General features: G+C 39.1%; 5 protein-coding genes and 1 long non-coding RNA gene across 8 annotated transcripts in view; 1 reads left to right on the top strand and 5 right to left on the bottom strand.

The window, feature by feature from the left end:
• The window catches only part of etnk1 (ethanolamine kinase 1), a 14,139-nt gene extending 12,667 nt beyond the window's left edge, over window positions 1–1,472 (bottom strand). Inside the window, exon 1 of the mRNA XM_032504899.1 lies at window positions 1,166–1,472. Within this exon, the coding sequence (XP_032360790.1) occupies window positions 1,166–1,312 (147 nt within the window). The 5' untranslated portion in view covers window positions 1,313–1,472. The remainder of the gene's footprint in view (window positions 1–1,165) is intronic.
• Window positions 1,473–3,625: 2,153 nt separating this feature from the next.
• On the bottom strand, window positions 3,626–11,640 carry pyroxd1 (pyridine nucleotide-disulphide oxidoreductase domain 1). Of its 2 annotated transcripts, none has more exons than XM_032504898.1 (13): window positions 11,285–11,640; window positions 11,088–11,168; window positions 10,699–10,818; window positions 10,059–10,187; window positions 9,509–9,582; window positions 9,097–9,293; window positions 8,881–8,978; window positions 8,710–8,812; window positions 8,495–8,607; window positions 7,385–7,507; window positions 6,700–6,837; window positions 6,407–6,496; window positions 3,626–4,005 (listed from the first exon to the last, which is right to left on the bottom strand). In XM_032504898.1, the coding sequence occupies exons 1-13, from the start codon at window positions 11,360–11,362 to the stop codon at window positions 3,847–3,849; spliced, it is 1,503 nt and encodes a 500-aa protein (XP_032360789.1). In that variant the 5' UTR covers window positions 11,363–11,640; the 3' UTR covers window positions 3,626–3,846. The 2 variants fall into 2 exon arrangements, with proteins under 2 accessions (XP_032360789.1, XP_032360788.1); XM_032504897.1 differs by having other exon boundaries at window positions 8,495–8,610.
• Window positions 11,641–14,223: 2,583 nt separating this feature from the next.
• On the bottom strand, window positions 14,224–17,309 carry iapp (islet amyloid polypeptide). Its single transcript, XM_032504900.1, has 4 exons — window positions 17,130–17,309; window positions 15,911–16,003; window positions 15,392–15,532; window positions 14,224–14,753 (listed from the first exon to the last, which is right to left on the bottom strand). Exons 2-4 carry the CDS (start codon window positions 15,985–15,987, stop codon window positions 14,579–14,581), a joined length of 393 nt encoding a protein of 130 aa, XP_032360791.1. The 5' UTR covers window positions 15,988–16,003; window positions 17,130–17,309; the 3' UTR covers window positions 14,224–14,578.
• Window positions 17,310–21,775: 4,466 nt separating this feature from the next.
• On the bottom strand, window positions 21,776–34,728 carry slco1e1 (solute carrier organic anion transporter family, member 1E1). Of its 2 annotated transcripts, XM_032504894.1 has the most exons (16): window positions 34,592–34,728; window positions 34,195–34,339; window positions 32,297–32,449; window positions 30,827–30,968; window positions 30,545–30,677; window positions 30,320–30,444; window positions 27,607–27,753; window positions 27,267–27,365; window positions 26,557–26,790; window positions 26,232–26,396; window positions 25,213–25,408; window positions 24,927–25,092; window positions 23,652–23,836; window positions 23,277–23,341; window positions 22,887–23,004; window positions 21,776–22,776 (listed from the first exon to the last, which is right to left on the bottom strand). In XM_032504894.1, exons 3-16 carry the CDS (start codon window positions 32,399–32,401, stop codon window positions 22,218–22,220), a joined length of 2,439 nt encoding a protein of 812 aa, XP_032360785.1. In that variant the 5' UTR covers window positions 32,402–32,449; window positions 34,195–34,339; window positions 34,592–34,728; the 3' UTR covers window positions 21,776–22,217. The 2 variants fall into 2 exon arrangements, with proteins under 2 accessions (XP_032360785.1, XP_032360786.1); XM_032504895.1 differs by lacking the exon at window positions 34,592–34,728 and having other exon boundaries at window positions 34,195–34,532.
• Window positions 34,729–36,431: 1,703 nt separating this feature from the next.
• LOC116672926 (uncharacterized) lies at window positions 36,432–37,366 on the top strand. The gene is made up of 3 exons (XR_004327689.1): window positions 36,432–36,444; window positions 36,916–36,918; window positions 37,181–37,366. It is a non-coding gene; the product is annotated as an uncharacterized LOC116672926 (long non-coding RNA).
• A 247-nt stretch (window positions 37,367–37,613) lies between these two features.
• On the bottom strand, window positions 37,614–50,963 carry slco1d1 (solute carrier organic anion transporter family, member 1D1). Its single transcript, XM_032504896.1, has 15 exons — window positions 50,758–50,963; window positions 49,951–50,020; window positions 46,502–46,643; window positions 46,026–46,158; window positions 45,379–45,503; window positions 45,106–45,252; window positions 44,335–44,433; window positions 43,615–43,872; window positions 42,292–42,456; window positions 41,199–41,394; window positions 40,706–40,871; window positions 40,380–40,564; window positions 40,099–40,163; window positions 39,830–39,947; window positions 37,614–38,705 (listed from the first exon to the last, which is right to left on the bottom strand). Exons 2-15 carry the CDS (start codon window positions 49,999–50,001, stop codon window positions 38,492–38,494), a joined length of 2,064 nt encoding a protein of 687 aa, XP_032360787.1. The 5' UTR covers window positions 50,002–50,020; window positions 50,758–50,963; the 3' UTR covers window positions 37,614–38,491.
• Between the last annotated feature and the right edge of the window lie 1,583 nt (window positions 50,964–52,546).

A 52,546-nucleotide genomic window follows, 5' to 3' on the forward strand; every position in this document is an offset into this window, starting at 1 on the left:
CTTGAGCTTTTCAGAGAGGTAGGGGGTGGCAACATACCAGCCCTGATTGTTTACTCTATAAGGGATTGACTGAGAAAAAACAGACGGTCAGGAATTTTATTTTCGCATTACGAAGCAATGACAGGCATTTGCTGAGTTCCCACTTTGCCCTCATTGATGAATATAGGCAAGGGTGGCGGTGAAGCATGTGACCAGCTCCCATCCTCACTGTGCTTACCAAGTGGAGTCACGCCCCCAGTCTGTTCCTGGAAAGGAAAAATAATATACGTCCTGGGTACCTGCCCAGGCTGTAATGTTGAGCATATGTCTCACCATCCTTCTCTGGAATAATGTAATGTTATGTAGGACATAATGTTCCCTTGTCGGCTTGCTTTATTTTAATTTGATTAACTCTGGCAGATCAAAGAGGACACTTATCGGATAACGTTAAGTAAATAAAAGTAGTCTGTAGTCGTGCTCGGTTAGTCATCTGTATTTCTTCTAGAAGTTATCAAGAACAGAGTATGTACACTCAACACAGAGCAGCGTCTCAGCCTTCTGAACAATCGCATTCATTTCAGAAAGGCCCTAGGCCTAGGGCACACGAACTAAGATGATACTTGTACGCTGACAGACACACCTCTCCTCTATCCCCAGGCAAAATTGGTACTTCGTGCCTTACATAACATTCACCCGGGTGATTATTTATTATGCAGGTTTAGTGTAACGTCAATAAAGTCACTCAGATGAACAGGTATACCTGGGTTTGCACTAAAACGGCAAGAAACTCCCACTGACGCAGATGCTATTTGCTGAGACAAAACATGAACCCTAGCGGGGGGAAATTAAACTTACCGCAGTAATTTTCACGGCTTTATCGTTAATATAGCGAGGACATGACCTGTCCATGGATGTCAACAGCTATTTTGCTGCGATATTAACATAAATTTTGGCATTTCAGGTTCCAGTAGTGTCCTTATAATAGCTGGTGTCGTGTGTCATTTGCTCCTGGAATAAATTAGCTAACTTGAGTTTTTCCTATGAGAACGCGTTGCAAGCTAACATCGGTTTTCGCCATTTTAAACGACTTTTACTTGAGAGAATAGAATGTAAGCTATGAGGGACGGGGATACATAATGACCTCAAGCAGATAAGCAGTAAACTGTTGAAATGAAATAAACGGCACCTTCACTTTGACCTCAGACGGCTTCCAACTCGGTCTCAGCTCCTTCAACAGCTTCAGTGCACCGGATCTGTAGTCGCTTTCGTCCACTGTAACATCTATTTTGGGCACAGCAGGAGCTTCATCTGGTACATGAATGTAGTTGGCCATTACTTAATCTTTATTTCTTGAAATATTTGGAACTCTGACGAATCGTGTGCAGCACCGAGCACCTAAACGTGTAATGTATGAAAATGTGTGACGAGCGGCGGGTATATAACTAGCTAATCCTGGAAGAGCTTGTTGGTGTGCGACAACGCCTCTTACTAAATCCCACCCACCAGAAAAAAAATGTTCTCCTGATACGTGCTCGTTGTCGAATGACTCACCAGACGCGCGTGATCAAAATGTCAGCGTGCACCGTCGGCGGGGCTTAATCATTAAAACCCATATAAATATACAAAGTAATGTTAATGTAATACAGACGTAAACAACACACATAATATAATAATAATATACGAGTACAAAGTAAAGATGTGGCAAACGTCTCATTGGTGATTCGAGTTGCTAGTCCTTGGTCGTTACATACAAGCGCACACTATATGCTTCTGACGCCACATCCGTCTACTTGTATGAAATGAGCTTTGTGTCAAGTCTGAGTATTTTAAATGTCAAACCTGTAAAGACTGTAGTCCGACACAGATTAAATCTGATTTCAACTAGAGTTAAACCGGTTTTCTAGTCTCACACACACACACACACACACACACACACACACACACACACACACACACACACACACACTTAGTATGCTAGCTGTAAAGGTAACATGAGAAAGTTCATGTTTTTGTGAACACATAATAGTGGCTGTTGCTTTTTGGCCTCACAAAAACATACTGAGTTCAAACTCTACCCAATTGCATTGCGTATCAAGCTGTGTTGTGCTCCTCCGCATAGCAGAGACATAGTCGCTCTAAATATACTACAATGGTGATACCCCTGGTGATTTTCCATCTTGACCATGGCTTGTTTGTTCCACTCTGGGATTCCAATTCATGCCAGATCGGACTTGTTGCTTGGTAACATACTGTGTACAACAGTACAAGGGATCTCATTGCACCAATTGTCCTGCTCCATATCTATCAGATATTTGAATTTTATCTTGACATGTGTAGGCAGTGTTGACTCATCTTATAAGCAAAGCTCTGCTCTCCACCCAAACAGGTACACACTTTGAGAAAAGCTGCCCTGGCCACTGAGCAGCTCAATTTGAGCTAAGTGGAAGGTGTTATCAAACCTAGGCATACCTTATCAGTAGCTCGTTAAGAAAAGGAGTGCTTTTTATTCATGTTTATAGTCTTATTTCTTCAGTCTCTTTTGGAGACTTACATATCCAAAGTAATCATTTTTGGGCCAAGAACAGGAACTCCCAGTAACTAACCCTCACTACTAGTATGCTTATTACACAATTATTGTTGCCATACATTTTTTTTACATGTTTCGCTTAATGCTCTGCGAGTAAAAACACAAGGTTGCCATATCAACCTTTATCAGCCAATGGTAGCAGCTACATTGATGTGGAAAGGTTCCTGTCAGTGAAGTACTGACACAAAAACACAAAACAACCGGCAGACCTATATGTGGAAATGGGTGTTTAAATTGTCCTTGTGGAGATGAGTCTTCCACTCAGCTTTCAATGTTTTTTGTCCTTTTAAAAGTGTATTTTCAAATCTCCAAGAGCAACATATCCAAGGAACAAAAGGCAGCGTTAACGTGAGCCTGATAATGTCCATTGTTATAATGCCTGCTGGGGCACAGGAGGAGCCGTAGTTTAGGTGGAAAATTTGAACAAGAGTCACAAAGACATTATAGCAACAAAACGATTATCTTTCTTTACCACCAATTGCTGAACATATCTCATTCTTCTGATTAAAAAAAGTGACAGTGTCTCATACCTAACATTGTCTCATTTAACCCTTTTAAGATTTTTGGGTCTGTGGGACCCGTTTACAAAAGATAAAAAGATAAAAATTATACAATTTATTATTTCTTCTAACTCAAACTCATAGGCCTTGGCTCATTTTCTGTGAAGAACATAACAAATAACTTATTTTCAATGACTGCATACGGTACACCCCCCCCCCCCCCTCCCCCACACACAAAATCTCTAGGTGGGCAAAGCAGAGAAAGGGGAGGTAACCTTGCCCCTTGTGACCTCATAAGCAGTAGACTCCAGATCGGCCCATCTGAGCTTTCATTTTCTCAAAGGCAGAGCAGGATACCCAGGGCTCAGTTTACACCTATCAGCATTTCTAGCCAGTGGGGGGGGGGGGGGGGGGCATAGGCAGGCTGGGGGAACGCATATCAATAAAGTGAAATTTTCATGCCATGGGACCTTTAAGTGTGTGAAGTGATAGATTTGCATTAAGGCTACAACTAAATAAAAAAGCCTTTTCTAAACATATCACTCAAGTGCTCATTTTGTACACTTGGTTTAGAAAATAATTTATTTTAAAGCACATATATATTCTTAAAAAGTACAAGTGTTTTTATAAGACTAAGAAAGACAATCACTACTTCATCAGACAGCTACTTCTCTTTGCCACAAAAGATGACACTCATCAGCATGGACATAATTGAATTCTCTTCTCATGCCTTTAGACATTCTTCTGACTCAACGTGTTCCTGAATCACACCCGTCATGCTCAATCAAAGTAGTCCTCTATATCAATGTCAGGGTTGAGCAACTCCTCTCCGTACGGGGTCAGATCCATCTGGTTGAGGATCAGGTTCTCAAAGGTCTCCTCCAGGTCTGTTTCCCCGATCAGCACCGCTCCCACCATCCTGCCTCCACTGAGAACGACCTGGAACAAAAATACAGGGGTAAATTGTGTGAAATGAGTCTAGATGTGATGATTTCTATAGCGGTCTGATGACATGTGAGGAAAGACATCTACATCTACAACTTTAACAAATAACCCGTTGATTCTTTTTTGCATTTGGCCCATTAGCAGCATTAGATCATACCACACAGAAACCCACAGAAAAACAACGGTTTCTTTCACACAGCTACAAAAATTCAAATGGCACATTTCATGACACCATTGGCCCTTCAAGCATGTCTAACAGCATCTTAACAACTTGTGACACCTAACAGTCATTACTTTGTGTGTAAAATAAATCCTTTTCATTTCCTTTATATTGGTAAATGAGTCACACATAAATTAGACTGGCGTTGTTAAAAAAACAAAAAAACACTGCATACGTTAACACATGAAAGCACACACTTTAGGGCTGTGCAAATAATCAAATTTGTTATCGCGATTAGGATTTTTGGCTTTTAACGTTTAGAAAACAGGAATCGAGAAACGATTATTTTGCACATCACGTTTCGGGAGCAAACTCTTATTTTATCATGTTTTCTGAATGACAATTTTTTTTGTTGAAATTTCACAGTTGAAAGTGTATTCACTTATGGATTTGTTTAACTATTTCACTGTTTATTAGTTACTTACAAAAGATAATCGTGTCAATTATAGGGCATAGTTTCTGCAATAAAACTGTCAGCGTGTCCATGTGATACAAGTCTTCCGTGACCGCTACCCCCCGTCCCTTCCTCCACACAGTTGCTAGTAGCCAGGGAGGACACAAAGGATTAAAAAAACACAATGGACTCGAGTGTCTGTGCACAAAAGTCACCAGACGCCACAATCTTCTGAACAGAGCCTTACTGAGAAATCCAGAGAGAGTTGTGTGGAGCTGATGGTCTTTATAAGCTTTGTAGCAACTCATTTGGCAATCGCTTGAATGACTTTCACACAATGAAAATTGAGTGAAGATAATTACCTCTTCTAAAGAGTCCATCATGATTTTTTAATCCTCCGTGTCTTCCTTGGCTACTAGCAACTGTGTGTGGAGGAGGGGTGGGGGTAGTGCGCAATCATGAAAGACTTGTATCATATGGATGCGCCGACCGTTTGGTTGTCATTACTTGGAATTCCTCATGGGGGGGGCAGAAACTACGCGCTATAGCTTTAAACATGGACACACACTTGATCTTGTTTTATCATATGGTCTGCCTGTTTTTAATCTAGAGATGTGACGCAGTGTTTTCTGACCATATGTCTGTATTATTTGAGGCTGCTCTTGCCTGTAATGCAGTTAAACCTCGCGCTTCTACCCAGCACTGTCGCATTATTAACCCCTCCACTGCTGTTCAGTTCTCGGCTGCTTTCAGTCAAAACTCCATCATTCCTGTGTCTGAGTGCAATACAGAACTTAGCTCATGGTTTTGCTCCACCTGCCGAACTGTTTTAGACACTGTGTTTCCATTAAAATCCAGGCAGCCTAAAGCTAAATCTGAGCCCTGGCTGAACGACATGACTCATGCTGTCAAGACGTGAGTGTCGTGGAGCTGAGCGCAAGTGGAAAAAGGACAAACTGCCGGTGTCTTTTCAAATGTTAAGGGACTGCTGGCGTCATTATCAGGAAAATGTGAAAAATGCAAAAAGAAAACATTTCTCAAATATTATCTTGTCAAACTGTCACCAACCTCGTGTTTTGTTTAACACTATTGACTCACTTCTAAATACCCCGCAGACTGCCTGTATGGAGGCGTCCACTGCTATGTGTGAAAACTTCCTTCATTTCTTGTTGAAATGGCACACGTAAACATGAGCACATTTCCCCCATTTTAGCCTCACTCCACTGGCTGCCTGTTGAATTTAGGATCCATTTTAAAATTATTTTATTTACTTTTAAAGTCTTGATGGTCTTGCCCCGCCCTGCCTCGCTGAATATGCCCTTACGTACCGACACGCTCTCTCAGGTCAGATGATCAGCTGCTCCTGAGTGTGCCAAAAACTAAGCGGAAGCTCAGAAGGGGCCGTGCCTTTTGCGGTGTCGGCTCCATAATTGTAGAATGATCTGCCTCTGCAACGTTAAACAGGACTGTTTTTAAATCCCGTCTTTAAACCCACCTCTTCTCTGTGGCCTTTGACACCCAGTAAGATGTTGACTTCATTTACAGCATTTAATTATTTAGTTTGTTTTTATTGCACAGGTAATATTTTTTTACTCGTGTTATAATGTTATGTTTCTTTTTGTATTTTTGTATTTTTCTGTTCAACTTTGGTTGTTTGAAAGTGCTTAACAAATAAATAAATAATAAATAATCCTGATTTCAATATTGATCAAAATAATCGTGATTAGGATTTCTTTACATAAAGGAGCAGCCCTTATACACGCTATTGTTTTCAGTATCACCTTGACATACTCCTGGCCTTTGGTGCAGCGTAACAGCAGCTCATGGTCGGGCCCCAGGCCCTGTCCATTGAACTTCCCCAGCAGGACCACCTGTGGAATAACCAGCAATAAGGAAGTTGTTGAAATGCAGTGTGAATGCGCCTAGAGGTACAGACCAAACGACACTAACTAACGCTGTGAAATGACCTTAAAGGCTCTTGAAAGTCATGGTTATAATTTGCAGAGTAGATGATTAACATATTCGTTATTATTTGACAACAACTTCAGCCACCCTGCGGTAAAATGCCACGCACCTTGTAGTTGAAGAATTTGGTAATGTGTGAGAAAAGTTCGAAGCAGAAATCCAGTTCTATTGGTTCTGACAGGACGTTTGCCGCCATGCAGCGGCCGGCGTACCAGCCCATCTGACGGGCCTGCGTCCACAAACGCATCTGAACACACAAAATGAGATTCCAGTTTATAGAGGAAATATAACACTTCTAACATCTTGATGAGATGTACTTGTTAAGCTCTCCGGCTAATGCCTGGGGAACTGAAATTACCTAAATTGACTCATTTCAGGACAAACTATCAGGGAAATTATAGTAGTGCTGATTGCACACATCTATATCTGGCAAAAGAATGTACAGGCCAAAATAAGTTTATTATATATTTTGACAGACATGTTTCTACACCATTTGAAATGCTATCCTGCTGTACATTTGCGTACTCTTTGAATTGAAAAACATTAACTCATATAAAGAACATCGTGTTCATCTTTCACCTCTAGTAAAAGATTTACAATGCACATGTTTAATGACTGATGACAGAATCACTGTAGTTGTGTTTAATAATTTACATGTGTAGAGATGGCTTACACAGTAGACATTCAGATGTGGAGGATGACAAAAGGCAAACACTCAGGCACTATCCTATGTACTGTAGTTTCTAAAGATGAAAAAAAAGGAAAAACACAGGTTGACGCAATGATTGGTTTACCTGCTGCCACAATGGGCTGTGTTCCCAGCATGCAGTGCACACGTCTCCTGCAGCATACACATCTGGCTCTGATGTCATCATGTGGTCATCTACGTGCAAGCCGCCGTCATCTGCCAGTGCAAACTACATTGTAAAACAAAAGTGATCATCATTAAGAACCAGTATATGATTCAGAATTCATGTATTTAAAACAAATGTGCAAAAGTCTTTGTTGTGAAATTTACAATTGTTTTTTACATGGGGGAATTCTACCTTAGAGTAATACAAGCAAATCTGTCTTTTAATGACATCTACAGGCTTCCTTGTGGCTGGATTCAATAACTTCAAACGTTTGGGGTTTTGAATCACGTGGTACCTGCTCGATTTGTCTCAATTTGGCTTAACTTGACCTCGGGGCCCCGTCCTCCTTTTTCCATTGCAGATTAGTACTGCCTCAAGCGAGCGTGGCTGGTTGTCATAGCAGGAAACTGCCGTGACCTAACGTGACACTCACACAGAACGTCGAAGGTATGTTGTTGTTGTTTTTCTCGGCATGTAGCTGTTGCCACAGCCCGAAGACAAATTTAGTTTCAAAAGAAGCTGGAGGCAGCAAAAAAAAAAAAAAAACACAACCGGATAAACTACTTAGACACAACAGATTTGTTCAGGACACCCCCCCCCCCCCGTCTGTCACTAGCAACGATGACACAGTGATTAGTGACAATTCTCTCCGACCAATCAGTAGTCTGCAGGTTTTGCCTCAGCTCGCTTGGAACCTCGACTGAGATATCACTACAAAAAGTACCTGTTAGCAGGTAACAGGGACTTTTTTTCATAATGAAAAACCAAAAAAGGCGAGTCCAGTCCAGTCCCATGTAAGGGAAAAGCGCCATTTGTGTACAAGAAGATGTAAACTTGCCTACCCTCGCAGTTCTTTCCAAGACGTGGCCATTGATACAATGGCAGACCTATTGCTCATTGGACAAATGTAGTCTTGTTTTTCTATTTGATGTGGTTTACTTACTAGCTGCTCAAAGCTCAGCCACATTTATCTAATTTATCTATTTATCTAAGAAAACTAGATCCCCAAAGCAAATATGATTTGTTTTTCAAAAAGGTAGGTTTACTTACATTGTTGCCATTGAGAAATGGCTCAGTGTTTGGCACGACACCGGTTGCACTGACAACAAAATCACAGCCAAATGTTTTTCCATTAGTCAGCTGGACGTAAACTGGCCAGGATCCTACTGAGAGGAGAGAAAAGCTTAAGGATTGAAACGTTGGAGGTAAAAAAGGGGGCAAGGAAAGGATGAGTCAGAGATCCGAGAAGCATGTCTAGTTCTCACCATTCTCGAGTCTGAGTGTTTGCTGTGGGGAATTGAGCAGCTCCTCAGAGGTGAAGATCTTTTCCACCTCACACTGGTATTCCAATGAAACTCTGCGGGACACCTGAACACACACCATGATTTAGGATTGGCACAGAGGCTCTCAGTAACAAAATGCACACACAATCTCACCTGCTCTGTTCCTCGTAGAACTATTCCTTCGTGCCAGTCTGGACCGAGGGCACTGCCAGCCTCTGTGGGACCAGAACCATGCCTTCGTGAGTTTCTATCTGGAAATGAACACACAAAAACAAGAATATGATCTTCTTGGGACAGATTCTACTGTAGCATAAGAGAAGAAGAGAAAAATGTACGTGAAAGGCACTGGAGTACACCTAAGACAAAGACCTGCTGTGAAGGTCTGGGACGCTGCAGGTGCTGGTTCCTCTGTGGTGTAGCGAGTTCTCTTACAGGGGGCAGCACTTTCTGGTTTGTCCGCTTCCAGTGCTGGGATGAGGAACTGTGCTGCCCCGGCGTCAAAGAAGGTGTTTCCTATGGCCTTGTCCTTCACAGCCCAGATCACCTCGCAGCCCTCCACTTCATACCTAAACAGAACATGTTTGGAACCACTGGATGACTGGACAGTGTGAATAATCTCTGAACATGGTAGTGAGGTTACATGAAGGTTTCATGTGCGTGTTAGTCGGAAAAACGTACACATTTTAATTCCGATAAGAAAACAAAAAACACAATCACACATTGCCCTAACGCTTTTTTTAACAAAAAAGTGGTTTCAGTATTTTGGTTATATGTTACTTACACTAATTCCAAGGCAATCCCTCCATTGCCAACAACAACAATTCTCTTAGCTTGGGATAACCGCTTCTGAAACTCCTGCAACACAGAACAGGGAAAGCTGTTAATCATCAACTTGTGTTGTTTTGTTTAACCCCATACTAAGGAGGTTATGTTTTCAGTTCAATTGTTTTGACTGTAGATCACAAGGACATGTCTAGGCAACTTCTATTTTAAAATTAGAGAACTGTATGCAGTCTGTTATTGCCTTCATTTTTAAAACAAATGCAACAAGATAGTGTAGCAGCTGCACCTGTTGCTATGTTTAAGAATGTAATCCTGCACACAGAGTCAAGGTTCCAATTCTGTTGAATTTACTGTAGCTTAGCAGGAACATCTAAATCACAGGAATAACGGTGAGTAGGATAAATATGACCAAAACATCAACAAATTAGAAGTGGAGGTGTTTTTTTTTCTTTGGGCAAACTACTTTTGGCTATAAGAAGGTCTTACCAATTTAATGCCCTAAAGTATTTCAGACCTGCATTTAAACATCCAGAGTGATGGGGTTGTACCTGGGCACTGTCTGTGTCCCGTATCCCTAGGACATAAGGATTGTCCTGGGTTAGGAGCTTGGGTCTGCCCCCACTGCAAATACACAGCTTCTCATAACCAAAAACTCGCCCATCTGCAGTTTCCACTGACTGAAAATGGAAACAAGAAAGGGAAATAGTGACTTAATTTTTTACATCAAGCTTAGAATGTTGTTTCTCTCTTTTCACTTTGGGAAAGTAATGTTCCTTTTTACAAACTAGTGTTGGATTCTGGACATAAAACTCATAGTCTAATCACAGTCCTATAATACTGCACTTAGACCACATGCGGTTACATGTCCACAAGGTGGCGATAGTAGACAGATAGTAGTCACCTAAAAAAGCCTTTATTCTGAGTTGAGATATGTTGCATAAAATCACTGTATGAAATCATAACATTATAATGAGTAAACAACTAACGAGGAATTACAGCATGTGTAGCTTTCGTTACTTACAGTTGTTAGTTACATACAAATATTACTAGCACGTTTTCTTATTAAATCAAATATCAAACCAGACACGTTATGTAACCACAGCATAACATAAAATACAAACATATTGTATTTATAGACACAATTAGAATCTATGAGTTTCAATTACACTCTGCAAAATGGCTACTTACGTGTGATTGTGTGTGAAGTGATTTGACGGCCGAGTGGATGACAGTCAGGTTGGGAAACTTCTCCTCCAAAACACTGGATGGTCGCTCCTCAACATCAAACTCTTCCAGTGTCTTGGAAACCTTGCAAAACAAAGGAAAAGGGTACAGATTGTTGAGTGCAAATTGAGTAGAAGGACAGGTGATTGATAAAGTGATACAAACGAGGATATGTAAAATAAAAACAAAAGTTTTAATATCTTATGTTGTCATCATTTGGTGGATGACTTAAGATACATGCATCCATGCATTCACTGTGTGGGAAACCAACCCTGTCAGTTGTTAGTGCACATGTGAAATATGTGTAGGGTATGTGTATTATAATGCTCCCCCAGAACCATTAACATCCTGACCTGTTTATAGTTGGTCACTGCTTTGATGTGGGGACCTGCTGTAATCAGCGCCACGTCAGCTGAAGGAATCTGGGATGACAGCTGTCAATGAAGATAAAGGTTAATGAAGAGCTACATGACATAAACCTATCGCTAGGTTAAAAGATGTATTCTGTGAAACGCTAGACCTGACGTGTAACTTATTCAATTATTTTCACCTGCTCAACACATGTCACACCCGCGATGCCACCTCCCACGATTACAAGCTTGAATGTTTTCTCTTTTTTATTTGCCATTTCTTCACTTTTTAGAAAATGGCTAAGCTAACAGTATGCAACGTTAGCTGACGTAGACACTAGCTAGCTTCCTGCTGGCTAGCTAGTTTTCAGTCAAAATGGTTGCAATATTCATGTCTCATCTCGTTCTGCATAGACTCGTTGGTAAATATTTAAAACCCAACTGGTATTTGGTAAGAGTGTGAAAACGCTCTTATACAATTACTGTGAAAGCTAGGTGACCCAAATACCTTTTAGCACATGATAACGGAGCACTGACTAAACGTAACTTCCGTGTTTACAATTAACTACGGCAAGCAGCTTGATGCGTTTTTAAAACGTAGTTAGCGCACACACTGAGGAACGCGCTTAATGAGCATTTGTAGTTATCCGTCCACTCATTCATTTCATTTCTAGCAGACCATGTGCAGGCAATGTGCCTATTTATATTGAATACATTTTTTTGTTCGTGGCCATAAACCAGAATTGAATTTCACATATATGCACTTATGCAGACCTATGAGAGATTAAAATCCCAATTATTTTTTGTTTTACCATTATCATAATTATAACAGCATTTTGTGTGTTTGTCAAAACTAAATGACTAAAGCTATTTATCTTATTTATTAAAACAGAATCAGAATCTCCTTCCAAAGATGAATTTAGGCTACCTTTTATATACACAGCATCATGGAAAAACACAACATCTGTTTAGTAGTGTGCTACAAGTCCTAAAGTCAATTAGGAGTCGGTAATGAGTAAATACTGCATGTATAATGTAGTGCAAATTTGTTAGTGTGCATCTAGGCCTAGTGATAGACAGAGTATGTACAGAATCTGTCAATAAAGTTCAGGACACTATAATATCTGTGAGTAACATTTGACAATCAAAGGATATTATTTTATCGCTAGCAACAGAATATATTAACAACATACTGTATGTTGATCTATTTGTTGTCTTGTTCTGTTCTAGTCCCTGCATGAAAAGAGCTGTAAATCAATTTTCCAGGAGGAGCAGGGTTACAGTCCTCTGTTTTTAATTTTCGGTGGTCGGGTAACCCTCTTGTTTATATTTGGTTTAATGTCAGAGATTAAAGTGGTTGTCAGGTCATGGATCCGATCTGAAAATTTCATCAAAACATTCATTATTGTCAGTGCCGTCATTACAGCAGCGATAAACAACTCACCGTCGGATGACAGTTGAAGTACAGTGCCATTTGGGTTTTTACATGAGGTAATTGACAGATCTCGACATGATCCCCATGCTCTGTCAGGGTGTTTGGCTGATAATGGCATGCATCGTTTTTGAATTCATCAGCAAATGCCGGCACTTGTTCTATTTTTGAAAAACCTTTCATGCCGGTGTTAACCATGCATGAGAGTATTGATGTCAGTGTCTGAGATGATTGGGTCACTGGTAATCAAACACAGGTTAATGCAGTGCGTCATACCTCCCCTCTTGATTTTCATTAGCCTGTGTTCCTCCCAAATAACTTCACAGGAAGACAACACATGTCTATATGGAATATAATAGGCTACTGTGAATGATGGAATTTAAAAAAAGAACACTCATTGTATTTAATGTAATGTAAGTACCTACACATACATACATGTTACATATTTGAATTAAATAAATAATTCCCTTGAAAAAAGAACCCTAGTCACAATACAACACAGCGCATTACAATACAATGCAATACAATTTTATTGTACACCACAGAGAAAATTTGTCTGTATAGGCTGAGTCCATCTGTTTTCTATACCAGGTTTTTCCAATGGAAATGTCCCACCTCAGAATGAGCAAAAATCAGTGACACTGATCTAACCCTAACCCCCTAAACCCAATAAGGTTATGAATAATGTAAAGGCTAGCCCTAGATGACTCAATTGCCAAGTTTGGAAATAACGACACAGAAGCTAAGCAATGTACCGTTACTGTGGACGACAGTTAGGAGTGGTAAGTTGACCAGTAGCTCCCACGTTCTGCAATGTGACATTAATGTTTTTGTCGATGGAGTTTGGTGGATTTGAATAGAGAGACAGCACAGTTTCAGTTCCCTGTTTGGAAAGCGCAGTCTGACAGCACGGTACAGAAGTGAAGAACGCATAGCGCAAACTTGAACAAAAACTGTAATTTTACCTTGCGGAACATGGGAGTTGCTACCGGCTGCCTTGATTGCCTAGTAAGAACCAAAGTAACACAACAAACAAACTTTGGGGAACCTGTGTTTATGTTATTATTATTGTGTATTATTATTGTGTGACTTTCAACTCTGACCTAACATTGCTTCCTCAGCAGTACATTGCTTAGTGTACTCCACCAATCAACACTTTAAAAAGCTTACTAAAACTAACACATCATATCAAAAGCTAAAGTGTAAATACAACAATTTGGACTATTCCTTGGCTGGAACATGTAACTAGCTAACTAGCTGCCGGTACAAGCTACTGTACAGACTCAATAGTGATATCAATTTTCTCGTCTGACTCTGGAAGAAAACAAATTAGAGTATTTCCCAACATGTTGAACTATTCCTTGAAATGTTGTGGTTGAATTTAGGCCAAAACAAACAGATCTAATTAATTAAAGTTTAGGCTTACATACGCCTGCATGCCTTTAAGGCGTCCACGTTCACAAGGAATGACTCAGCCATGCAATGGTTATAGGGCAACACAAATAAGTTATAGGGAGTAACAAATTCCATTTAGGTTACCTGCGGCAACTCCCATCACATGTGTGGGACATGGAGAAGCAAGCAGGAGCATGTGTGGGAGTACTAGCTGATGACATGCTAACATGGCTCCTGCCGCAGTCGTGATTACTCAATAACGTGGTTTAAAACGCATGGAGATTTGCAAAAATATATTTTCACAACTTTATTATCAAAATCAACAAATAACATTTATCTCAAATGGCTCTACGTCTTTTTTTATTTTTTGTAATTCTTTATTATTTACTTGTCATATTCACACCATGCCATTGTGGAACAGCATTACAGCACATACAAAGCCAGAAAACAGCATATATTGACTTTGATGGTTTAAATTAAAGGCACTGTTTCTTAAAGTTTATAAAATAAACAAGAAAACCCAGTTTGTAATCATCATCACCACCACCACCACCACTACCATTACCACCACCGTTTGTAACATCATTCTCACAATCATCGTTACATAAGATGTGTGGTTATATCATCAGAGCACTGGGAGTGCTGTTGGAGGTTCCCCCAGTCGATATTAGAGAGGCAGGTAGTTGGGAGGCGGCAGTAGGTCCCTCTTGCCGTAGGTGGCTGATCCCACGTTGGTTGGGGCGTAGACGGTACCGACAGTGTTACTGGAGCGGACCAGGAAGTCTGCTAGCCTTTGGGTGACGCAGGTGGCTGTGTTGCACTTCCTCTTTTCTATGTGGTGGCTGGAGAAAGTGCAGAAACATCACAATGACACTCATAGATAGAATGTTTTTTTTTTAATGAATGATTTAACCCTTGTGTTGTCTTCCTGTCAAAATTGAAAATCAACACTTTTGTTGATGATTTTCAATCAATGTTTTTAACTTTTTCTTACGTTTTAATCCCTTTTTTCAATGTTTGTCACTTTTTTTGACATTTTCAGCACTACGTAACACTAACTGATTAACTTTAGTTTTACAGTAATTTTCGGAATCCATGGTCAATAAACCTCATTTATAGAGAATTATACCTAATGTTTGAGTTAGAAAAGCAGAAATTAGGAATTATTTAGACCAAAATTAAAGGAATACAGTGTATGTTGATGGTTAATCACAGACTGGATTATGTCAACTTACAATACTATTACAATACTACACAATACTATTTCGAAACCACTTAAATTTTTTTTTCAAATGCTTTACACATCCCAAAATTAATGAAAGTATAGATTTGTACTTGCCAAAGTGTGTTGTGTGGAATCAATCATGTTATTTGGGGTAATTACAATTGGGTAGTTAACACTGATATAGGAAAATGGGTCCATTTGACCCGAAGACAACATGAGGGTTTACACAGCTGCTAGTTTCTAGAATGCCGTTACCTGTCCATAGCTGTGAGCCCCCTCTGCGGCCGCGTACCCATGAGGCCGAGGAATGGGTTGGAGATTAGCCCAGGAACTAACCAGCCGTCACGGTCTGGGAGAGCACTTTCCTGCTCGCTGGATGAGCTGGGACCGAAGTACCTGAATCACATAGGCAAAAGGATCAAACCGTTTTAAACTGATAGCTGATTATACCCTCTTCAAAACATCCACTAGTCCCGAGAGCAAGAAGAAAAAGTGGGCACTTAGCTCCCCACGAGTTGCACAATAAAGCACTTTCCCACACAAGCGCAATTGGCTTCCACCTCCAAAGTTATAAATGCCCTGCTGCTCCTCACACAGAACATCACAGCCATACTTATCGCAGAATTTCCATGATATTCAGCTGCTTGTCTCCTGACCTCAGATATGATATGATCAACATTTCAGCAAAGTGAAACCATTTTTTTTTCTTTTTTTTTCAAGCCATTGCACAGCCACACCAAAGAGCTCCTTGCTCTGCTTGTAGTATTCACTTGCCTGTAGCTTGGGGCAGGGGTAACGCAGCGCAGCAACACAAGCAGCGTGAGGAGAAGCACAGGCACCCTCAGATACATTGTGTGGGGTGATTACCTGGAGCAACACAGATACAACAACGTTTGATTTATTATTACAGAGAGCTAGGGCAAACCAGAAAGCATAACATTTGTTGTACTTTTATTTAACTGCAAATATGTGTGGCCAAAAGACCGCAGCACAGACACATACCAAGTTGTGTACATCATCAGTACAGAATGTCAGAATTCAACATGCATGAAAATGTGTCATTTCTAAGGAAACTTGGAATTTGAAGTCGCCATTGTGAGAAAAAAAGAGATTGCTTTTTGCTTTGAGTATTGTTTTCCAATTCTGTAAAATACTATATATAATAATAATTACATAATTCACTTACAGTCTAATTTAAAGCAGTGATCAATGATCCATAACAGTAAACCACCAGCACCTAAGCACTAACCAGTTTAACACCGATGTTGTGAATATTGTTTTCCCGTTGCATAGGTTAAGAGTTACAAATAGGGTTACAACTAACAGTTACTTTCCTAATTATTTTAATAGTATTGTCTGTAGAATTGCAGAAAATATAACTATTCGCCATCATAATTTCTCAGAAGCCATGGTGATGTCTTCCAAATGTTTAAAAATGCCCTGAGATACATATGAATACAAGATGAATCAAAGTAGCAAAACTGAGTAGGTGGAACCAGGGAATATTTTTGCTTGAAAATTAGCACAATGATCATCAAAGTAGCTGCCGATTATTTTCAGTCATAGATCGTTTTAACCTTTAATAAGAAAAAAATGATTTGACATTATATGTTACATTATTCTTCTAAGTACAACATTTATATTTGTATATATATATGTTTTCCTTTTATGCTTTTGATGCTTCCTTACATTACATAGAAAATCCCAAATCATGTTTTTACAACATGTTTGGTGTCTTTTGAAGCCAATAAAATCTTGAATTTGAAATATACAGTAATTCTGTTTATTCGACACAGATTTAAAGATGTAAAATAAATCTGATAAGGATTGGGCAAAACATCCTATTCACACCTACAACAAAAGTATTGTTATACAATGTAAAAACTGTTCATTTCCTGTAGCACTGCTTTTGCATACAAACAATAGAATTAGACTCCGACACAGGTCCTGTATAAAACACAAATGAAGCCCTTAAGTAAGACAGATAACTTACTTTCAGTTGTGTCAGCCAGTAGCCAGCAGATCCCAGTCTGTCTGTGGAGCAGTCCAGGGTTTGTCAGACTGTCACACAAACCGACTCCAACAGTTATAGGCTTATTGCTCAAACCACTTGTGACATCAGCCCTGTCCAAATATAGCCTTGCATTTTCATTTACACTGAATGGGGAGGACAAGGGGGGAGGAGGGGTGTATGGGGGTGTCGGGAGGTCCAAGAGGGTCTTATATATGCCGTACGCACTCTAAGCTGTACCTTAATCTACACTCTGAAACCTGTGCACACGCAGAAAAATGCTAATTTTCACAGTATGCACAGACACACACACACACACTTTGTACGTCACCATCCTCATCATCAACTTCGTCATCATTGTCATCAGCCTCTGTGATGGGACTGACCCGCCATAAACCCACACCAGGGAGAGGAAAGTTGTCTTCCTATTTACCTTGATACACGTAATGAAGTTTTAGGTCACCAAACTCTGGCCCTCCTTCTGCCTCCCACTGGGCTTCATCGACAATGAATTATAAATGGGGAGATGAATTATCGTTAATAATACATGCAGTCTCATTATTTTGACAGGACACGTCACCAACAACTGTGAAAGTACTAATTACTGAAGTAAAGTGAAGTGATAAACCACTTGCCGCACGTGACTTGCAAATGTAACTAGTTAGTAATCAGCAGTCACATCTCTTTCCAGTATTTTCTTACAAACTTGGTTTGAAACCAGGGTTCAAAATCAGCACCACTTACCACCCAAACACTTGCAAAATTTGCAAGGGCATTGTAGATTTGCTTCTCACCAGCCCAAAAACAATACATAATTGAAATATTCAGAATTTTTTAAAGTATTTAACTTTAAAGCTGCTATGGAAAGCCGAAGGCACGCCTCTTCCGGTGAACCTCATGGGACCTATGTTTCGAAAAATGTATGAACGGCAAATTATTTTTTTATCCCGCTTGAATTGAGCTGTGGATTACAAATATGATATTCATCAATTTAAAAATTGATTTTTACAAAGGAAGAAAGTCTCAGTTAGTTGTAGGTTTGTCATAGTACCACTTAGTTTTGTGTGAAACCGCTCAGTGAACAACACCTTTCGTCTCACACAATTTACGTCACTTAGCTTGATGCTCCACTGGCTCGCTAGCTAGCTAGCTAGCTTAGCTCTGTTCCACAACACATGTAACGTTATCTTACCTGTTATCTTACCCTTATGTGTTTTACCCAGTGAAGTGTTTTCAGCAGATAAGCAAAAGAACAAGCAAGATCCATTGCTTATTTTAGTAACGTTACATCCACGGTACAATACACAAAGACATCGTAGCTTCAGCGAGACGTCATCCTGCGTCACTGAAGTCTGTAGTCTTTCTAATTAAGTATTTTCAGTCTTATTTTTCAACAGTTTAACAATAAACGGAGACTTTCTTTGGTTGAAAAATTATCTTTTTTAAATTGAAAAACATTTAATAATCCATGGCTCAATTCAGACGGAATTAAAACATAATTTGCCACTCCCCTTTCACTTCTGTTCATATTCTCTCAAAAGATAGGTCCCATGGACCAGTAGTATAAAGGTGTTACTTTGGCTCGTTGTTTTGGTTTTACGGTCCACAACTTTAGTTTTTTGGTTGACTCTCATCGTTCTCATCATGGCAGGTAGCTGTTTTCAGTGACAATGCTCTAAAATAGAACTGTACGAGCAGCAGGTTGGCAACTATCTGGTGAACTTAGTGGAGCATTTAGCATCTAAAGACCCAGACACTGTATTTCCTTTAGGAGTTAGCTGTGAAAAGAGAGTAAATATTCCAAATGAATGCTAATGTTGCTTCATGTCTGTGGGATGTGTATAGTAAATTGGTAACTGTCTGCTAACAAGTTAGCCATGTCAACTGATGACGTCAGTGTTTGTGTTTTTCAGCCGGTTACCACTGCCACCACGTGGCTAAAGCAAACAACCACACAACTGTCGTCAGACTAGACAGATAAATAGACAGATAGTTAGATAGATAGATAGATAAATACTGCTACACCACTCCCACTTTAAATCAGTGATTGCAAAAAGTAGAAAAAACACAAATACAGAAATCCCTCATATAAAAAACCTACAAATTTAATTTTTTAATTTTTAGCTCTGCTGCATGGGGGCTGATGTGTTTTCAGCTGAAACAGGGCTTTGTTTGGATGAAATAGAAAACGAACTAGAGATATACTGTAGGAGCAGTCATAAAATTGCAATTACCACAGAAGTCAAGAACATTAAATTAAACATCAAATTTTATGATGACTACCATGACCATGTTGCTGACGTTCATCCCACAGTCTCGGTGGGGAGATGTCGCCACAGGCTGAAGGCTGCTGATAAGTGCTAGCGTTTCACCACAGCTTTGAGCTAACAGAGAGATAGTGCAGTCCTAATGGACATTTAACACCCCCCAAACCCGCCGAGGTCCAGCAAACACCTTGTGTTTCCTGTAAGCTTTACCAAGAAAACCTGCTGTAACTGCGCACAAAGATTTCACTACTTTACATGGATTATATAGTTTGCATATACATTATGGTCTATTTCTGAAGCAAAGTTATGATAAGCTAAGTTACTCCACCCTTCATTTGTTATTTCGAGGGTGATTTCTGCAGGACATTTAACAAACAATGCAACTACTTTAGGATTGTCTGGCCACTGCAGGTTTTTGTCAATGCCTGTTTAATTTATTCTATATTGTGTCATTGGCTGGTTGATAAAATGAAAATAATAACTTAATATATAATTAACCTATTACATATTAAACTTCTCTAGTGTATCTGAGAAAGGTATTTAGAAAGGTTAATGTGTATAATCTTTCTGTGAAAGAAAAGATAGAAGACAAAAAAGCAAAGAAAGAGAGATAAAGAAGAAAGTGGGTGGTATGTGTAAGATTTTAAGTCTATTTTTATAAAATATAGTCTGGGGAAACAACTCTTGTATCACAATGTTTTCTTGTCCGTTGGGTTACTTTGGTGTTGTTAGGAGCCAGATGTTAAACCCTCGGTTTACAGAAATGGTGAGTGAGCCTCTACAATCTTTAAGTTATCATACATTCTTCTTAGTCCATTCTTATATCCTCTACATAGCACCATTTTCACTTTCATTCAGTGCAGAGATTTGGGCTTGGAAGCTACAATATACAAACTCAATTATTATTCATATAGCGATGAACATAAAAGGGATCAAGAGTCACAGGGGGGATGATTAGTATATAGGTAGCCATTGCCAGTAAAGGAAAGGTATTGCTGCTGTGGCCTCTGATATTGATATTCATGTTCACATTTGTTAACTTGGACTGAAAGTGTGTCCACTATTGCATGGTGCACTACTTAAACAACATCTACAGTACCTAAGCACAGTTGGAGGAACAGAACTCACAGTCACAGAGATCTCTTTAAGAGAAGCCCTCTCACACATACATGTAATCAGTGTGTGTGTGTGTGTGTGTGTGTGTGTGTGTGTGTGTGTGTATCTCTCTGGCCGATGATACATCCACAGACACAGACACGGTTAACATTAGCCACCCACCTGTGATGGGAACAGTTTGTTAATGAATTACTCTTTGGTTAGGAATGGTAGTGCTTTGTTGTTTTGATATTTTTTTTTGTCCTGCCTAATTATTGCACTGATATCTTCTCTAAATGACTGTGCTTATACCATGTTTTGGAACATAATTAAGTTCATACATACAGTATGTATTAGCCATTTGTAAATGATGAATTGTAGTAGTTCTGTGATTCCACTAGTGGCGGTGTACACAACAGTGGTGGTTGAAAGAAGGCATTCAAAGAGAGAGAACTCAAAGTGATCTTCAATTTTGGACATAATTTACTACCACATATTCAACTAATGTAAGACATTAGACCTGTGCCTGTGTCCAGATAAACAAACCTAACTTTTATCCACACTTTAAGCTGCTAATCAATATTTTTATATCAACAATGGGTCAAAAAACATGTGGAAAAAGGCATACGTAGCTTGTTCTGCCAAACACTACAGAGATTTATCACTTAACTGTGTAGATGCTCTCCACTTTACAGAGGTTTACAGTATTTTTCAACTAATTGTTTTGGTTTCACGGCATGCAACTTCAATGTTTTGGTTCACTCTCACAGCTCTCATCAGCATAATTTCCATAAAAAAAGCAAAAAAGAAGTTCTACACACACCGGCTGTACACTACCTGCCCAAAACCAAATGGCAGGCCGACAGTTAGCAACTAGCTGTGGAAAATAGCAAAGCATTCATCAGTTAGACAGCCAGATATTTCCCTTAGTTGTTGAGGAGCAATCCTGAGTGAATATAGGACTTACCTTCATCAGGTGGCCAGAAACACGACTCCAAATGAATTCAAAGTCATAAGTTATAACTTACAAAATATGCCAGTGTTGTATACATTCACACTTTGTTGTGCTGCCCACAAGTGACCCAAAAAATTGATTAATGCAGGATTAATTAACAATGCCATACCTGACGTTAGATAATCTATTTGCACTTTTAGTGCATAAGCCACGTGGGAAGAACCTCATTTTCATGTTATTTGTGTCCACAGCATTATAGTATGTTAGCATTGGTTTAAATGCTTGTGTGTCTGTATGCTGATGTGCAGACATCTGATCTGCAAAATTTAGTGTGACAATAATATCACGCATTAAAGGATTCATTTATTAACACAAAAAGAAAAACATTTATTTTGGCCAAGACTGTAATGTTTTGGGCCTTGCAGGGCTGCTGTGTAATCATGTGCATACACAAGTCAATATTTTGAATTGTTGGTCAATGTGTACATCCAGTGCTATTCCATTTTTATATGTCAAAAAGTAGGACTGTACTATGTTTCTACAGCTGTGAAAATAGGATCACTGGTAGCCCATTTCATCTTCAGGACTAAGGGTAATAAAACATCTCTATACTGTAATAAAAAGAGGAAAATACTGTTAGCATAGAGCATGGTACAGTCCAGATAAAAAAGCAAAGTAAATGTGACTTTTAGCCAAACTCAGTAACATTCACGGTCCCAATTGGCCTCGTTTTAGTACACATTGGTGAACACTTTAGTTTTGTAGGCCGTCAGTTCCTTTACTGTGTGTTGTCACATTCTCTACATCCTTGTCATCTGTGAGACAGTCCTCTTTTTCCGGCCGTGCATCCGTCCCCTGGCAAACCTCGTCTTTTCCCTCTTTCACCTCCTCCTCTGACTTCAGCCCATCCATCTCCAACTGTACATCCTCACTTGGAAGAGGGGTCAACTCAACAGTGGTCTCTGTTAAGAATTGAAGCTGTTGTCTCTCCAGGGTGTTATCTGAGGAGCTAGGTCTGACATCTTGGTTGAGCTGCTCTGTTCCGTGAACTTCCCCTCCCTCGTCCAGATCTGTTGCCATCCTTACCCAAACTTTGGGAGCATGAGGCAGTTTGGGAGTTTTAGGAGCGCCGGATTGGACCTGAGTGGGGTTTGATGGGGCTTGAAGTTCAATTGACTTTGAAGCCTTTTTATTCTGTGTCTCTGGTTTTCGCTCTGGTTTCCGAAACTGTCGTCTGAGAAGGACAATGACGGCAATGATGAAGAAATACGAGGAACCACTGAGACATGTGATCAGACCCAGGAAGATGATCCTGAAAATGTAGAGACAAAGATGCACATAAGGCAATAAAGGGGCAAATATCTGTCCTGTTATGTTAGAGAAAGTCACGTTCCATTTGCACATTTGTGGCCCTTAACGTACCTGTACATGTCAGAGTCATAAATGCGACATGTCCCCCTGCCGCCGCACTTTTTTACTGACCACTTCAGGCAAGTTGAATCAATGAGGGCTCCAAAATACACGGGTGCAGGAAGTCCACCTACAGACAAAGTGTTGCCCAAATATGCATTGTTACATACTGCAATGAAGAGAAATATCGTGTCCCTCCTCAATCATATTTCTCATATGACCTTACAGTATTTTGACTGCCACATGCCAAACTAATACAAAAATGTGCACTCAAACTAGACTAAAGGTGTCATTTTTACCAGAGGAGGGAGCTTTAGTTTTCCACTTCAGAACCTATTCTATCATTGCAAAGCAAGTGAAAAGATGTATTTCACAATTGCAATTGAAAGCAATGAAGCTTACCCAGAGTCCGAGTTACTAAGGCCTGGATACCCAGTGCAAGGGATTTGAGCTCTGGTGAGATGCATCTGTAATTACAAGACAACACAGGGTCATTTGTATAAATCCTTTTGTAGAAAGATGCTAAGCCAATTAGTGTCTTTAAAGCCATAGTTAAAAGACATTTTGGGTACATATGCTTATTTGCTTTCTTGCCTAAGAGTAAAATAAGATGATGGATACCACTCTCATGTCTGTATGCTAAATATGAAGCTGCAGCATCAGAAAGATGATGTTTATGATGTCACTCATGACTCATTTAGGTTCAAATCATAAGAACAATCTACAGTAGTGCTATTATTCCCACTTCTCATTGTTGCCAGGAATGGATACACAGACCGTATGATGACCATGTAGCCAGGTGTGGCTCCCAGAGCGTTGATGAAGGAGCTGAGAACAGACACAGCCATGTAGGAGGTGAAACTGCGGCTGCAGTCCTTGGCATGCGGACACTGGCCCAGCCTCACCGATGTACTGCTGCCTGCTGGGAAAGAGGCAGACACACAGCTACAGTTGTGGAAGACCTGGTAGAGAGAGAGAGAGAAAAAACTGGAAAATAAGTGGCAAACAATGACAATAAAATAGCACGTATATGAGTGGATGAACAGGTTGCAGAAAAAGTATGGTGGTCAAGCGTAATGGACTACACTTATCTTACGATAACCTTATCAATAATCAATCATTAGATGACAAATGTGGTTATTTACAGAATTCTGACATGTGGGACCTTAAAACAGCAAATGTGATGCAATATTGAAAAATAAGTAATGCAGTTAAACTGAAAGGGCTTTGAATCTGATATCGGAAGTAATTCCAGAGAAAATAACATGAATTTATGCTTTGATAAAGTAAAAGTAAACTACTTGACAGAGAGAGTTGATGAGAAAGTGAAGATATTAATATTGTAATTCTTTGGAGTTTGTAATTGCCTGTGAACACGCCGAAGAAGAGCGCTGCCCTAAACGTCCATTGTGTAGTAATAAACTTCTAAATTGGAGTGCTGTGCAGTAACTTTACTTATAATTCTTTGGAGTTGTCATTGGTAAATTCTTCCCATCAGTGAAATGTTGAGGGCTGGGTGCTGACTGCTGAGGAGTGTTTCTTTGGAATAAGGGTTGTGGGCTGCATGGTACGGCTGATAAACTTAATCTTAGTCAGTTTACGATAAATGTATGAATGAATAAAGGAGTGTATTGGTTGTAACTAAAGGGTATGTTCAGAAACTTCAGCTTGTATCCCCTACTCACATTTTTAAGAGTAACAAACACATTGTCAAGGAAAAAAATTCATGAGACAAGAAAGATAAAATAAATTATAAAAAAAAACTAAAGAACATATACACTTACCCAGAAAACCTTCTACATACATGCATGTTTGCATGTGCATGCATGAACTTACCCACATACGCGCCTACATATACCCATAAGGGTCAGTACTTATATACAGTACAAGGTGAAAAATATCCTAAATAATGATGATAACTATAATGATCATAATGATATTCATTCACTATTATCAACATTCTCACACAATAACACTACTCAATTTCTATACTTATCTAGTGTCATGTCTAGATGAACACTGTATGTTTGCATCCCAGAGTGCAGCCCTTACAGTGTTCTTGCCGTATCCACTGGAGCCGAGGCAGCCAGCCAAACATGGAGAGATGTAGGTGATGCCGCTGTCTGAGCACACGGGGTCCCACTCGTCTGCTGAACACGAGCAGTCTCTGTTACACTCCGAGAAGAGCATATCCCTGTCGGATGATATACTCTGCGTCCTGCAAGGCACAAAGGGTTTATATTTCATTCTAGCTGTGTAAAGGACTTCATTTGGTACATTATTTTGGTTTGTTAAAGCTGTGGTCATTTTCATACACCCCTCATGTCTCAGCACTGACCCGTTGTATGAGATGGTGAGGCCAGCCATGGGAATGTTATCACACGTGGTGCCAAACTGCAGCAGCAGGAGGAGGTATGCCATGAAGGATGTGGCGAAAGAGAGCTGAGCTCCTGACACCAAACTCAGTTTATACCTCTTCATCAGCAGCCCTCCCAGGAAGATCCCCACAGCCACTGCTGGCAGGTTCAACACACCTAGAGGAAAAACATAGAGGGGGTTGAGACACTGGGAGGCCCATCTTGTAGTAGGAAGTCTCACATTATCAGACACCCTATCATGTTTTTCTATTCTATTCTATTCTATCTACTTTTCTGTTTATGCTTTGAGCAGAAGTGCTCAGTGTACCAGGAGACACCAGGCTTCTGCCTTTTGTACTTCATCTCAGGGATTCAAACTGCCTGGTCATAGAACACTAATAATAGATTAGATAAGATTATTACAGAGAGTGTGCACATTGCTTTATCTGTTTAAATGCAAACAAACATTTTTGCCTTGAGTGAATTCCAGAGTTTTTGCCCCCAAGTGAGAAGTGTTCACCTTTTCTTTACACAAAATTACACACATTTGCTTTTTTGCTTCCCCTGTCTGTGCGCTAAATAAGAAGCTACAGGCAGGAGACTGTTAGATTATATTAGTATTTGTAAGGACTGGAATAGCCTGGCTCTGTTCAAAAGTAAAAAAAATAAAAGACAAATCTGCCTACAAGCACCCCTCAAGCTCACTAATTTAAACAGCATGTCTCAAAAATCAACGACAAATTTAAAATGTTGAAAAGACAAGCTGACTGTTTCCCTGTTTCCTGTCTTCTGGGTCTAGCTTCATTTTTAACATAGAGAGCCTTTTCATACAGTCTATGGCCTCTCAGCAAAAAATACCATTAAACACATTTCCCCAAAATGTTGAGGTAGCATTATAAAAACATCAAAAAACATTCTAATGGAAAGCTTGAATTCCACAACCAATTCATCAGATAAATAGGCAATAGGGAAAATGCATTTCTTTATGTCTATTTTTCACCTATGAGGAAGTTGGCTCTGGATGCAGACTGTCCAAACTGTTGCTCCATGTATTTGGCTTTGAAGGTGAACAGGCCAATGAAAGAGTTGAACTTCAGGATGCTCCCACAAAGGAGCAGAAAGTAGGCAGGAGTTCCCAACAGCCGCTTCAGCGAAGGAAAAAACCCTGTGGGAGCATATCCAGGGAAAATCAAGCAATGACCATAACCCTGCACTCATGCTGTAATCTATTACAATACCAAATCTATACTAGTGAATTTGATCTGGAAATGAAATAACGTATCACCAGTGTTCTGTTATGGGAAGAAGAAGAGGATTGTGTCAACCTTTGGCGATGTCAGTGAGCTTGAGGTTGTGATTGTTGTTGGTGGCATCCTCTGTCCTATCTAGGGTCCCAAGGGTGGGAGTTGGCTTGCTGTTGTCTCCCTCCTGCTTTAGCAGCGAGCGAGGCAGGAACCAGAAGGGAATGCTGGAGATGAGGAGGAGGGCGGAGGACACCATGAAGCCCATCCACCAGGCGCCCACCCAGCGGGCATCTTTAGGAGTGATGGTCACACTTTCTGGATGACAGGAAAGAGCATTTGAGTGAGTACACAGCGGGAACAGGAAGCCTGTTGTGTGTTTAATTTATCTCTTTCGTTTACAATTTCCGTCTGTCATCTCTTTTGTGTGAAGTTACCATATAGATGTATACATCTTCTCATTTCTACCTGGTGACATGAAGACTGTCAAGTGCAGATTTTATCGGTTGTGTCTAGATGGTAACCCTGGATTTGCAAAAACATCTGGAGAGACTCGCTGTCCAGTGTCCAGGAGTATTGCAAATCCTGTTTTACCATCCATACACGGCTGATTTTATCAGCTGTGGCTGGCTAGCTAATTGAGCCAACGTCAGCTTTTAGAGATTAACAATTACTGATGGTACACACTGCTTTTAAAACAAACACCCTGGGGGTAGTTCAACGGATAGAGGAGGGGTGTGTTTGTCAGGTTAAGCCACAAGGATCATCTTGGTTTGTGTGCACATTACACTTACCAACATCAACAAATCCAATGTCAACATATAGTTTGGCACAATAGGAGCCCAGGAGGAAACCAAACATGGGGCCCAGGAGAGTGATGGTCTGGAGACAAGCTGCAAATAACAACATAGATAAACTTTTTGTATAGTGTGGTTTTTAAGAGAGGAGGTGAAAAGAGGAATTTTATTAGAACTCCAGTGGGAATACATCTAGAAGGTAAAGGACACACATGACTAGAAAATACTTTCAATATGTGTACTTTTTAAGAAATGTGTCTGTAGGTTAACCCAATTTCTGTCATTTGAAATCCTTGAAAATCCTCTTGAAAACCCTAAATGAGCAAAAACACCTTACCTATGTAGAAGGGTGAGTTTTCAGCTTTAGAAAAGTCGTCAATGTAAGAGATGCCCAGAGGTGTGACCGGGGTTTCTCCAATACCCCGCAGAGCGTTCCCCAGGAACACATAGATCCACATGTTGGAACCAGACTCTCTTACACAGGCTCCATAAAGACACAAACACACAATAGGAACACATTTTTTTTTTTTTTTTTTTTACAAAGATCTAACTGTCACAAACACTGCTTTATAACATCTCTGATGTATTTGAAAGGATTTTCTTTAAAATCACCAAATGTCAGTGCAATTCCTAAACTGAAATGTAAAGAATTGCATTAGTAGCTCAAATTACCACACAGTGCATGTGTGTGCATGTGTGTATTGTCTGCATCATTCACAGTCAGAGATTCTTATCATACTTTTGTTCCTAAAAGAAGACTTTGGTGCATGTGTATTAAAATTCATATCCCATTCACAAGTTATTGAGAAAAAGAACCACAAACCGCATCCAACCACAATGTGGTGCTGATTCAAAAGCTTACATGCTTGTACATGTACTGTATGTGACTTCCATATTCTGTTTCTTTCTAAATACATACATCACATCTGAATGGCTGAACAAGATCAAAACATTGCATTCCGTGGGTGTATGATGTGTTTTTGAGAGAAGAAAAATGAAGTATGGTGCAACAATAGAAAGACTGAAGTAGCATCTCAAATATTGAAGAATATATAAACATATTGTAGACACATGTCTGCTTTCTCAGTGATGCTTTATGACCCGATGGTCCCACGTGCTGTATATTATTCTCCTTGTTTTTAGCTTTCAGCTGTTGTTGTGCTTAATCTGCATTCCACATACAAACTGATCCTTGGCACTGTTTCTGTGAATACTGCACCAATATCTGTCAGGTTCAAATTCTACACGTTTGGGCTGATCATTAGCCGCCCACCCAAGAGGCGTAGCTTCGGGGTGGATAACTTTAGCGGCTGTGAACAGAAGCAGGTGAGTGGCTCTGAAGCTCAGTCCAGGATCAGTGCATTCCTGGGATGGTTGAAAGAAAGCCAGTGAGTTGTTAAGTATACTGAACCTGGTTTCATGTTGAGGCGGTCTCTATGTACAGTATATGCTGTTGGCAAAGTTTCTTGTTCACTGAGCAGACGGAAAGGCATCTACCTAGTATTAGTTATTCCCGATTGATTTGTTTAAACTCCACGAGTAGAAAGTAATAAACAGGTTGACAGCTGACTTTTCCAGTGATTTGAACAGTACTGTGCCTGTTTTATTGTTAAATTTGTAATTCTTGTGCTATACATTGTTCTTCAGTTCAAAATACAAGTGCAGATACAGTGGTGCTCATAAGTTTACGAACCCATGCTAAATGTGACAAAAAAAGAAGAATAAAAATATGTTTTGGAAATTGATTGGAATGCAAAAAATAGGAAAAATCCAGTCTTTAAGGATTTAAAATACTGGGGGGAATAAGTATACATATCCTTATGTTAAGATTCAGGTAGATTTTTATTTTTAAAGGCCAGTTATTTCATGAACTCAGGATACTATACATCCTGATAAAGTTCCCTTGGCCTTTGGAATTAAAACAGCCCCCCCCCACATCATCACATACCCTTCACCATACCTAGAGATGGGCATATGGAACTTTCCATAAATCTTTCCAATCTCTATGTATGGTAAAAGGTACGTGATGATGTGGGATTATTTTAATTTCAAAGGCCAAGGGAACTTTATCAGGATGCATAGTATCCTGGATCCATGAAATAAATGGCCTTTAAAAATAAAAATGTGCCTGCCTCTATGGGAATTTAACATAGGGGTGTGTATACTTAAGAACACATATTTATTTACGATACATTATTCATTCACAAAGAAAATTGGTGTCCTTGAAAGGTTGGATTTTTCTTAATTTTTTGAATTAAGGCATCATGATCAATTTCCAAAAGATGGTTTTCTCATTCCCCTTTTCAGTCAAGTTTAGCATGGATTCATAAACTTATGAGCACCACTGTATGTGACTTTGTGAGTATTGTAAGTAAGTATTTGTAAGTATGATGTAACAACACTAAGATTATACAGCAACGCTGGCAGCATTTCAGTTTCAAATTTGCACTTTGACTTTTTAATGTGTAAAATGAGGAGACTGTCGTCCTCTAAAAATTGTCATCATAAGTCGTCTGTTCAAGCAGCAAATACAATGCATTCAGTGTCTACTTTTGTAGTGGCTTGGCCCTTTAATGGCCATAGTAATTATGACGGGAGCAAAGCAGGAAGTAAGGTGACAAAGTAGGTTGGGAGTGGTGGATAGGTCAAAGAAATATAGGAAGTTTACTCTAAAGGCCGGGATTTGTGTCATGTTTAAAAAAAAAAGAAGGAAATTGCAAGTTTTTTAAACTTTATTGAACAAACAAACTATATTATGTTCTGCATCCTGCATTACATTCTCCGTGAGGACAAAAAAAACGCTACTGTTGGTCCTGTTTCCTGTCATTGCTAAGGACACTTATGCATGAAATGTTCCTATTGGTCGTATCAGACTATAATACGAGGGTAGGAATGAACAACCTACATATTTGGAGATGAGTGCATACTACCTTGCATAAAACTGTTGCTTATTGCAGATTTAGATTAACAAACATCCACATTAGTGATGTGTCAGTGGAAATGATTTTGATGGCACCTATTTGAACCCTGCGTTTAGCCCGGTGTCTTACCTTTGTTGTCTTCCATAGAAGGCTCCATCTGAATTTCAGGTACTTCTGTCTTAAGTGGATCCGCACAGGCGACGATGTTCACACTGTCGTTCTGGAAAACCTCTATGATTGTGTTGTACTTGTAGCTGTGAAAACCACAATGAGACATTTAAGATCCTTGTTTGTAATTTTTAATCCTTTTTGTTTGCAAAACTTTCAAAAAATTGGGCAATTGTTGATGTTTACCGTCCCATGAAGAAGTGTGTCAGGCCGGTGAGAAAGGATCCCACAGCCATGACGAAGCAGCCCACAGCAATGAACCTGGGCCGATGTAGCTTGGCCCCAAAATGGCTGACCACAGCCAGAAACAACAAGTTGCCTACCTCCAAGGAAGAGAAACCAAGAGAGCAGAAGAGAACCCTATACATTTAGAGAATTGTCAGCTACAGAGTCACACAGAAAACGTGGCGGGAACAAAACTGATCAGATACACAAAAGATTAGGGTTAAATCAACAGTTCCATGGTACCCATCTCAAAACTGCCATCTATGAGTCCAATGTGCATGCTGGAAAGGTCGAAACGTCTCTCAATCTGGGTGATGGAGCTCTTCATGTAGGTTCCTGCCAGAGCCTTGGAGAAGCAGGCGAAGGACAGCGCCACAATAAACAACTAGAAAACACAAGGGGGGGTGGGGGACATAAGTCATCAAAATGATTATTTATTTGTAATATTGAATCCAAGCGTATGAAAAGTTTTTTTGTCATTTTCTAAAAATATCCACCATTTAATGCTATAGGCCTGTGGTTCGGCCTCCTCCTTTGCAGCCTTCACAGCCTTTGGATTTGATCTGAGTGTGTGTGTGCACAGTGGAGTCCCTTTATTACTAAATGAATTCCCACCTGGGACAATTCTCCTGCATGTTCCGTAATGCACAGTATTTCACCTTTTACGTTGTATTGCTACAAAGCTTTTCATTTTCAGCTTTAACTTAATTGGACTCAATCTGACAAGTCTGGACCTCTTAGTTAGAGCTCATAAACTGTGTATATATATATATATATATATATATATATATAATACATACACTACGGTCAAAAGTTTGGGGTCACTTAAATTTCCATGCACCTCCATTATAGACAGAATCCCAGCTGAGATCAGTTGCCTTGTTTTTTTAACCAGGGCAGCAGTTTTTAGATTACATTATGTGCTTACAAATTGCATAGGGTTGTCCAATGTTTTCTTAGTTAGTTTTTTTTAAATTATATCGATTAGTAACAGAATGTGCCTTTGGAACATTGGATGAATGGTTGCTGATAATGGGCAATGTAGATATTGCATTAAAGATCACCCACCCACTCAGATCAGCTGCTATCCTGTCTATAATGGAGTGAAATGGAAATTTGTAAGTGAACCCAAACTTTTAACCGGTAGTGTATATTTGGTGATGATTCTGAAATCCAACATCAACAGACTGAGCTCTGGACCCATGAGGGAAAAGTCTTGGGTGAAATTGGTGTACAGATGTGTTTCTGGGAGAAATGCTCCATTGACTTTGCACATGGTGATGTAGTGCTGCAATCAGGCAAGTTCGAGTTTCGGCCTGGTACTGAAGTGTTTGACAAAAGTTAATATGCTGATCCAGAGTACAAATTTGGCCTGCAAAGATTTTCGAAAACAACATCAAGATCAGCTCTTGGCTTGATTCAACCTAGTTTTGGGGGAAAGCACATCTCTGAAAATGTTCAATTGACCAAAAACTGATGTGCATTTGACATTTGAAGCATTATACATGCTTATCAAAGTTTGACTGCTTGTTGTAAGGGGGCAGTGTTAACAACTGAACCATCACGTTGCTTTTTAGGCTTTTAATTGATTTTTTTTTCTAGAACAATTTACCCTGATGGCATCAACAGAATGAACTTTAGTCCACGAAGAAAAACAGAATTACGAGTAACCAGCAGAGGAGTGTTGATTACAGAAAGCTTTTAGTTTTTTACTTTTAGAGTGGAAATGCCAGAGCGTTTCCTGGTCCCCTGATCAGGGACACACAGAGCCTGCTGGCTGGTCATCGTGTCTCCGTCTTTGGCGGCTGCTTCCTCCATCCTACACCCAACGATTGTCTGCCGGTCTATCTACCTGTCTTCAGGCCACTGCAAGAAAAGCACACATCGACAATACATAGACAAGTAGGTCAAGCTTATGAAAAGGAAAATGGGTTTTGACAAAATTCACTCTTTAGTACTATGATTCTTATTGTTGTTATTATTTTTATTGGTATTTTGTTGATTTTGTTGTCTTTATACTGTCTTTTTATCTATTTTTTATTTCTTTTTTTCTTGCTAAAAACTGCTGCTGGAACTTTCAATTTCCTGCGGGTGTCATCCCAAAGGATCAATAAAGAGAAGTCTAAGTCTAAGTCTAAGTCTGATGTGTTAAATCACAACATTTTAACAGCTTAGAATTATCTCCAGTAGTGAAATGAATGGTAGACCCACTTTAAGGTAGAGTTTAACATTTTGGTATATAATCTCATTTCCTTTCTTCCTGAGAGTTAGAGGAGAATATCTATACCACTCTTATGTTTGTATGGTAAATACTGTATATAGCTGGAGCCAATGAGCCTGTTAGCCCATCTTAGCATAAAGACTGGTAACAGGGGTAAACAGCTAGCCTGGTTAGTTTAGTTTGTAAATTTGAACATGTAAAAAAGAAACATTAAAATATAATATTTATATACATACATTCATGCATACATATATAATTAAAATGACCATGTACTTCTCAGCACAATCTTCCAAAATTGAAAGTCATTCAAACAAAAAGAAAATTCCCATGTTCAAAAAGGAGTAGGAAGAACTTCTCAGGTCCGACCCCCTTTCTCCACTTTTATCTTTCAGTAAATACTAAATCTTATTCTTCACTTATTTACACATTATAGACACAGATGCATACATACATACACACATTTACACTGGTTCTGTTTCTTTTCTTCTTCTTTCTTTACCATCTATATCAGATTAAATAATAACACATCCTTACTAGACTTAGTACATAGATATATTAGTATATAGATGTACTAGTATATAGATATATTTATCTATATATATATATTATATTTATTTATTAGTATATAAATGCGAAGAAACCAAACTGTCATCGTACAATACTATCACTTTAAATCATTTTCGTATTCCTTTAATAAATTCATTTTAAATAATCTCTTGAAATTGCTCATTGTTGTACATGATTTCATCTCTCCACTGCAGCTGTTTCATGAAGTAACTCCTTTAGTTGTGATGCAGTGATATTTAGCATTTGTTCTTATAAATTTCTTTCATTTCAAAGCTGACAAAATCTGCCTATACCAGCACCTTGAAACCCCACTTATTGACACTTTACATCTCATTTTATTTAGTGTTACTTCATGCTAAGCTAAGCTACCCAGTTGTTTGTCTAGCTACATTTTTATCCACAAATGAGTCTCATCCAGCTCTCAAACATGAACAACAACATTTTCCAAAATGTCAAACTATTTCTTTAAACTTGGTTTACCCACTCAAAAATCGTCAGTTGTTTCCTTACAGTAACCCTAATCTGCATATAGACAACATATTTTTTCATAGTTTTTCAATCATCACTACATCAGTAATCTGCATAGTAATGTATCTCACATTATTGGACAGTTTAAAGGAGCTCAGATTCTCAGTAATTTCCTACAGTTTGAGCATATAAAAGTACCATTGTTATGTAAAGAGATACATTTTGACAATCATTATCAATTTATGAGGTTTATGGTATTGTAGTGCAGAGTTCTGGTGCATAGCCAATCCTGTCACTTTATTCTCTAATGTCTGAATTAGTAAAGTGAGTGAGGAAAAAGCAGCTGTACTGGTACCTGTGTTAGGTCCACCAGCGTCTTCTCCTCGCAATCCTCTCCGCTCAGTCAACTTCAGGAGCTGCTGCAGGTTGAATCCATAACAGAGAGGAAAATGGTTTCCGATATCAACTCATTTGTCCTCTGGAAAACTTGAGAGGGCAGGCTGGGGGAGGGGGGAGAGAGTTAATATAGAGGACTCAATTAACCAGTACGTGTTTCACCTCATAACTCCAGTAATCCCCCCTCATGTTTAGCATAGTTAATACTCAGAAGCGCAGCCTGCCTTTAAAGTCAGATCCAATCTTGGCCAGCGAGTCCTGGACTTATCAGAGGAATTCAAATTATGTTATATGTAGAGAAATCAAGTGCAAAATCACTACTGCAAATCAACTAACGCGGAAGTTTATCGGAATACCTAGTTCATCTTCAGGGCATCTTCTTCTGCTCCTCTTTAAGCAGAAATTTATCTCTCCTCCTAGTGAGAGGAGGAAAACCTGCTCTCCCCAATCTCCTATTCTCCTGTGTGAGGTCAGAGCCGTTCCTTGGAAGCAACGGGACAAAGGGCCTCACACATTTTTATTCCACACACATGGCCAGTCCAGGAGGGGGACAGCAACAAGAGGGGGGAGATGGAAAGGGGAGACAGATTGGTAACTTCAAACCGGGCCCTTTGGATTTATTTTATTTTTCCCACAGGCAAAAATAGTAGGTGCTTGTTGCTTTAAACACGGATTTTAAAAGAGCTGTATACAAAATCAGGTTAAGTCATGTTGAGTTTTATTTTTATTTTGAAATTTAAAAAAAGAATGTGTACAGTATATATCATTATCTCCTTATAAAATACATATTGCACTAGGCCACTTTAATCTAAAACCATCCCCACTCTTTCTTTAGATTTGCTGAAGTGCTTTGATGAAGATCCTTAAAATTGGAACATAGTGTCTCGGTATTACCAGTGTGTCTCAGTGTAAACCTTTCAGGGCATGCTGTATTAGTCCAGTATGTGGTGGGGGGTTCAGGCAGCCAGGCAGCAGGTCACTCAATCAGCTTTGGCCCTGCACAAATGCCAAAGATTAAGATTAAGAACATTCACATTCCTGCACAGCAACAGCGAAGGAAGTGTTTACCACTTTCCCTATTCTAAAAAAAATGATCCTTGGCTCTGGAGTTTTTTACCTGTCGTTTGTCACTGTATCCAGTTTAAGGTGCTTTCAGACAGGAATGCAGTTTGTTACTGCATCTGGGCGCCTTGAGACCATCTGTATGTTAGTACATACATACTGTTTTAAACATGCTTTTCAAAATTCTACATTACAAAATGTCCTGTCTGACTAGCTATAGTTTGTACAGACGGAAGCTGAGACACCTTCAGTGGTATTGCAGTACCTTCCAGTGTATATTTTGTAGTAGAGTGTAGCCTGCTGGTGAAACCAGACAATGCACAGTCTCACAGATTTGTGAACAACATGACATTGAGGAAAAATAAAAATTAGTTGGATAAATGAAATATAGAGTATGAATACAGTAGTGATTATAATTTCCATTTAAGGCTAAAATAGATAAGTTGACAAATTTAAAAATCTCATCTACGCTAAAGTAAAGCATTACATGGGCTATTGGTGACAAAAGGGTTTAGCAATCAATGTTGTAATGTGTTGTAGTGGGTAACTGTACTGTATATATCTAGGCCAGAATCTACTTTTTGGGGGTATGTACTGTATACATATATCACATATCATCGTATCATAGCAGGGGGTTTGGGTGACCTCCCCCATGGAACTTTTAAGCATCAACAACTTCATTTCCTGTATTCTGACACACTTTTAAGCACCAATTTATAGTGGAAATACCTTGATTTACCCTAAGTGAAGATGAAAAACACAGATGACATTTCGAAATATATTCAAAATTATAACGAAAAATGTGTTGTTATGTGTCATTGGGCATTTTTAAGTAGGTATATGGAAATCCTGAAGCTTTCTCAGTTGGTGTACTGCATATACCTGCGTCTCATGTAGACTACACCACTTTTAACAATCATACAGTATTGTAATTATTGGTCATAACAGTTACAGTAAACATAAATAAAAAGAAAAATGTAGTCCATTAAAGAAAGACCATTTGTGGTGAGGCACAAAGTAAAGAAAGAGGAGTTAAAGTTTGATGGACCTGGTTTTGGAATAACAACCTTCAACTTTAACACTCTTATCATGTTGCGGGCGAAATTGATCCTTTTTAAAGTTTTAAAAATCTAGAAAAGTAAAAAGAGTTTTTTGCTTCGTTGCTGTCAAACATTACATAAATAAAGTTTATTTTCAATACAAGCTTGAAGAAACATGGTGTCATCTCTATTTATGAACCTCATCTCATGAAAAAGTTAAAAAAATGCAAAAAGAAATTGTTATGTAAAACTAATGTACTTTGTATCTAGGTTTTTTCCAGTGTTCATAAAAAAAGAGTCTGAACATGTACATTTTTAATGAAAAACGAGTGAATTATCCTACCATGATCTGTGAAAGGTGAATAACACCATTGCACAAAATATCAATTGTATTGTTAGTTTAGAGGCTGCAAGCTAGTATTGTGAATTTTTAAAAAAAAAAATATTAAAGCCAAACACTTTAGACACTCTCTTTGTGTCATTGTTTACTTATTCATTTAAGGGACTGAAGATGAACAACATTACTTTTATTTTTAGAAGAGGGATTGTACATTAACTCACCCAGTCTATCAGGTCAGCAGGTCCACAGGTGTAGATGGGACTGCCATTATTAAGACTAATGACCCCTATGTTATTGCTGCGAGTGACCCGGCTCATGAGCACGTGTTGTCTTATGATAGCTGCTTTAGGAGGGTCATAACAGTGAGCATATGGAAAACTTGTCATGTGTAAATTGAGGGCCAAAAATGTGAAAGTGTGAAAATAGAAAAGAATTAATAACGGCATATATTGTGATCACATTTTGTTAGAATTTGTCTTTAATAATAACAGATACAGTTCAAGAAATGCTGAAACCTAATACATTGGAAAAACAATAACATATCAAACTCAATATTTAAATTCTCATAATTAACAGAAATGATGTATATTTCCTGATGATATATTTTCATTGACAACTATAGTGTATAACAGAGTAAACAAAGTACAATCAAGTTTAAGTTACACTTCACTCACTCTTAGTCCACTGTCCAAACTGTAGAAAACTTTCCCAGACCCTAAACACTAGTGAGTCAGAGGATTATATGAGTGTTCATGACCTTTAGGGCTTGTTTATCAAAATGTAATGTAACAAGAAGTGTGTGTAAATGTCAGACCGGTGAGATATCCAGAACATGTCAACTGGTAATGGGGCAACAGTCAGAATAAACAGGCACCTGTTAATGAAAAACAGTGTGCTTGTGTGTGTGTGTGTGTGTGTGTGTGTGTGTGTGTGTGCGTGCGTGCGTGCGTGTGTGTGTGCGTACGTGTGTGAGTGTGTGTGTGTTTACCTTTGGTACTAAGAAATACTTTTTTTCGCATGACTAAAAGCCTGACTGACCCTTCTTTAGTTTCTCAAGAAACAAAATGTACAGTTAGATGAAAGGATTGATCACTCTCAAGCCTGCTGTTCAAATTTGATGATAGCCAGGTAGCTTAGTTCAGCTTACCACACAGAATAGGAACAGGGTGTGTTAGTAGGCTGATTCTGTTACCTTTGGACACAGCTAACACGCTGCTGATGCTACCTTCACATGTTTACCTAACAGACATGAGAGTGATATTGGTCTATTTATCTAACTTTTGACAAATAAGCGAAAAAGCGCATTTGCGCTCACCTTTTTAATTTACTCATACTTGGCCTCAGTGCAAGCAGGTTTGTTTGGAGCAGCAAACTGCCAAAAAAAGTAAGGTTGTCCTCCAAATATTTAACATATTGTTTTTCTTACTTCATTTGACATCATACTGAAATGTTTCATAGTTGAACATCATCATGAGTGAACAGTGCCCAATATGTTTTCTTGTCTGAAATAGAGCTAAAAATGACCTCTAAGTTTATGTTTTTGTGCAGAAGTGGATTGCATATAATTGAATGTCATTTGATTGGTGTTCATAGTAAAACTAAGCTTTGACCTTTAAAGTAAACAAACAGCAGTTGATATTTTCAGCATGATATCTTTGTAAAAATAAAAGAGGTGTACTGCTCGAAGACAATAGAGTGCTGACACTGTACCATTACCACATTTGGTCCACTATGGATGCAGCACAGTACTTCGGCAATGGAAAATCTGCGTTGTTCACCTGCATAATGCAATGGTGTTGCTTTCCCCAAATACCTTAAATAGTGCTCTCATTGTCTGCATCTTCTTTGTTTTTGCCAATGCTGATGTTGGCGTGTCCATTATCCACCGTGTTACCCTCTAGTCCATTTTCTTTAGCCTGTTTCCTCAATGTTAACTTCTTCTGTCTCTTGACAACTGTGCGGTAGACGCCTCCCCAGAGTATGTTGGAAAGACAGTAGAGTCCAGTAATCAACCCCAAGAATGTCATCCTGAAAGTAAAGTACACAAGAACAGGTTACATTTAATTTTTCACATCATTGAAGTGCTTTCATTGAGACCTTTTTGTCTGAGTTTGGGACAAAAATATTACTTATGAGTGAAACTTGTGTTTTGTGTAAAAAGTGTAGAAATCTGTTTATGGGAGCAGTGACTTCCTGGAAATAGTCCTACACATAAGGCATGTAATTACCTCAACTCATAGTTTGTATTCTTTAAGTATTGTATAGATAAAAAAAAGAACAAAACATGCTAATTCATAAGCTTAAAGGTGCCGACAGAGCTAGCTGTTTCCCACTGGTCTACTAGTCTTTATGCTATGCAAAGTAATTGGGTGCTGGCCGTGGCTTCATATTAAGAATGTATCAAAATATAAAAATATTGTGGTAGTTAATATAAGATTAATTCTAACTGTACACAACAATGTCCCCTTTGCTAAATAAAAACAATTAAACTTTTAGAAATACATTTAACGACTATGAAGAGAAGCAGAGAAAAGAAGGGGTGCCGTGTCTGTAGCTATACACCCTCCTCCCAGCGGTCTAGGCAGAACGCTGCGATTCATCACTCCCTAACTGGAAGCTCTTTCAAAGAGGAGAGTTTTAAGTTTACTCTTAAATTTGGTGACGGTGTTTGAATCCCAAACCCAGACCGGAAGCTGATTCCACAGGAGAGGAGCCTGATAGCTGAAAGCTCTGGCTCCCATTCTACTTTTAGAGACTCTAGGAACCACAAGTAACTCTGAATTCTGGGAGTGCAGTAGTCTAGTGGGACAATAAAGCACTAAGAGCTCTTCAACATAAGATGGTGCTTGACCATTTAGAGCTTTGTAGGTCAGGAGAAGGATTTTAAATTCAATCCTGGATTTTAAAGGAAGCAAATGCAGAGAAGCTAATACAGGAGAAATATGATGAATATGAATCTGGATCAGCTGGAGAGTCTTAAGGGACTCATGAGCATCCTGATAGTAAGGAATTACAGTAGTCCAGCCTGGAAGTAACAAATGCATGGACTAGTTTTTCAGCTAGTGTGTTTCAGTTTTTTTCGTTCATCTTTTTTTAGGATTATTACAAGTAGGATATTCTAGCAAACAAATTTAAGTCTGGTTTCACTGTACCTAAATTTACTAGCATCATAGAGTCTACATGCTCCACGTCCTCCACAATGCTTGGTACCCCACTTTAAACAGGTTTGGTCAATCAGTGCTCCAAAATATATAGGAGGAGGTATTCCACCTGAAAACACAGAAAGTCACATGGTCTTTCAGCTAATAACACACAATTTAACTAATTATTGCATTCAGTATAATCATAGTCCTGTGGGCTAAAACTAAAAAGCCAAACCTTTAACATGATGATTTTACAAACCCTATATTGTGATACTCACCTAAGGTTCTTACTATCAGTGTCTGCATACCCAAAGCCAGTGACTTCAGGTCTGGCTGTATGGACCTGGAAGATAAGCCCAAACATTATCATATCAGACCATGATATAAGCATTTTAGCTTAAAGAATACAGAGGATGCAATATTATCCACAATGGTGTTACAAAGACAGTTAACACAAAGTGATTACAAATGTCAAAAATCAACAAGACACTGCAAGGTATAATTATACTCAGCCGTAAAAGATGTGAGCTGAGCCTGTTTTAGCTTTAGTGTCTCTAACCTGAGCAGTACAATGTATCCCGGCGTGCCCCCGCAGGCAGAAATAAAGGATCCCACAACAGAAAAAGTCATGTAGATTTTGAACATGTAATCGCAGTCACTCCTCCTGGGGCACTGGCCCAGCACTGCAGACAAGTTCATGCCCGGAGTCATCATCTCCCCAGCACAGGTGCAGTTATGAAACGTCTAAAGAACCGGAAGACAGATGTGAATAACGACCTTTGGCTGTGGAATGTAGCCGGGTTGCTGCTACACAATACATGACTTTCAAACAAGATTTAAAACAGAACGTCAATGCTGTCCGGGCAATAAAAATGACTGTCTTACCATTTCTCTGCCAGTGCCGGTGGAGGTCTGGCAACCAGCCAGGCAAGGTGAGGCATACGTTACTCCGTTTTGGGCGCATACTGGGTCCCAATGCTTCATTGAGCAGGAGCAGCCCATGTTGCACTGTGACAGCAAGGTCTGTTGGTTGTAGGACACTTGAGGAACCCTGGTGCACACAGACGTGAACAGAAATGCTGTAAAGGTATACTGTTCCATTAAAGCTTGAATCCATGTCATTGGAGATCACGCTTAACTCATTATAGAATCAAACAGCTTTTAGTTGCAAACATTGACCTTTTCTGTAGGTCTATTTAGCATTTGTATGTTTATTGTGTTATGTAAGTTGTGCACCCAACATTTTGGGGGAAATATGTAATTTAAACAACAAAAACTAAAACCAAAGACTGAGTGATAGGAAACTTTGCAATGGAACCACCCCTTCACTAACTCCACTAACTTGTATAACTTAAAACAAGAGTTGCATGCCACTCACCCCTGATATGAGACGGTCAGACCCGCCACCTCTGCCGTGTCACAGTGGAGGAAGATCTGAACGAAAAGCAGACATAAGGCCCCAACGGAGGCAGTGATTGACACTCTGGCTGCTCCGATGACACCCAGCTTGAAACGCTTCAGTACAAAACCTCCGGTGATGATGCCCAAAGCTACTGCTGGCAGGTTCATTATACCTGGATGGGTGAGTACATGCATGGGTGAATGGATGGATCATCAATACACTGGAAACACAATAAAATGAAAACATCCTACTGATCACAATGTTATGTTTCATTAACATTGGGTATTGTTAAAGGGTACAACCGCAATTAGGGAATTGTGAGATCATGTCAAGGATGTCTTTCAATTTTAGACAGTTATATTGGTTAATATCCCTTTCTAAATGCCCTGCCCCTGTCAGAAGAACTTGAGTACCGCTTCATGACCACCTGTCATGTTCATCATTGTAACTAAGACACAGAATCTGATTTTATAAAGTTAAAGTAAAAAAAATCAGCGCTTATTGGTTTTACCATATTTACTTAGCTAACTATTTCAACTATTTACTTTTAGCCAATTAATTTAACAGTTTTTCTATTACCCATAGGAAACTGTCTGAAACATTTTTCCATACTTTAGTTATCCATTCATTTGCTAACTAATGCACTCACACTGGCACAACTGGCTCTATATATGGATTTCCTTTTTTTAAGCTAATTCCTTTTTCAATCTTTCCATGTACACCACATTGTACGCATTTGCATTAAAGTGGTTCTGTTCAGCAGCCAATTGTTGTTCTATTTTGAGGTTTCATAACAGTACAGTAGGTGATTGTAAAACAATATATTTAAAATATTACTATTCCAATAATAAAAACGTCAGCCAGCCGGGCTGGCAAACAGTCATTTATAGATAATCATAGCTCAGGGTGCTACTTTACACACACACAAAAGAGAAGGCCAAAGTGGTCTACTTAGTGCTTACATTTCAAGTCAACTGTATCTCTCCCAATCACACTTCCCTTCAATAACATTATTGTTTTAGTTGCAAAGATCAGTAAAGGCAGAGTGAATGGGTGTTAGTTGTTGTACCTATAATGAAAATGGCCTTGGAGGCTGATTGGCCGTAGATTTGCTCCATGAATTTAGGCTTGAAAGTGATCATGCCAATAAAGCCGTTGACAGCCACCAGGTGTGTAAGGACCATCAGCGTGAAGACGTTGTTCTTGAAGAGTCTCTTCAAAGATGGAATGAAATCTGGTGAAGAACATAGCGTAAAGAGAGACTGCAGCATTAAGATAAAGTAGTTTTGTTGAGAGTTTTATAGATGGCTTCCTTATTGTTGTTAGAGTCAGAATACATTAGCGTCCTCAAAACAACTTCCTTCAAAGAGGTTATGTTTTTAGTTTGGTTCGTCCATTTGTTTGTCTGTTTGGTGGTTTGTTTGTCGGTCAGCAGGATTGTGACATGGTAGACTGGGCAAACCCCGCTCGCCCTGCAGCTCGGTCTGGAAACCTGCATGTTTAATTCTCCTGCTTTAGTTCACAATTTAGCATGAACCAATCACAAACTGGCTTATTTATCTAGCCATTGGCGTGTTTAACACGATGTTGATAGAGAAGCGACCAAGCAACTTCTTGTTTACATTCAACATAGAGGTGGCCAACAAACGCCACCAAAGCGTAGCAACCCATTGATGCCGCTTTTGCTTCTACATCACCTGGTTCATTGGTTTGATTGGTTGAAGGACTTTCCAATTGCGTACAGAGTCATTTGAACTATGCCCATTGGTCACGCCTCTTGTGCAGAGAAAATACAGAGCAGACTCCCCAGCCAAATGCTAAATCTCAAATCTATTGAGCTTGGTTTGGTCTGGTGATGGCCAGACAAGTGACACGAGCCAAGGAAGAACCAATTAAATTTTGGAGTGGACCCGAATGACGGGCGGATACACAGATTATTTTTCACTTTTGTTAACATTACAAGATAGGGCGTTTGTGCTGCATTTATGTGGTGTTGGAATAATCGGAAAATAACTTTGCGTAAATTCACACTGCATTATCATTGTGAGACAGGACATGCCTTGGTGGAGGTCTGCGCTCTATAAATTGAAACTCTTTGGTTATATATTCTCACATTTTTAATTTATTTTTTTCTGCTTTGTGGAAGTAATATCACTTCCAAATAATAATTAGGTTAGCTAACTGCTTTTGCTATTTCATGAAGTGTGATTTAACCTTTGCCCAGATTGCATGGTTGTTAGTTACTGCAAGTCCAGTATTCAGGGTTACTGATCTGGGGCACTGGTTTGTTTGGACTTTACTTTGTCAATGATTAAACACATTTAAACCCTAAAAATGGTTTGCACATTACACATTGATTTGTGTGTACTGATAGGAAAATCTTGAAAAGTACCTTTAGCCAGCTCCTGGAATGTAACTGTCTTCTTCTCCTCATGATCCTGGTTTTCATCTGGCAGGAAATTCTCCTGCTCTGCCACTGTGGTGAGCTCTGTGCTTTTACTCTTGCTCTGCTCTTGGCCCTCCTTGGGCAAAGACTTGGGCAGGAACCAGAATGGGATACTGGACAGAAGGATGACGGTGCCAGTCACAATGAAGCCTAGCCACCAGGCCCCCACCCAGCGGGAGTCCTTATGGTTAATGGTGACACTGTCTGGGAAAGGAAGATGAGCAAAGGCGGCAGATTATTGTGAAGTGTTTAAAGGACTTTCATTTGTAACCCTTGACTCTTTCTGTCTTAACAGTTTTGACATTTGTAGGAGCTGACAGCTTTAATTTATGCAGTAGACACTGAAATGGTCCTACCATGACAACAGGATAAAACCTATTGTCTCTGAAAGATTAATAATCACTAAATGACAAACTGTTTAATCTTTAAATACAACCTTCCTCTGTAAGTTCAAAAGGAGGTACTGTTTTTATGAAAGGGCAATTTAATTCCAGACTTTGACAGATGTTATGTGTTAAAGGTCTCCAACTCAGCCAATTACTTAAAATTAATCTAATCAATCTAGGGTAAAACTGACTAACTGTGTGAGAACTAGCAAAATTAAAGTCTGCATTTTCTGCCACATTAAGACATCTTGTTTTTTCCTGATATTGAGAAGTCCCATACCTAAATCTACAAATCCAATGTCTACGTAGATCTTGGCAAGGAGGGACCCGAGCATGAACCCAAACATAGGTCCTAAGATTCCCACTGTATGGATGCAGGCTGGGAAATGGAGAAATGGAGAGAGAAAGGTTATGTGCTCTAGTACTGTCATCACACATATTAAATCGAGAATAATTCAAATAATACAGGTTAGGCACACAGAAAAGCAACTAACCACCAAAAGTGGGAGACTTTGTAAGCAAGTAGATAGTAAAAAGTAAAATGATTATGTAGCTAAGCCCTTAAGTAGTGTAAAGTAACCAACACAAACAGGAAAGAGTGTAAACCAGGGGTCAGCAACCTTTAGCACCTTTTGGTAGCTTAGCCAATATGTGTAACAACTTGGGAATGTTGAAGTGTAGTGCCTTCCCATCCACATACCAAATGACCTCTTTCACAGCCATCGGCAGGTGAGCAGCCCGTTATTCACAGTAGTTTGATTGAGTTTTTTCCCATTTCCCATTTCTCCGCTTGTGATTGGCTGGTGTTGCTGATTTCTTTACAGAATGTGGCGCACGTGGGAAAAAAAAAAAAAAACACTGCCTGAGCGGGCTTGCTAGATGATGGCAGGTAAGTAGTAATGATACAGCTCATGCATTAACAAGAACTTTTAAAAAATGCCCTCTTAACGAAAAGGTTGCCGACCCCTGGTTTAAACTAATACAGGTGTAAAGTCTGGCAAAATGTCATAAAATAATTATCACAGACAATGGGAGGTTAAAAGTAACTAACCCAAATAGAAAGGAGTGTTCTCTTCCTTGGCAAAGTCATCCAGGTAGGACACACCCAGAGGCATGATGGGAGTCTCTCCAATTCCACGCAGCATATTTCCCAGGAATACATAGATCCACAGGGACGAGCCAGCTGCCTTTTCACAAGCTGAGAGAGGAAAACTGGGCTCAGAATGCGAAATGAAACCATAAATGATATTAAAAATTCTTTATAGAGCATAGCTTCTGTTTCTATGAAGAAATTGATTTGTTGTCATATCTAAGTGCCGTATACCTGTTCTGGCCTCTAAATCAGGTGTTTTATCTGCAACAGCCAGGCTGTGGTTTGACATACAGGGCAGGATGCTCGCAGTGCTGTTGGTATCTATACTGTGAGACACACTGGTCTCATATTTATACCTGAAAAAAATAAAAAATAAATATTACACAACTGTCTAAGCCGGGTCTTGTATTTTTTTTGTCAGAATTAAGTTTTAAAACTAACACTCGTTACTAAATTAAACTAGTAAACCAATTAAAAAAATAGTCCTGGTAGTCCTATTTCCACAGAGCACTGGATAGTCTGCTGTGTCCACTGAACTTGGAGGCCCCAGGACACAGACACAGGTTGGGTAGGGCACTCAGTGTAGACCAACAGCTCATTTTTGAGCTGAAACCCCAACAGGCTAATCTCACCATGCTCGCATTAGGTAAAAAAAGTAAAATTGTTATTTTATGATGTTATATATATCTCTCACATTGTACCCAGAACACTAGTAACTCATTGACTCTTTTCTCGGCATCCACAGCAGCTCTGCCACCAAGAACCATGCATTTTGGTTCTAATAATACTGTGTGTCTTTGCTGCAGCGCCACAAATGTTGCTGTATGTTACATATAAGACATTTGAATGTTGAAAGAGAAAGGAAAAAGGTTACTAACAGTCCCTGGAAGAAGTGAGGCAATGCTACAAGGAAAGATCCAGCAGCCATGATCAGACAGCCAATTCCAATCAGCCTGGGACGATGGAGCTTAGCACCAAAGTAGCTCACAAAGGCTACAACCAACAGGTTACCTGTAAAGGTAAAAGAAACTCAATAAATGAAAGATTGAATAATTGCTTAAAGACACAGTTTGACATTTGTGAAAATACACATATCCAGTTTCTTGTATAGAGTTAGACGATCAGACTTATACACCTCACTCATTTTTGAACTCTTAATGTAAAGCTAGAGTCAGAAGGTATTGCTAAGCATAGCTTAGCATAAAGGCTGGAAAAACTAGCCTGGCTCTGTCTAACAGACACAAAATCCACTAACCAGCACCTACAAAGCTCAATAATTAACATTTTACATTTGGGTTTTATACAAAAACCAATCCAAAATGTTTTTTTTGTTTTTTTTTAAAGCTGCACATACCCATTTCGAAGCTGCCATCTATAACCCCTATGAGGGAGCTGGGGATATCAAAGCGCCTCTCAATCTGGGTGATGGAGCTCTTCATATAGGCTCCACCAAAGGCTTTGGAAAAGAATACAAATGCCATCGAGAACAAGAAGAGCTGGAAACACACAAACAAACAATAAGCATGTTGGAGGAAACTGTAATTTTTCTCTTATTAGGTTTAGTTAAAAGGGTTACCTACCATTATTGTAGCAAACTATTTGCAAATATGTGTGGAGAGTTATCTGTATTTCAATCCACGTGTGCATTTTTAATGAAAATGTAAAATAATTTTTAAAGGCGTACTATGTTTTTTTATGTGTACAGAAATCTGCAAATGTGTATTCAGAATCCGTGTGTGGAAGACAAAATTGTAAATGCATACCTAGATATTATTGGCTGAGAAGTATTTTTCTCCAAGAGCTGGAAACACCGACAAATTATTGGTTGCAACTCGGCAGGCCTCTCAATTTACTGTCTTTTTACATGTGACTGCTGCCGTGGCAGAGATCTACACATTACACAGCTTTGTCTACATTTAAAGATCCGTCCACTTACAAATCTCAGTACATTTGTGAATCTGAATACATATTTGGAGATTTTGCAAACCTGATTACGCACACATGGATTCCAAATATGCAGATTTCTGTACACATTCACAAATCTAAGTACGCATTTATAAATTTGTTTGCCCATTTAAAAATCTCAATAAGCACACGTGGATTGTTATACAAATGCACATTTGCAAGTAGTTTTGCTACACTAATGACCCCGTAGTTATCGCTCAGACTGATTCTCAGAACATCTTTACATGCAACATGATTGTTGTAGTTTGATTTACAATAATTACATTTACAAAGACACCCGAGTGAGAGAATTAATCTGTTTTTGTTAAGTTCCAGTAATACTGTGAAAGGTTTATTCCAAAACAGAGGATAAAAGGATGTGATTGCATCTTGCACAGACGTCAAGGGAAATGGTGAATGACTGTATTAACACATAGCGTCCTCCTCTTATGACGGATTAGGATCACACATTTACTACTTCACACCTGCTTTCAACATTGATTGGATTTATTATAATTGAATTAGATGTAATACTTTGTAGAAGAAATCTAATGCAATCTAATGTACAATAGGTTTTAATCTTATCGTTTCAACATCATGTCGAGACAAAGAAAGACAACATTGGAATCATAGTATACAAGTTGTCACACCATATTTTGTCAAATGAAATAAATACAAAGTCTGAGTTCTGTAAATGAAACAATAACTAAAATCTTAAATCTTGGATAACTTATTGGAGTCCTTTTTAGAGTTTGCTTTTACCACTAAAGCAAACAATGTGTGCAGCCATATCCTTGCCACACAGATACGGATTGAAAGGGATTCACACTGGGCTATAGTTCATAGACTGTTCTGTGAATATGTTTCAAGAACAGATAAAGCTCCACAGGTAGAAAAAATTTAATTTCCGCCAGAGTTCAACACGCAACGAAACAATGTTCTCAACCAAAATTAATTGCTATTGGTCTGATAATGTTATCAGAACACATCTAATAAACCGTGTTGATAAAGTACCAATAAAAAACAACTCACTGATACTGGTCACAGCTAACATGTTTTTAATCCTTGAAAGCCCTTTACCGAGTATTAACTGTATCTGTATGCAATTTTCATTTCAACACTCCTTTACACTCATAAACTGCTCTGTTCCCATTCTATGAGCAAGTAAAACCCTTTTAATGGACTCAAAGTCTCATTTGGTGTCAAAGTATCACATTTTATCTGGTTGAGAGAGAAATTAGGTTTTTTTGGTTAATGCATTGCCCTTTCATTACTGTCTCAAGTACGGCATTTGTCTTTCACATATAATACTGACACAGAAATGAAAGACCAAGACAACTAAGGGTAAAGAAAAGCTTTACAATGAGATTTTATAACATGGCTCTATCTTGGGTCCATTTGTGTTTACAACCGTGGATTTAATCAAGGCCCCTACATCAAGCAGTGAATGTTATTACTTGGTCTCTCATTTAGTCTGGTAAAGAGAAAAAAAAATTCTCAACCCCATGGGACATTAAAATATACCTTTTATGTAATTTTCAATATAATTTTTGCTTAGAAGCAGAGAAATGCACAGCAAGGTCTTCCATACGATCATAGGGCTTCCAGAAGCTTTTTAATCTAGCCAGGAAGTGGTGTTTTTGCACATTAAATCCATAATTTTGAATTCATAAGTCACGTTATGTAATCTTCGATATATCCACATCACTTCGAGCTAGTGTTGGTCGGTTTGCATATCCTTAAATTTCCCACCTGGTGCTTTCCAAAGAGGGATTGCAAAAGCTCTGTATTCCAGCCTGGAGCTGCAGTGTCTTTTCAGAGACTTTGCATGATAAAGTAGCATACATTGTAGCCAAAGCCGAGCCAACAAATAATGATTTAACAGCATAAATGTAATAAATATTGCACAGATTCTTCTTTGCGCATTTGGATGGTATTGTAAGTCGTTAGCCCAGGGCGCATTATTTATGTGACTTATTTACACTGAAATGGACAGAAAGTGAAAGAAAGGCAGCTCACTCAGCCAATATATAACCCTAACCTGATACAGACAAGAGGGCCTTGTATGTAGTGTGTGTGTGTGTGTGTGTGTGTTTGTGTGTGTGTGTCCGTGTGCTTGTGCATGTGTGTGTGCGTGTGCGTGTGTGGTTGCAGAGCTGCAGGTCATCCTGGATGAGTGATTTGGCCTCCTGATGTTTCGTAGCAGACAGGATATGCATTAGAGATGGCACAACTTAGTTTTTTAATAAAAAATGTATAGCCTTTTCTGGGAAAAAATTGAAATATTTTTTTGTTTGTGTTGGTTACAGAGTTATTTTTGTTTCCCCCGATTGCCAAGACTTGCAAAGACAAGGAAGAACCTCTTTTCTTTTTCTTTTGTCTTTGTAATCATTTTACAATTTATACATGCATGCAGCACTACTGCAGCATACACATCCTGATAGCCCAGGTTGTCCTGAAAAACATAATGTCTATAATTTGCATCCCATTGCATAATGTGCAGGGTTGATGTTATACAAGCATTGTTACACAAGCAAACCAAATGACCAAATACTGGTGAAAAAATGGCTTAGACCTCAGAGGGTTAATGCTTTGCCTTTTACTTCCTTGTCAGGTCTGGCATTTGTCTTTCGAAAATAATACTGACCCAGAAATAAAATACCAAGAAAGGTTAGGGTAAAGAAAAGCAGTTTCACAATGAGTTTGTAGAACCTGGCACTATCACAGGTCTATTTCTGTTCACAACCATGGATTTAAATGATAAAGGCCCTACACAAAGCGATATTATAGTACATATAGAACGATATTTCCTGACAATTGCATAATACTGGAAAATTGAAAAGTTGAAACAACACCAACCTTGAAGTTGGAGCAGCAACCTGCACGTGGTTTTTTGGACTCTACACTCATGATGCTGCTGCCAAGGGACCTGCAGAAAGATTATGAGCACATCAGAGTTTGGGGCTGATTATGTTCATTTTATGAGATCTTTATCAAATTACTTTTCCTTAAAAGATTCCAAATTAAAAAATGAACTTCTTGCAACTTTAATTTTGTTTTAAATAAAGTAACTGTTGATGTTTTTTAAAACACATGAAAAAAAAAATACATATAATCAACACAGTACGAAATGTAAAAAAGACAAATATATACAAAAATCAACACCCAAAGTACAAATGAAACAAACAAACATACTCACAAACCCGCGTTCACACACAAACACACAAGTGGGTGAGAGTTACACGTATGCCCAATTGATCCTAACCCCAAGCCAAAGGAACCAAAACTCCAAATTATCCAGTAGCATACATACAAAAACCAAACAAAGACCGGCATTGAAACAATCAGTGTGTAAGTACATGCATTGGGACCAAAAAGTCCAAAAACGTGGCCCCAGGATTCTTCCCATTAATGCTGATGTTTTGATCCCAATAATAACAAGTTCATTGTCAGTGTGCAGTGTGATAGAGTCTATAACCTGTTGTATATACTGGTATATGCATTTTGAAGAAGCTTAGAAATTAATATTTGTTACAAAAGGTTTTAACAGTAAATTAACAGTAATTTATTCTGAAACACAAGTGAACAGTACAATATTTTCCTCAGTGCATCACAAAGACCTTAGTGCAGAATTATAAGAAGGTAAAAACCAGAAAATATATTTACCTAAGAGGCTGCAGTGGTCCTATGAGGGATGGGAAGGATGTGGTAAAGTAGCTGAAGGCTTGCTGTACCTGGCAGGACTTTGTGCTTCAAGTCTTATCATAGGCAATTATCTGTAATCAGTAACCCAGCCAACATGTGAACTTCTTGATCATGTCAATAAAAAGCCCTCCAACCCCTCCAGCACTCACACAAACGCCCCCACAAACAAACCCAAATGTGACTGCTCAGGTTGGGTAATGTCCAGTAGCATGTATGTCTGACCAGCACCGGAAGGTTCAGAGGTTCACCGAAGGCAAACACACACACAAACACACACTGACATTCACGGTCTGCACACACTCGCACATCCTCCTCTGTAAACATCATAAGCTTCCCAAATATCCATTCTTTGCTACAACAAACAGCCGCAGCGTGAAGCTGTCCAAAGCTTATTTTACCAGCCTGCTGTCTCTGTTAGTTTGGTTTTCAAAGACTGAAATGCTTTTCCTCTCCTGGAGAAATTCAGCTTTTGTAAGGCTGGGTGTTCCCGAGGCCTAATCAAAGTCTTCCTGTCCTATTGATGGCCCCTAACAATGGCTTCCCCTCTGGCTGTCCTAAAGGCTGAGTATCATACATCACATGGCCTGATTACATTTGGTAAGAGTAGGTCTACATCAGAAAAAAAAATCCCATGTAATTCTTTGCCAGCTGTATTTCACATGGTGTATTGCATATTTTATTACACCAAAGAGTTTAGCAGATTTACAGTTAAAGGGCAAGTGCACCCAAAGTACAAAAAAATTTATTGCTTACTTCAATTGGTAATAAACATATACTTGAATTATTTTTAAGTCAACCTACAACGGAACTAACCTCATGTGCCAAATGTTTGTTTTTTTGTCATTAAAGTATTTATTTATTTTTTCAAACACATAAACATTTACAAATACCAAAACAAGAACAAAAAAAACCACACAAAGCAAAAGGCAGTAACAGCTAAAATTTAAGGACAACACCCCTTGTACCACTACATTGTTTGTGATTGTGTCGACTGTGTTCTGTTTTAAGCATGTGTGTCAACACATGCTTAATGTATCAAGCCCTTAATAAATGAACAGAAACAGTCACACACTAAATGGAACTTCCCTTTGACATTGTTACTCCTGGCAATCAAATGTTCGTAGGATGCAGTCTCTGTTATCAGTTGAGTCCAGTCTGTGAGCCCTGGCGTGCATGTGCTCTTCCAGTTCCTCAATATCAGCCTTGCTGCAGGGATGAGGCCTGAGATTATTAGCGTGCCAAATGGTTTGTTAACAAAGAACCATCTTAAAAGCCTTCATTGGAAAGGGCAGGCACTTTAAAAAAAATACCTGGCAGGTGATCGGATGAACCATCGGTCTATCATGTCCGCCATTGTTGTTTTGAACAAACCGTCGCGGCCCTCACACACCTAAACCACAGTTGCAGCTGACTGTAGCTCCTAACCGGACCATGATTGGTGCAGTGAGAATAAGGTCGGAGCCCGACAAGATGGATTTTTCCTGATTCACCATTCTCGTGTGATGTCATGATGTCGCGAATCCAGCTGCCTTTTAAAGGTAACAACAAAACAGTGTTTCTGTTCCAGTAGATAATCCACAGACACCAATTCCGAATGTTAACACTCCGTTACATGGGCAGTGGGTATCAGCCTCATAGATATGGGTTAAAATAACACCTACTAGTAGGTTCAGTAGGCCGTTATTATGTGTTCATGTGGTAACAATTGTCATTTGTTAGCATGGTCAAGCCCTTTGCGTCACTTTCTTAC

Source organism: Etheostoma spectabile, chromosome 23 (assembly GCF_008692095.1).
Source record: "Etheostoma spectabile isolate EspeVRDwgs_2016 chromosome 23, UIUC_Espe_1.0, whole genome shotgun sequence".
Classification (NCBI taxonomy): Eukaryota; Metazoa; Chordata; class Actinopteri; order Perciformes; family Percidae; genus Etheostoma; species Etheostoma spectabile.

Bases quoted from the DNA above. Each gene is read 5' to 3' on its own strand.
- pyroxd1 (XM_032504897.1), bottom strand. From the start codon at position 11,362: ATGGCAAATAAAAAAGAGAAAACATTCAAGCTTGTAATCGTGGGAGGT. The intron at 8,813-8,880 runs GTGAGATTGTGT...GTGTGTGTTCAG, and splicing joins TTCTACGAGGAACAGAGCAG to GTGTCCCGCAGAGTTTCATT. The intron at 4,006-6,406 runs GTGATACTGAAA...TTTTTGTTCCAG, and splicing joins AAGGCCAGGAGTATGTCAAG to GTCGTTCTCAGTGGAGGCAG.
- iapp (XM_032504900.1), bottom strand. From the start codon at position 15,987: ATGTATCTGAGGGTGCCTGTGCTTCTCCTCACGCTGCTTGTGTTGCTG. The intron at 15,533-15,910 runs GCAAGTGAATAC...TATGTGATTCAG, and splicing joins ACCCCTGCCCCAAGCTACAG to GTACTTCGGTCCCAGCTCAT. The intron at 14,754-15,391 runs GTAACGGCATTC...CACTTTCTCCAG, and splicing joins GGGCTCACAGCTATGGACAG to CCACCACATAGAAAAGAGGA.
- slco1e1 (XM_032504894.1), bottom strand. From the start codon at position 32,401: ATGGAGGAAGCAGCCGCCAAAGACGGAGACACGATGACCAGCCAGCAG. The intron at 30,445-30,544 runs GTAAACATCAAC...TGGTTTTCACAG, and splicing joins ACACACTTCTTCATGGGACG to CTACAAGTACAACACAATCA. The intron at 26,791-27,266 runs GTAAGTGTAATG...CCTGTCATCCAG, and splicing joins CATTGGATTTGTTGATGTTG to AAAGTGTGACCATCACTCCT.
- slco1d1 (XM_032504896.1), bottom strand. From the start codon at position 50,001: ATGAGTGTAGAGTCCAAAAAACCACGTGCAGGTTGCTGCTCCAACTTC. The intron at 46,159-46,501 runs GTATGTGCAGCT...TTACCTTTACAG, and splicing joins AGATGGCAGCTTCGAAATGG to GTAACCTGTTGGTTGTAGCC. The intron at 40,164-40,379 runs GTTAGAGACACT...CTTATCTTCCAG, and splicing joins GGATACATTGTACTGCTCAG to GTCCATACAGCCAGACCTGA.